Source organism: Polyodon spathula, chromosome 9 (genome assembly GCF_017654505.1).
Source record: "Polyodon spathula isolate WHYD16114869_AA chromosome 9, ASM1765450v1, whole genome shotgun sequence".
NCBI classification, from domain to species: Eukaryota; Metazoa; Chordata; class Actinopteri; order Acipenseriformes; family Polyodontidae; genus Polyodon; species Polyodon spathula.
In genome coordinates, this window is record NC_054542.1 from 2,675,400 (window position 1) to 2,745,949 (window position 70,550).

General features: G+C 38.7%; 7 protein-coding genes across 7 annotated transcripts; all 7 read left to right on the forward strand.

Annotated features, from left to right (window-relative positions):
• Positions 1-3,183: 3,183 nt before the first annotated feature.
• LOC121321165 (olfactory receptor 52K1-like) lies at positions 3,184-4,173 on the forward strand. The gene has a single exon (XM_041260063.1). It carries the CDS (start codon positions 3,184-3,186, stop codon positions 4,171-4,173), a length of 990 nt encoding a protein of 329 aa, XP_041115997.1.
• Positions 4,174-9,470: 5,297 nt separating this feature from the next.
• On the forward strand, positions 9,471-10,448 carry LOC121321167 (olfactory receptor 51F2-like). The gene has a single exon (XM_041260064.1). It carries the CDS (start codon positions 9,471-9,473, stop codon positions 10,446-10,448), a length of 978 nt encoding a protein of 325 aa, XP_041115998.1.
• A 9,919-nt stretch (positions 10,449-20,367) lies between these two features.
• LOC121321168 (olfactory receptor 4D1-like) lies at positions 20,368-21,060 on the forward strand. Its single transcript, XM_041260065.1, has one exon. It carries the CDS (start codon positions 20,368-20,370, stop codon positions 21,058-21,060), a length of 693 nt encoding a protein of 230 aa, XP_041115999.1.
• Positions 21,061-21,912: 852 nt separating this feature from the next.
• Positions 21,913-22,887, forward strand: LOC121321169 (olfactory receptor 1509-like). The gene has a single exon (XM_041260066.1). It carries the CDS (start codon positions 21,913-21,915, stop codon positions 22,885-22,887), a length of 975 nt encoding a protein of 324 aa, XP_041116000.1.
• A 20,322-nt stretch (positions 22,888-43,209) lies between these two features.
• LOC121321170 (olfactory receptor 52K1-like) lies at positions 43,210-44,199 on the forward strand. Its single transcript, XM_041260068.1, has one exon. It carries the CDS (start codon positions 43,210-43,212, stop codon positions 44,197-44,199), a length of 990 nt encoding a protein of 329 aa, XP_041116002.1.
• Positions 44,200-47,185: 2,986 nt separating this feature from the next.
• On the forward strand, positions 47,186-48,163 carry LOC121321171 (olfactory receptor 51F2-like). Its single transcript, XM_041260069.1, has one exon. The coding sequence runs from the start codon at positions 47,186-47,188 to the stop codon at positions 48,161-48,163; it is 978 nt and encodes a 325-aa protein (XP_041116003.1).
• Positions 48,164-58,676: 10,513 nt separating this feature from the next.
• LOC121321172 (olfactory receptor 10G4-like) lies at positions 58,677-59,645 on the forward strand. Its single transcript, XM_041260070.1, has one exon. The coding sequence runs from the start codon at positions 58,677-58,679 to the stop codon at positions 59,643-59,645; it is 969 nt and encodes a 322-aa protein (XP_041116004.1).
• The last annotated feature ends 10,905 nt before the right edge of the window (positions 59,646-70,550 follow it).

A 70,550-nucleotide genomic window follows, 5' to 3' on the forward strand; every position in this document is an offset into this window, starting at 1 on the left:
CATCAAGGTATTGAGCCATTCAGAAACATTGATGACTTGCATGTTTGCTGTTCATAAGCCTGTATTATTGTATCCCAGATTTTTAGAATGGTTGAGAAAGTGTTCGTGGGAATGCTGAAATCTGTAGCAACATCTTTCTTTTTCTTGTAAGCAAGGATGGTGCACGTTTCTGAGCGAGCATTACGGCAACTCAAAATGCATCATAGGATCTGTAGTCCTCAAACAGCATTCAAATACAGTTAGAGGCGCCAATATGGCTGCAAGTCAATACTGTAAGGGCTCATGCAGACAAAGTGCTGTGGCTGTGCTGTTGTTATGGATCAGGCTTTCTAGCAACAACACCAGCCCTGCAGGACACTGAGCTCCAACGTGCACAGTGAAGAAAAGGGGGGCTCGGCTGTGTGCACAGTGCAAAGAAGAGACTGCTAAATTTAGAAGGAAATGTGTCTAATCACGGTTCGTTTTAATGGTAATTGACTATATATATATATATATATATATATATATATATATATATATATATAGAGATAGAGAGAGAGAGAGAGAGAGAGAGAGAGAGAGAGAGAGAGAGAGAGAGAGAGAGAGAGAGAGAGAGAGAGAAGATTTTAAAAGTCTATTTCAATGAGTTCGGAGAAAGTATGTATTATATTAGTTTTAAAGCCATTAAAACAGATCCTCATGATCCCTATTTCCCTACTAGCATGTTAATTGAATCAAATCTGCCTTTAATATAATTGTCCTTATTCCTACAGTAAATCTATAAACCTATTTTAAGCCTATACGTTTATGACAATATTATGGCACTTATCCCCCTGTTAGGTATTTTACAGGAGTGCTATAGAGATATTTTTTAATTGATTTTGAATAATGTAAAAGAGCAATTATTATTTTTAATCTGCTTCAAACAGGTTGTATTATAAGGTTAATATGGAACAAATATAGCTTGTGAAATATAGTTTATAGAGTCCTGTAGTTAATAAACACAAACTTCTTCACTGGCTTACCCTCAGAACAGCCTTAGAAACAACAAATTATACCAAATAAAGTACATCCTAATGTTTTACTTCCTTCAAGTATTTTATTTGTTATAAAATGTAATATAATAAATTATAATTAAGGGATAAGGACATTGTTGTGGTGTGTTACAAAGCAATAATATATTTTCTGAGTCAATAAATCCTGAGCAGAGGCTTTATTGATTCTGTCAATATCACTAGTACATTACAACTTTGTAAAGTTTTATTAACCTTTGTTTGTCTGAAATAATCATTGCAGTTCACTGAAAGAGCTATCTTTCTGAGAGATGTGCTCGATCATCCATGAGAAGCATTTCATCAGTAAGCAGTGGATTCAGAACAGGCGTCATTAATTAGTATCATCTCTCAGCGTGTTTTCTGCTATTGAGTAATTAAAATATAATACCATTTATAGGCCATTTAATTTTCAGAATTCTTACAATTTCTAAGTATTTCAGTCACAAGCTTTCTATTAAAGAAGGCATTCAAATTCTGAGTTATTTTATAATTATACTGCATACTTTGATACAAGCATTCATGGGGCAGGTACAACGGCTGTGTGGAGGATGAACCTCTGCAATTGAAAAAGGAGAGTGCTTTGTGACTTAGAAAAGAGGGCAGGGTTCCCCTTGTCTCACGGAGGGCCGCCCTCACTTAGGTGATACAAACTGATTGGCCTCCAAGGCCGAGAGTTCGGATTCCGAAGAGAAAGAAAGGTACGGCAGGCAAGTAGTCATTTTATATCTAAATTGGGCACAGAGGAGATTGAGGCGACGGGTCCAGCAGGATCAAGGGTAGATTGGTCAGCGGAGCTTGTCAGTTGTGTAGCGACACACGAACATAATGATACGCAAATGAAAACACAAGACAGAGAATAAGCGAGTGACCTGGGATTTAAATAGGGAGGTTGACAGATATTTTGACAGGACAGAACGGGAGAGATGCTCTAGCTTCTGTCCACTGAACCATGCCCTAATGTTACAATTAATGTTGCTCAATGCTAAATTGTTTTAATTAACCTTATGTACTGTGAGCTGGTGTGAGGACAATTATTGAGATGGTTAGGGACATTTACAGATCAAAACAGATGCCAATATAGTCCCAAAGGTGAATAAGTGTTGAATAAGTAGCTGAAATACAGCCTTTGTTGTTTTCTAACTTCTTCTTTTACAAATATTAACATCCTTACTTTTCACAATCTTGGTGCACTTAAATCTAGAAAGCAAATGGGGATCCCCAACTGGCTCACCTGGTAGGTGCGTAGAGTGAGTCGTACAGCGCAGGTTCACGCCGGTGTTCGCTGGGGACTCCAAAGGGAGTGTGGCATAGGCTCTGGCCGCTCCCATAGTTTAGGAAAGCTACTGCAAAACCTGCTGGCCAGGCTCCCAGTGAGCTCAAAGGAAGACACCTGTAGGGCCTTTGTCCTCCAGAGGTCAGTAGCTCGCTGACATCTGCTCTCAAGTTCCTGGTTAAAAAAAAATCTGGGTTGGTCGTGGGATCTGAGGACACCCACTGAACCTTGTGAGAAAATAGGTCATAAATTGATAATTAGTCACACTAAATTAAAAATCGAGAAAGTAAAGTCACCTTAATGTGTGCTTTTTATTGCTAAAGGCTCTCAGTATTAATGTAATCTTTGGCATTTATGGTTTAAGTCTCTATACAGGATTTCAGACAGCAGGAGCAGAAGTCCATCCTGATGATTGAATAGATCTGTATTTTTTTTTTTTTTCACACTGTAGACATTTTCTTACCCCAGGAGATTAATTTACCTTTAATGAGCAATACATGGTATGCTTCTGCTAATTATGTAGTAGTCAGGTTATTCACACAACTTAATTAAACCCTATAGACCTTAAACAGGTTTTGCCATAACTGTAGTTCGTGTTGTAATAAATAGTCCAGCTACTTTGATGAACTTACCTTTAGATTCAGATACAACCAAGACTGTGTGTGGAAGTCATCTCTAATACTGGTAAGATTTACTTTGAGATAACAACTGTGTGTTCACTAGTTGCACTGGCCAAATACAAATTCATGATATGTAAGTATGTAAGTATGTATGAATATACTCTAGGTATGCACATGTATTTCTTTGGCTATATGTTCATTAAACTTTTTTTTTCCCCTTATTCATAGACCGAGGAACCCTCAGCAAAACCTGATAATGAATACAAACTTTACTCCAGCATTCTACAATGGCACTGGTTCTTTGACTACTGGATTTTATTTAATAGCTTTTGATACATTGGACAATAAGAACTACCTAATCTTGGTCTTATCTTTAATTTACATATGTACACTATTAGGTAACCTTACAGTGTTATTAGTTGTGTTCTTAAACCAAAGTCTACACAATCCAAAATATATCTCTGTTTGCAATTTAGCTGTGGTGGACATCATTATGAGCAGTGTTATAATTCCTCAAATGGTGCCGGTCTTTGTGTTTAACTGGAATTTGATTTCATTCCAGGCTTGTTTTACTCAGATGTTCTTTATGCATTATTTTGGTGACTTGGAATCCTTTTCACTTGCTGTTCTGGCGTACGACCGGCTCATTGCTATATATTTCCCGCTGCGCTACTCAACCATAAACACAAACATGAGGATTTTTGTAATCCTGACAGTAATATGGGCAGCTGTTTTCTGCCTGGAAATGTACTCTGTGGCATTAGCTGCCAGTCTGCCCTATTGTGCATCAAGAATTATTAGAAGCTGTTGCTGTGAACATGGGCCTGTATATATACTAGCTTGTGCAGATATTACTTTTAATAGAAAACTGGCCACTGCCAAAACATTAATTGTGTTGTTTGGTCCGCTGTCCTTCATCTTCATCACCTACATCATAATAGTAATTGCTGTGCAAAAGATAGCCTCAGCAAAGCAGAGGAAAAAAGCATTTAACACGTGTTTCACCCACATGCTTTTGGTGTTGACCTATTACCTTCCAGTAATACTTGCATACATACTGGGAAATCTGCGTTTGGTAAAGTCATCTGATCTCTTCACTGCTATTCTTACCGTGTCTGTGGCATTGCCCCCTATGTTAAACCCTGTTATCTACAGCCTAAAGACTGAAGAACTGAGTGAAAAAATTATGAAGCTTGCTGGAAGGCACAAAACTTCACCTGAATCACTGAAAAAAGTATCAAGCTAACTTTGTAGTATTTTAATTTGTTTTTCAATTCACATTTGGTTGTACGGTGTTTGCATATGTATTATTTATTATTATTATTATTATTATTATTATTATTATTATTATTATTATTATTATTATTATTATTATTATTAATCTTATTTAGATGTATCCGTTTTTCACAATTCAACAGAATGTTGTAATTGTAAACTTAATTTTAGAAGCATATCACAGACTATTTTTAGGAAGAAAAAAAAAAAACAAGTCCAGATATACTATACTGAATTATCAACAGAAGAACTTCAAAGAAGTATGTAAATGACAGTTTCCACCAGAAGTCTTTATAAAACCATTGCTTTAGGATGTTACCTTTTTTTTTTTTTTTTGTAATTGTAGATTATATTTTAAAAATGCAAAGGAAATTAAAGCACATATAGTTAAACCATAATCAAAGCTGCAATTAACCAATTAACTGACAATGGTGTTTGTACAGCATTATAAGCACTGTGTAATAAAGTGTCTGGATGTCAAAAACAAAGTAAAACTCTCTAATATTAAAATCATTTCACATCATTGTCTTCTGTGCTCATATTTTCCTGCAAAACAACATCAAACATGTTTTTTTTAAATAAATGTGGCCTTACAATTAATAGTTGTGAGTGTGTGTGTGTGTGTGTGTGTGTGTGTGTGTGTGTGTGTGTGTGTGTAAGCTTATGACATCCTGCAAGGGCACTCATTTCCATCAATGTTCTCACAGTGAAAAGTAATTATTGAAAATGTGATTTGTGATGACCTCAGCCATTTGAACTACTTTTTATAACCTTACATGGTTGTAGTTATTCAGGGATCAGAAACAGTAAATCTAGTTGTATTGAGAATCAATGACAAGGCCCTGACAAGCGCTGTGCTATAGAAATCTATATGGGTGTGTCTATGGATGTATGTAATTGAATGTAATACACAAACAAGCAATATAAGTAAGTAAAATGTAATATAAATAAATATTACATTTTAAATCTAGCCTGGATATTGCTTAAAGATAATTAACTGTTGGTTCAATTATGCTTATTGTACTATACACTGCATATAAAGCTTACTGTACAAAGAGCAAGATTTAAATTAATATAAATAAATAAAAACATGTAACAAAATGACAATGTCACCCAAACCCCAGGTATTAAAGCAAAGGGGTATTGTGCAGCTTCTCTAACACTACAGTAGTGTGTCATTTAACATGTGTAAAAACACATTCATTCAAGTTCTATATGACCCACATTAGGTAACACGGGCCCTTTTTTTCAGGACAGCTTAGAAGTTGCTCTTAAAAATCATGTTTAAAAAACAACAACACAACATATAAATTAAATATAAAAATGACATTATACCATAGCAAAACACAACTATAGACTATCCAAACTTTTTTTTTTTCATAACTTAACATACTATAGGAAAGAAACGTTCAAAATAAACAGTGTTTTTTATTTTTATAGTTGTCCCTGAATGCATTCACCAACCCAAACATATTAGACTATATAATAGAATGAATTCTGAAAACAACATTACATTACAACCTGCACTAGGCCTATAAAGTAATTACTTTGCAAATATATATATATATATATATATATATATATATATATATATATATATATATATATATATATATATATATATATATATATATATTATGAAGAATAAAAAAGTACCAGCCTGCCCCACACTCCCAACTAAAAAAAAAAGCAATCATACAAGATCTACCAGCGGCAGTTATTCATCTTATACAGTTTGTGAGAATACCTTGTCTGGTTCTACAACGTAAAAACAACAACAATAAAGTTTAAAACAGAATGAACAGTTATTATAACGCCCCCTCCCATTTAGAATGTCCAATTGCATTTCCTCACTGCAGCAATTCCTCACACAGCTCAGAAGAACTGAAGGTCAGTGGGTGTCTGGCTAGTAGGGACTGTTGTGGTGTGATGCGGAGAAACCGACTGCAGTTTTTGCCACCCTAACCCACAGGAGTGCAAGAACAATACAACGCTCCCTCTGGAATCCCCAGTGAGGACTGCCTACTACCTGCAAACATACTGTACAAAGCTGCCTAAAAATGTGAGGCATTAAACCACAAGCAAAGACTGTCAAATCCCCTGTGTCATGGTGCACTATGGGTTGATTAACAACAAGTTGACCTCGTACCTCTGCGAATGAACACGTCCTGAAACTGTGTCATCTTGGTTGCCATGTATTGCTTCATCAAGTGTCCCAAATAATAGATTCTCAGACCAGATTTCCTGACCTGGAGATTTGTCTCAATGCTCAGGGTCCCTGCAAAGGCTAATGACAGCAATTACGAAAGAAAAAATCACAATAATTATGACAGTTGGGACTGTTAAGGCAATTCTGTGTTTAAGACCAAGTTGTATTTTGACTCTTGATCAAAGATGTACAATATTGTATAGTCTGGGATCCAGGCACCCTGAATTGTGATGGGCCTTACCTGGGCTCCCAAACTCAGGACAGTTTTTTCTTGAAGTTTAGATCCTCCAGAATATGAATTAAGAGGCCTGCTCCACCATAAAAAAAAATAAAAATAATAATAATAATTAAAAAAAAGGTACCAGGTACCAGTTCTTGATTTCAACTTTGTTTAATATCACTGATATACTGGATTTTCAAAATAGGTGTCATAGAACTAAAATTACATCATAAAATTACATAGATTTAATTCTACTTTTTTTTTTTAACCTTTCTTCCCATTTTTCTTCAGAAATGCTGTTCCTGTTCCTATCATGTAATTTTTCATAAAAACTTGAAGATTAGCACTGGAAATGACATCGAGGTGCCACCAGCTGATGTCAACGACACAGAGTAAATGTTCAGAAACATGGTGAGCAAAACTTAATGTTGCAATTAAAAAGATTTCAAAACATGGTACTTTATTGTGTAAGTTACTATATTAAGTGGCTTTGGTCAAGTTCGATCGTGGGTGTCCTACGAGAAAATTAACAGATTGTTGGGGGTTTCTTTGTGCAAATCTGCCACCAACACATTGTCAAGGCCTCATATCTCAGAAACTATTTGATCCCTCTGAATCCCTGACTAGTATAGTTTAAGGCTCTGTCTACACTATAGAACTGTACTCAAAAACGTTTGAATTAATCTAGCTCAAAGCGTCTACACTAAAGTGCTGTTTCATGTTTAGTCGGGCTTAATGCATACAAACACTATTAAAATAGCTTAGTTACAGTTCCTAGCAGCGCAGTGGACTATGGGACTTAAAGTGACATTATCAAAAATATCAAAAATCATTTGGGGATATTGGAGAATACACAAATAAGGTAGTTTGGTATTACAGCATCCAGAATTCTGACAAACCACACTACCTTTGGTCTCAAGTCCAGTTCTCGAGTACTGTATTAAATGCTGCATAGTGTACGCTAACCGTATTTAGCACTTTTAAGCCAGTTTAAAGGCAACTAATACAGTTTAAAAGCATAGTGTGGACAGGGCCTAGTTCCATTACGACACTTCACCAGAGTAAATATTTGAGACTTCTATATTTCAGTGATGAGACACTGCATGTGATACAGACTCGTATTTTCTTAGTTAACCTCGATTGGGTATTGTCACAAAGTTGGCTGAGTGGTGACGTCAGACCCGGAACAATAACACACAGGACAGAGACACAGAGTTTTGGTGAAGCTGATCGCTTGCTTGCGCTCAGCATTTAATAAATGAACAAACAAAACAAAAAAATAAAGATGCTTAATGAAACAGAACACAGCACTTGAGCCAAAATAAATAGACAAACAAAACGAAAAGACATTAACAAACAAGTACCGTGCTGGTTCTCCAGCACGAGTAGCAATTGATTCCTTTTTTCTCTCCATCTCTCTCCCGTTCTTTAGCCCTGAACACACAACCCCGAGTGAGTGAAAACATGCTGCTTTTGTGCAGCTGTACTGAGACTCGATTGCGAATCAATTATTCAATTGGAGTCGCGGTACAACTGCACATGAATTAATAAAGTGCAGTTCCCCGTGCTCACATATTATTAGATTTTACCTGCACATGAAGTGCTGTGCAATCCTCGTGCCTAAATACAAACTACACTTTATAACACTCGTGCTCATAACCCAAATTTATATCCTGTGTATTTTATACATAAACACCAACATTAACACACTACATACAACATAAAACACTAATAAACATAAAGGGGCGGGACACTCCACCACATGTATGTATTTCCGATCTGATAAAACAAAATAGATCTATAGAACTAGCTTGTGAGGTTTGGCTGAAACAGCACTGAACCTTCAGAAAAAAAATAATAAACAATAAAGAATATAATATATTGCCGATTCTTACGTTTATTTTATATTATGTATTTTATGTAAAGAAAATCCATGAGCGAAAACCCATATTAAAGGATTCAAAATACTGTTGTTTATCAAAAAGCGAATTTATACAGGACCCCGTGTTTATATAATTGTTTTGTGCCATCATCGCAGTCAAAGTGATACCTGTTGTCTGTAAACTGTTCAACATTGGTCTCCTCTGGGAAAGCAAGGTAACTTTTTCTAGCAACTTGTGAAGCAACTAATGGACATTAGAGAAATGTGCCTGCAGGAAATGTCTTGGTATTTTATATGGATTTATTTACTTACTTTAACCTAATGCTGTTAAATTCAAACTTTCAGACACAAGTGGATCAGTTTAGTTACATTCAAAGTGCCATGTCAGTGCTGTACACTTATCGTTTTGGTTCTTCATAATCATACCTGCATGTACAGGATCCTATTAAGAATTAAATGATGCAATTAATCTAAAAGTTTACAAGCAATATAATGACCCAGTATGATTTGATCCCCAGTGAATCTTGAGACATGATTTGTTTAGAGGTTTCCTTATATATTAGCCAGCATTCCCTGCTTTTCTAGGACAGACACAGATTTCAGAGGTACGGTTCTGCCTTAACAATTTTGAGAGGTTGGTATACATTTTTCTTTTGCATGCTATTGTTTTATTATTTCAGTAATTGTGCCAGGTTATTGCACATACATGCTTGCCATGATTACAGAAGTTTTAAAGGAAAATGAGACATACATTACACTAATATTTCCTTTAAAATGAGTGTGCATGTATTGTAGTCAGTTAAGTTTAAATGTGTATAATATAGTTCATGTTTTTGTGTGTTTGTTTTACACAGACATAATCAGCAGGCTTAATGTATCAGAAATGTATTATTATTATTATTATTATTATTATTATTATTATTATTATTATTATTATTATTTAACAGGTGGAAAGACATGGACACGCAGGTTGGAACAACTGCATCGGTCCACAACACTACCTTTGTGCGACCAGTTGGGTTTTACATCAGAGGTTTTTATGCTTTGCAGCACACTGATTATTATTTTGTATTCCTGTCAATTGTTTACATTGCAACATTGTTAGCAAACTTTCTGATCATGTCAATAATTTGGTTTGCAGACAGCTTGCATACACCAAAGTACTTTGCAATTTTTAGCTTAGCCGTGGTGGATGTCAGTTATAGTACAGCACTTATTCCAAAATCGATCGATGCTTTTCTTTTCAATGCCAGATTTGTTTTTTATGATGCCTGTTTAACGCAGATGTTCTTTGTACATTATTTTTCTTCGATGGAATCATTTGCTCTCTCTGTTTTAGCTTATGACAGGTTAATAGCTATCTGCTTTCCCCTGAGAAGCAACACACTCAACTCAAACACAAAAATGGTTTTAGTTATAATTGTTTCCTGGGCAATTCCTTTCGTTGTGGTTATGATCGTGGTCGCTCTCATACCTCGATTGTCATTCTGTAAATCTACGATCATTAACAGCTACTTTTGTGATCACGGACCAGTATTTAAAAACACTTGCAGTGATTATTCTGCAAATTGGTTTATGGCTGCATTTTATATCGTTGTTTTATTTTTTCTCCCTTTGGCGTTCATTATGCTGTCCTATGTGTGCATTATAGTTGCCCTCTTGAAGATTGCATCGGCAGAAGAAAGACGTAAAGCATTTAAAACGTGCACAACTCATTTAACCCTAGTAGCAGTGTTTTATACACCGCTGTTAGTGACCTATATCATAGCGTGGGTAAACGTGACTATCGACACAGACACCAGAATTCTTAACACATCTCTGTCTGCGGCTATACCTCCTCTCCTTAATCCGATTATATACACTTTAAAGACTGAGGAAATTATGGAGCAAATAAAAAAATATTTCAGAAATCTAAAAATTAACGCTCTAAGTTGATCAAATGCATTTTTTTTTATCTTGTTAAATATAAATATTCAAAGTGTACGTTAGTTCAAACGTACACTTTGAAATCAAGATGGGAAATTAAACCACCACTTTGTGTATACTGCGGACTACAGTATACTGAGCACTACAGTAGTTTGGGGCGAATTCATATTGGTACTGACATTCATATTTTAATTTCTAAGGTTTGAATCTAAGATGAAATGTTTTTATGTTATTATTTTCCAGAAAGGTTTGTGTGTGTTTTGCTTTGACAATGTTTACTCATTTTTCTTGTATTTCTCTATTTTGTTTTGTAATGCTCACAAAAAAGTAAGACTAAATACTACTACTACAACTACTAAAAAAAAAAAAAACTACTATGAGGCTGTAACTAATAATAATAATAATAATAATAATAATAATAATAAATAATAATAATAATAATAATAATAAGCTTCTAATCTCTCATTAGAGAGTTTAGTAAAAAAAAGAACTAGCATAATATCTTATTTTTGTATGCTTATATATATATATATATATATATAGATATAGATATCTATATATATATATATATATAATCAAATTTTAACAAACACAAAACAGTACAAATGTGTGAATGAACATGAAAGAACATTATTATTATTATTATTATTATTATTATTATTATTATTATTATTATTATTATTATTATTATTATTACACACAGTACACTTTCCCTATAATCTGAATAATGTAACCTCATGGTTTAACACATCATCAGACCTGCAGTTCTGTGTATTCCCTACATCACCTGCACCTAAACTAAAGCCACATACTGTACAGTAGGCTTTTAAAACCTATTAAATACTTTACACTGAACTTTGAATTAGAATGGTTTTAGAATGGACAAAGTAATGTTAATTGTGTTGCCACAATTGTAATGGGAGAATATTCTCAAAAGATTTACAACACTCTTCAATAACATATATGCAAAAATCTTGAAATATATTACTTGTTTTACTGTGATGTATTTGCAGTACGGGGTTTAATAGCTAGTAACCATTATGTTACTGTTAAGACAAGTTGTACTGTAATTGTTTTCAGTCTGAGCATATTGTGAAAATAAAAAAAAAATGTGTGGACCATTTACAGTAGGTTTACACAATGTTTAATTAAAGGAAATCAGTGCACATATTAGAACATTTTAAAAATCATGTGTCCCTACATTCATTCTATAGTGTGCTTGTAATGTAACTTCCCAGAGTTGATTCCCAAAAAGTTTTTGATTCTGCTGCACTTCCAGTGTAATTTCTGGGTACCAAGTACAGTGTGTTGCATGGTAACAGCCAGTAGCCAGTGTACATTGCATACTAAGAACACCACACTAACAGAGTTCCACAATTCACATCAAGTAGGGCATTTGAAGTACTATCATATGAATGCATTGGGAAGTTTTTGTTTTTGAGTTGTAATAATAAATACAGCAGTTATTAGCCCACTCTGTTGTGCAGAGGCTTCAATCCAAATTTAAAATAAATACTACTACTAATAATAATAACAATAATAATGTAAGGCGCTGTCTATAACAACTTACCCAATAACAAAATACCATTTCATTTTATTAGGTACCATTCCCAAAGCAGGGTCATTTTTATTTTTTTTTAATCTAAACAGCAGTAAATTAAAATGAATAAACTGGAATTTTCTTAGTGCTCGTTTCACTATTTCATTGTACTGTATGTAGTAATTTAATAAGTGAATCAATAGATCACCCCTGGGGGGTGACTCAAGCTAGATCACACAGAGGTAAAAGCTGTTTAATTAAGTAGAATAGACCCCTGTCTGAAGATGAAGAATTCAATACAGCACAACACATGGAAGGAGTCCTTTGGCAGTGTATACAACGTGGACACCTTGGAATAAAGCCTTTGTCCACTGTGAAAGGTTACCATCTCTGGCAAGCCTGGCACACGTTTATTTACAGAAACAAAAATAAACACAGATACAAAAAAAACAGGTACAATCACCAAAATAAAAGGTTTAAACAAAACACACTAGGAACCCTTTAGGCTGGCAAAGACCTTCTGAAGGTTCTCTGCTTTTCCAAAATTCTCCTGTTCAGGCTGGGCATTAGTCTTCACTCAACTCTCCCTCCCTAACAATGGAATTAACCCCATCCCTGCCTAAATTAAATACAAAATAATTAATCTTTGTTTAAACACAATTTACATGAGCAGGGCTTGCGCCCTATCACATACCTTTCCTCTGTGAGTAGCACACATGGCACCCCCCCCCTTTAAACCCCAGCCATTTCCCCACCAGTCCCATCCTATTGTTTTTTCTTTTGGCTTCTTGTGGGTGGGTTGTAGGGCGGGTTGGTCTGGACTCCTCTGTCTCCCCTGGTTCTCCATCTTCTATCAGGGGTGTCTGTTTAACCCCTTTTAAGACCCCTGGGTTTCAATGAGACAGTTCCTGTTTTAGTCCCCATGATAGCCCCTGGGCTTCTGTGAGGAGCTGCCTGTTTAACTCCCTTGCTACTCCCTAAATCCAATTGTTTTTCCCCTATTGGGGCTCCTCTCTAGAGGGTGGCCCAAGTGTAGGTGTAAGCCCCTGGCTTGTTGGCGGTGGCACCACTGGTAGTGGCTCTGGGCGGTGGCACTCTGACAGGGTCAGCATTGGCAACTGGGACACTGGACCCTTCAGATGTGTAGCTGGCTTTTGGCATGCTCCCCATAGCAGCAGGTATAGAGGCTCCTGAAGTTGGCCCAGCGCTTGCCCTTCTGAGTCTGGAGCCAGTGGAAGCTCCTCCCCCTCTGTCACTGTAGACGGCACGGGCTCCTCACACTTTGGCACTGGGAAGAGCAGAGGCACCACCCCTTCTGACTCAGTAACAGTCAGGTGCTCCTCCCACTTTGGCCCTGGAGACAGCAGTGGCCGCTCGCTCTTTGGTACTTGGGGCTGCAGTGGCTCCTCTCTCTTTGATACTCGGGAAGGTAACTCCTCATTCTCTTGCACTCGGGGAGGAAGCCCCTCATTCTCTGGCACTTGGGCAGTCCTGCTATGACTGTCTCTCACATCCCTGTTATTCTGTCCTCTCACTACTGTCCTCTCTCCACCGCTGCTCCCCTAACACCTCTAACCTCATCCCTCTGCCTCTCCCCCACTCTCCCACTCTCTCCCTTCCTGCACTCTCTCTGGTGCCCTCTGGAACTGTCACCCTTCTGCTAACAAAGCTGATTTAATCTCTGCCTTTGCCTCCCACCTCTCTCTCAATTTCCTTGCTCTCACTGAATACTGGCTCTCTCCTGATAACACTAACTCTTGCTGCCCTGTCCTCTCTCCATGTCCTGTCTCATACGTCGCATATCACTGGATGGGGAGGTGGGACCGTTCTTCTCTCCCACCTTACTTTTTCTGTCCCCTCTGACCTCTCCTCACTCTCTGTTAACACCTTTGAATTTAATTCTGTCCAACTAACCTCTCCTTGGCAACTCCTGCTAATTGTACTGTACCGTCTCCATGGACCTCTCCCTCACTTCTTTGATGAACTTGATTGTCTCCTCTCCTCCCTCCCCTCTCTGTCTACCCGAACTGTCCTGTTAGGTGATTTCAATATTCATCTCTCCAACCTCACCAACACTACCAGATACCTTCCTCTCCTTGACTCATTCAACTTCTCTCTCCCTCCATCCTCTCCTACCCACAAAGCTAGCTGTTAACTGGACATCACTTTCTCCAGGACCTGCTGCCCATCCACCCTCTCTGTCACCCCTCTGGACCTCTCTGATCACTATTTCATCTCTTTTTCTCTGGCTCTCCCCTCTCTCCCTACTCCACCTACCCCCACTTTCACCTCCTGCTGTAACCTCCGCTCTCTCTCTACCTCTGTCCTTGCCTCCATCGCTCTTTCACCTCCCTCCTATCGACTCATTCTCCCAACTCTCTGTAGACTCTGCTACCTCCACCATCTTCTCCCCCTTTCTAGACTCCCTCTGTCCCCTCACCTACAAACCTGACCGTCCCTCCCCTCCCCAAACCTGGATCTCCTCTGTGGTCCTCTTAGCAAGACCCAAACTGTGCTCTGCTGAAAAGAAATGGAAGAGAACCAAACTCCCTGCTGCCCTAAACCTCTACCGCTCCCTCCTCTCCTCCTTCCTTCTTCTCTACTCTCTTCTCTGCTAAATGCTCCTATTTCCAATCACTTATCCAAACCTCCATTAACAACCTCCGGAAACTATTCTCTACTTTCACCTCCCTCCTCAACCCTCCCACTCCTCTTCCCTTCTCTATCTCCTCTGACCACTTTGCCTCTTTCTTCTCCTCTAAAATCTCTGATCTCCGCAAACTCTTTAACACCTCTCCCTCCCCACCATCCCCTCCTGCTCCAACCTCAACATCCTCTGTACTCACATTCCTTCTCCTCCTCCTCTCCCCTCTCAGCCTCTGACCTCTCCTCCTTCCTCCAGGGCCACAAACCCACCATGGGCACCCTGGACCCCCTCCCCACTCTGCTGCTCCTGCTCTACTCCCCTTCATCTCCTCCATTCTCAACACCTCTCTCCTCTCTGGCCTTGACCCCACTCCCTCCAGAACTACCGTCCTGTCTCCCTCTTACCCTTTTCTAAAACCCTTGAGCAGGAAGTACACCGCCAGTTCTCTTCTTTCCTGTCTAACCACTCTCTGCTCAACCATCTCCAATCTGGTTTCCGCTCTGCTCACTCCACTGAAACTGCTCTCCTGTCTGTCACTAATTCACTGAACTCTGCCCGTGCTGCCTCTCTCTCCTCTGTCCTAATTCTCCTCGATCTCTCTACTGCCTTTGACACTGTTGATCACTCTATTCTCCTATCCTCTCTCGCTGACTTGGGAATCTCTGGCGATGCTCTGGCCTGGTTCTCCTCCTACCTCTCCGACCGCACCTACCAGGTAACCTGGCACGGCTCAACCTCCACACCTCACCCTCTCTCAACAGAAGTCCCCCAAGGATCAGTCTTGGGTCCTCCCCCTTACTCTCTCTACACCTGCTCCCTGGGCCCCCTCATCGCATCCTATGGTTTCTCATACCATTTCTATGCTGATGATGCTCAGATCTTCCTCTCCTTCCCCCCCACCATCCCCTCCTATCTCTCCACCTGTCTGTTATCTGCTCCTGGATGCACTTGCATCACCTCAAACTCAACCTCTCTAAATCCGACCTCCTTTTCTTCCACTCCTCATCTTCCCCCTCTTCTGATATCTATCTCCATTCCTCTGGAATCCACCACTCTCTCTCCCTCCTCCTCAGCCAAGAATGTCGGAGTAACCCTGGACCCCTGCCTCTCCTACTCCCAGCATATCTCCACTCTAGCGTGCACCTTCTGTTTCTTCCTGAGCAACATACGAAGAATCCGACTCTTCCTCACCAACTACTCCATGCAATTCCTCGTCCAGGCCCTGGTACTCTCCCGCCTAGACTACTGCAACTCCCTCCTGGCCGGCCTCCATGCGTCCGCCACCCATCTACTCCAGCTCATCCAGAACGCCACTGCTCACCCAGTGTTCTCTCTGCCTCGCTTCTCCACTGCTCCGCACACTCCACTGGCTCCCGATCACCCCTTGCATCCAGTTCAAGACTCGCCTACCGATGCCTTGACCAGACTGCACCCAACTACTTCCAGACCCCCATCTCTCCCTACACCCCTACCCGACCTCTCTGCTCCGCCTGCACTAGAAGACTGTCTGTACCTCCTCTACGCTCTCCTTCCTCCAGAGCCAGCTCCTTCTCCACCCTCGCCCCACAGTGGTGGAATGACCTTCCTATGGATGTCAGGACTGCCCAGTCCCTGACCACCTTCCGGCACCTCCTCAAGACACACCTCTTCAGACAACACTTGTAAAACTCGACTCTTCCCTTCTGGTCTATACTGTGCCTTTAAAGCACTTTAACTTGCATTTATCTGCTCCCTATTTTACTGTATTTAATCATGCACTTAACCCAATCTGTAGTATTCACCTGCACTCATATCTAACCCTGATGTAACTACCAACACTGTTATCTGCTCGTGAACTGCCCAGATATCAAATTGTACTATGTTTTGTATTTGCTCTTATTAGGACTGAAGTCATTGTATTTTGTGTCTTGCTCTCAATTGTACGGTAATTCTTGATATGTATTTTTCATAAACAAATGTAAGTTGCCTTGTAAGGGTGTCTGCCAATAAATAATAATAATAATAATAATAATAATAATAATAATAAATATAATAATAATAATAATAATAATAATAATAATAATGAATCATCACCCTGGTGCACAAAAAAACAAGAACAAAGGACTAGCTTTTTCAGCTCCTTTTTAAAGGCATGTGGACAGGGTTAATTGATAATCAATTAGTCAAATAACACCTGACCACTTTCTACACATTAGGTTTCAATTAGGCAGGGAAGAAAGTCTAACCTCCCACCTCTGCCATATCCAGCACACACTTTAATTTACCCAAACTTTCAAATTATACAAATTAAACACATTTTATTTACAAACCCAACCAAAAATACAGTATTTACAGGGGCATTCACCTGTTCTTTTTGTGCCCTTTGTCAGGAAGACATGTCTTTAGTTTCTCCAGCAGTAGCTGTTGTCTGTCTTCTGGTGGCATGATGTTGCTAGATCCTCTGCCACCGTCTAAGTCATTTTTAACAAGGACGTCCCTTTTGGTATCAGTGGAGACAAAGAGTATGTAGCACACTCCATAATTTCTGGTTTCTCTTGTCCTCTTAAAAGTTGATTCAAGAAACACTTTTAAAATATGCCCCAATTTGCCTTCCTCCAACAACACAGTACATTCTTGAAATCATAACATTTTCTTTGAAGTAGGCACAGTAGCAGTTCTGCATTTGTGCAATAGTGAATCAATAGTAAGTCGCCATGATTGACCTACTGCACAGGTGCCGGTTTCACTGGGAAAGGCCACTAGTGTGGTCACTTTAAACAGCCACATCAAATTAAATACTTCTGAGTAGGAAAATAAATTCATTGTGAGTGTCATTTAGAAATAAAGTACTGTATTTATTAACTGCTTTTTTTATCTGATGCTTGCATATCCATAGAAAAGGACCCCAAAGCAGATTGTCATTCATTGACACTCATTGTATCATGTTGAAATCTGAATGGGGTATGTTACTACTGGTAATACTCTAGGATTGTGATCTCGTAAGATTTTCAAATCTTTATAGTAGTTTGTATCATGTGCTGTCAGACATGGTATTGGAGGCTCAGGGGTACATTTTCCAAGCCAGGTAACTAGCTAATAAGCCTGCTATTGGAATTTCTCCCGTACTGTAGTCTCCACATTATCTACTATAATGTTAATTGACTGATATACTGATCTAAACAGATTCTTATTACCAGAGCAGTTGTTTTAAAGAGACACACGCACTTCACAGTTTTTGTGTTTGCTTTAAGCATATTACTGTAATTACATCCCAAATGAGTGTAATTAGCTTGCACATTTAAAAACAGATTACTGACAAGTATTACTTCATCTCATTGGTTGGGGCTCTTTCCTATTCCCCAATGAATACTAGAGTTACAGTTTGTTTTCCACTATGTTCAGCAATAAATAAGAAGGGTTTCTCATACTCAACAGCAGAATTCAGAGCAAAACAGGACCGGAAAGCACTGCAAAAGGGTTTGGTATGTACAATAATGTTTTTTGTTGCATGTGTCTTTATTGTACCTTGCCTTTGTTGTAATAGCTTTTAAGTTTCAGAAAACTAAAATGTCTGTCTTACATATATACAGTAGAGAGTCAATTATCAGAACTAATTTGGGACAATACTAGTTTGTATAATTGATTTGTATTGATAATCAAACAGGTAATAACAATTACTGTACCTTTAATAATGTATAGAATAAAGTTAACATACACAAGTACTTAGTACACAAGTACCTACTGATGATATATAGCTCTTTCGAAACATTTGTACTTCGTATGTACCATTTCAAAGCTTTAGAAGTCATTAAATTAATGCAATTCAATAAAACTTTAACACCAAAAGTTAAGGTAACGGAACACTGTATAAACACACCCTATACCAAACTTTGAAAATCATCAGAGAACAATTCAGTACAACTTTGACAAATTATAGAACTTTAGGAATCATTACACTTCTAAAATTCAGTAAAACTTTTATATACAGTACTTTGATACTTGCTGTTAAGGCATTGTAATAACATGCAATTGAAATGAATACAATAAAAGTTCTTAGCTGCTCAATAACATAGACAGGATCTCCAGCCCTTACTGATGAAATAGAAGAAAAATCAAGTATGAGATTACTTTTTTAAATTTGCTTAACTGCAACAATTCAAAGCATACAATGCTCCATCTAAGGTTTTGGTGATCTGAATAATTCTATAACTTTCATTTGCCTCAGTCCACTGGTCCTTTTTTGGCAGCTAAATCTCGTAGCCGTTTTAGCAGCAGAAGCTGTGTGCGAGGAATAATGTTGACCTGACACAATGATGTGTTTTGTTCTCCAAAAGCATTCATTTGGTCTTTATTTTCTATTGAATTGTTTTTTGTTTTTTGTTTTTTGTTTTTTGTGTTTTTTTTCCCCATATTGAAGGCCGATAAGTGCACATTTATGTAGGAGGATACTTTGAGTCGATGCTTCCCTTAAAAATAAATAAATAAATACATATAAATAACGTTAAATACATGTTCACTTCATTTCTGAAACTATTATTATTATTATTATTATTATTATTATTATTGAGGGTTTCAGGATTCCGGATCAGACCACAAGCTTGATAAACTCTAATACGTTTTCTGAACTTTACCTGACACCTTATGTATTGGGGTCAATTTTAATTTCAGGAAGAAAGAGACGGGACTGCATTTCCGATAATTCATTTGGATCTCTGAGGAAGACATTGTGTACATTGTGTGTGCTTTGTTATTTTTGTATTTTAGTATTTCATTTGTATTTGTGTACTTACGTTTGAGGAGTTCGTTGAGGGAGAGGCTGCGTAATACAACAGGGTGCGCTCTCTGTCTCAGCACAGTGCTAGCCCAGCTTGAGTGCTGTTTTTGCTGTTTTGATGTATTTTTGTTTAACGCTTTTATTTGTGTTCCTGTATTGTTAAATAAAAGGGTTAAACAAAAACACAGCAAAAACAGCACTCAAGCTGGGCTAGCACGGTGCTGAGACAGAGAGCACACCCTGCTCTATTCAGCCTCTCCCTTGAATAACTTGCCCCAAACAAAGCAACCTTTATACAGCATGGGGCTGGGTTTAACTGATCCTCAATTAACCAGTTAAGCTCCAGTCATATTCTGCACAAGGATTCGGTAAAAATGGAATTAACCCCCTCCTTGCCAAACTTAAATACAAAAATGATAAAACACACTCAATTTCCACAGGCCTGCTGCAGACATATGATCATATTTGAAGTTTGGTGATGAATTAAAACCATCCCATCTAATGGAATGTGGACTATGTCTGCTAAAAACTGTCCTCTTATTTGAAAGAAAATATTGAGACACTCCAAATGAAAAACAAACAACACTGTGTTTACTGAATACATTATATTCGCCTGCAGTCATTTTCTTTTCCACAATTACTTATTTTTAAGTTACCTTAGGCAAGGTAATCCAAGATTAGTGCTAATTAGGGTCTGTGAAACCAGCCCTTAGAGTAGAAGCACGGCATGAACTCGTATACATTGTGATATCAAACAAAATACATTATATTCATGGACTGTAATATAACTCACACACAGTAAATTCATTATAATTCACTTTTTTAAAGCTTACTGTATGTGCAGAAATGCTTATTAAGTATTTGGTAACCTTCGGGTATTCAATTATTATTATTATTATTATTATTATTATTATTATTATTATTATATTATTATTATTATTATTATAAACACAGGCTGATCAAGACTTTTGGAAGAAAATAACTAGCAATGGCCACGCTGCAAGGATCGGAAGACCTCAGTAACTTTACCTACCCATTGGGGTTTTACATCAGAGGATTTTATGCCCTGCAGAATACTAATTATTATTTCATGTTCTTGGCTGTTGTTTATGTCGTAACACTGCTAGCAAATTTTTTAATAATGTCAGTCATTTGGTACGCAGAAAGTCTGCACACGTCAAAGTATTTAGCTATTTTTAGCTTAGCTGTAGTAGACGTCAGTTATAGCACTGCACTCATTCCAAAGGCAATACACACGTTCCTGTTCAACTCGAGATTTGTATATTTCAACGCTTGTTTAACCCAGATTTTCTTCGTACATTATTTTTGTTCAATGGAGTCGTTTGCTCTCTGTGTACTGGCGTATGACAGGTTAATTGCTATATACTTTCCACTGCGATGTAATACACTGAATTCGACCACAAGAATGATGCTAGTTATTCTAATTTCTTGGATTATCCCTTTAATTGTCGTTGTGATTATGGTTGCTTTAATTCCACGACTGCCATACTGCAAAACTACAATTGTAAACAGTTATTTTTGTGATCATGGACCAACTTCAGTATATGATACAATAAATCTTCCATTATATACCAACATTAATATGAAAGTGTTTTTCTGTCTCATGATGGCTACAGGATATCTCTTTGTAAACAAGATGCAGCCTCTAGCTGTCACTTAAATATAACTCCAAAGTGTACATTGCAGCAAGATATAGTTTCTTGGCTGATGTTGCTGTGTATTTGGATAGACCTAATGAAGGCTTACAGCTTACTTCATACTGTTAATGAAAACAAATAAACTAAATCCCTTGTTAAAACCAGCAAATGATGCAATTACTGTAACGAGCAGATTTGCTGATAATTATTACTTTAATCAACTGAGTATTGGAACCATAATTAATTCCCCAAGAGAACTAAATGAAAATAAATGAGAGTTCAATTGTCATGGACCAGCACTTCAGAACTGAATGTGAAACGTGTGGGTTTGCAGCATACCTGGTATGTTATGTATTTACTTCATTTGAGTTCTTTTTATTACATTGCTTGATAGGGAGAGATATTATTTTTTACAAGCATTGTGAATATATTTTACATACTTTACTTACATCAGTGCAAAACCAATTAATAATATTAGTAGTAGTAGTAATATTTAGTAAAACATTCTCGTCTGCTGCTTTGGATAACGGTGTCTGCATCTTACAGGGAAATAAAACATAGCAGCCTTAAATGTTATTCTTGGTTCATAACAAATCACTCTTTGGTCTTAACTTGTTGATATAATTTCAGAGTTGTACTTTTTGTAGGGAACCATTGGAAAGCATATTGGATATCATCTTAAGACGTACACCATGGCAATCTGATTTTACATAGCACAATATACCTGTAGTTTTAATGAGATTTACTTGAGGTATATTTGTTTATTTTAAATTTGTGGTTATTGTTCCTGTTATTGTGTTTAGATTTGCTGATTGTTTATTGGTCGTTTGAATTTGTTTTACAGGTTGAAAAAAGATTGCATCAGAAAAATCACAATGAATTCTCAGCTGTCAGCAACACCAACAGAACAGAATTCTACAATTGTCAAACCACTGGGGTTTTACATCAACGGTTTTCATTCACTGCAGAACACCCATTATTATTTTATATTCCTGTCTTTTGTTTATCTTGCAACCCTTTTAGCAAATTTCCTGCTAATGGCAATTATTTGGTTTGTGGAGAGCCTGCACACCCCAAAGTATCTCGCTATCTTTAGCTTATCAATGGTAGATGTAATTTACAGCACAGCAATCATTCCAAAAGCTATCGATGTTTTTCTTTTTAACTCAAGATTTGTTTTCTATGGCGTTTGTTTTACTCAACTGTTTTTTGTCCATTATTTTTGTGGAATGGAATCATTTACTCTTGCTGTATTAGCATATGACAGATTAGTTTCGATATGTTTCCCATTGAGAAGTAATACAATCAACACAAACACTAGAATGATTGTAATCATAGCAGTGACTTGGATAATCCCTTTTGTATTTATGGTTGTCACAATATTTTTATTAAAACGCTTGTCATTCTGTAAATCCACAGCCATTGAAAGCTATTTCTGTGACCATGGGCCAGTGTTTGTCTTGGCTTGCAATGATAATTCTCCAAATTGGACAAATGTATACTTTTATGTTGTAGGTATTATTTGTGTGCCATTGGCTTTCATTATAATATCATATATATCCATTATCATATCCCTTTTAAAAATAGCATCTGCAGAAGGAAGGCGGAAAGCATTTAAAACATGCTCTACCCATTTAACCTTAGTAGCAATATTTTACATACCTCTGTTAGTGACCTATATTATAGTATTGGTAAAGTTCCGTATAGACACAGATACCAGGATTCTTAACACTTCCTTGTCTGCTACTCTTCCACCGTTGCTAAATCCAATTATATACACCTTGAAAACTGAAGAAATTTTGGAGCAGATTAAAAACTTCAGGAAGAGAATGGTTAACCCCATGAGGTGAGCATTCGCAGAGCAAATCAGTTTGAATCAGTTTATTAATAAAACAGGAATACATTCATGTTAGAATGCTTGTAATGAAGGTATGGAATATTACAGGCTAAATAAATTTGAATTACATTTTAAGATTTGATTTACTGTCCCCTTAGAAAGGTGCTCTTTAAAATGGACAAATGGAGGCTGTAATTGTTGGAAGTTGCCTATTCTCTTGGCCGAGCCTCTGCGATATTTAATACCAGTATTTTCTTTAGCGTATCCAACAAGGTAATACATTTTAGAAGCACAAGTAAGTAATGTGCATTGTAACAAAGAACAATCGTATACCACTATATTGCTTTCTTTAAGCGGTTGAGGCATTGCATCTTGATATGATAAGTACCAGTATGTTTATAACGGGGCCTAGACTGGACAGGGTCTGATATGTTTAATGGTCGTGCAAAATTATCATCAAATGCAGCAAGTGTACACAGCATGCTCCTTTTCAAGTTAAAGTTAAAATAGACACTTTTGACTGGTTTACTGTATTTTCATTCCTATATTAATATGTTTCATTGGATTCCATCTACTGAGAGAGGCAGCTCAAGTCATTGTAAGGTAAATTATATGCTATTTTCATGAAAAAATCAAATATGCATATTAGTCAATTTGTGTTAAACGGGATTATACTCTTGTGGTCTAGTTAGTTCAAAAGGTTGTATTTTAGCAGCTACAAATAAATTCAAATCCTATTTTGCTATGAAACTGAGTTGTATTGTGTGACAGGGAGAGTTGTCCAGTATTTTTTATTTATCTATGTATTTATTTATTTATTAGTTTACAAACACTTTGTGGTGTACTGTGTGAGGTTCAATCGACTTTTTCAAGATGTCATGCTGTTAAATTTTGTACAGTAGCCTATATCAGACAGATTTTAGACACTGAATTATGCACATATTTTGCATACTGGCAGGACACAGTAACAAATGAAAGAGATTTTTTCTTCCCATGAACAATGAATTGCATTTTAATTTAATCCTAAGTGCTGCTGTCTGTCTTTCTGTACCATTTGCTATTCAAGTTACCGGCCACGATATACACTGTTATTCATAAACACATTTACCTAAAAATGAACCTAATGGGCTGAGGTTCAATATACACTGAGAAAAATAACTGGAGCTTGCTGCCACTCTGCTGTCTTCTATGCTCTCTTGAGCACTGGAAAGGAAATGTGTGCTTACATCACAGGATCGTTTTTGTTAATGAACGGTGACAAAATGACAATAGTACTTTTACAGGAAGGCATGTATTTCAAAGAACAAGTGGCATCATTTTTGGATCAGAAGCGTACATTAACACCCCCACCCCCACCACCCCATTTAGAGGCATGTTAGACCCACAGAGCACACCTACTATGTGCCTTCAGAATTGCCAGGAGCATCAGTACAATTATTAAGACCATCAGAACTGTTTTGTGATGTTCCAGGAAGTTACATTGGCCAGCTTCAAGGCATTTAGTAGGTGCCCCCAAAAAACAAACACAAATCAGTTTCCAGATATTTGACTTTACAAGTACAATGAGAACGGGATAGTAAATGTTAGATTATATAAAGGCACTGTTAAAATAACACTCATTAAAGTCAATGTATTACTCCAGGCTTTGTTTCAGGAGAACAAGTTTATACCTTTTTTTTTACCACAAACATGTGCAGTTAGGTGACGTTTTAATTTAATTAAGGTGAGGCGATTCTTAAATGGTGAAGTGTAATGAAAGGTAACATTTAAAATACATTTGAGAAATATTAAAGTCTTGGAAATCTATTGCTTTTAACAGGCAGCATTCTGCCCAATCTGTAATTGGTACTGTCACTACTTTGTAGCGTATACCTTGTTGTACATGGTTCAAATCTCTCTCTACCTTTCTTTATATATATATCTATATATATATATATTATATTATATATATATATATATATATATATATATATCATTTTAACACATGTATGCTTTTATGTATAGAGAAAAAATATCTTATAAGAAAACTGGCATCATACAGGTCTGCATGGAGAAATCCCTATTGAATGCCACAAACTGTTTTGAAAAATTGCTGCCTGTGCTTTTAACACAAGTAGAGGAATTGAGAATGAGATTTCCTTGAGTTATTGTCACAGTTACATGTATACTGTATTATATAAAATATTTAGCATTATTATTATTATCATTGGTAGTGGTAGTATTAATACATACATGATAATATTTCTGAACGACATTCTATAGAGCCTCTTTGGGCAATCTGGGGGGGGTAAGAATTTGTTTTCTTTTTTTTAACATTACAGGCACATTTTTTTTGTCTGAAAACTGTTTTTTCCTAAAGATTTATTCATAATGTGCAAGTTCTTGCGTAACAAAGATGACGGATGCACTGTGACATTATGTCTTTTCGCAGCAGCAACCACTGATTTCTATAGAATTTCTCCAGACGGAGGACCCAGTGGAGCGCACTGACATGACGCCGGGCGTCATGCGTTGGTGCCGAGTGATGTTAACTGCTGCTGATTAATCGGAGTTGGTGTCGGCGTCAAGGGTGCACCGAGCGATGATCGGTGCCGAGTCTATCGGTACCGAGCCTGTCGATGCCGAGGTCGGTGCTGAGCTGTAGTCGGTGCCAAAGATGTTCCCACCGGTGCAAAGTCAATTGGTGCCGAAGTTGGAGGGTCGCTGACGCTAAGTAAATGGGCATAGAGGACCGCGCCGCGAGCCCGCGGGGTCACCCTACAGCACCACAATAGCTAACACAATGGTAATTAACTATGCGAGGTAGTAAAAAAGAGACTAATGGCTGCTTGCCAATCTCAAAGAGGGGTTGAAACTAAAGCGAGACTAAAGCAAGAGCAAACTCAAAAACACTCCAAAGTGTGTCTTACCGTGTATTTTTTTTAATTTGTAGGTTCAAGAACCAACAAATCAGCCAAATTCGGAACAAAGAAAGCACAAGGCAATCTGTGACCTGTCTCAGTGAAGAGTGAGAGAGAAAATGGTGATATGCTATTGTGAGGACGACTCTCTTCAGCAGGAGGTGGGAGGGACTTCCTCCTCACAGCAGGTCCCTGATAGGGCAGCTTTTTTATATATATGCTCAGTGATTGACGTTCAGAGAGGACTCTTTCCCATTCGGTAGTGGTTGTCACTAAGGGAACGGCAGTGTGTGGAGCGAGAGAAAAGGGCAAGCGAGCCCAGCTGAAGAACCCAGACGCAATCATACCGTTTAAGTACCACGTACCCATACTGGGATGGTATTATAGTTTACAATACAGTATTTTCAAAACATTTCTGTTTTACATTTGTTTGAATGGATAAACTTACATATTAATGTTACAACACTTAAAATACCTTGATTATGTTGTATTACTTACAGTATTTGTTAGGTTTATCATCATCATCATCATATAATAAGCCCAGGGTGTTTTATACCTCCCCTTCTTCTACAGTTTGAATTCTTATGATGAATATAAATAGTTAAATACTCTAGGACCTGATCAGTGATGCAGTTGGTTTAATTTGAAGATTCATGACCAGGATTACGGACCCAGTCAAAATTATTGTGCCAACAAGTATATTCATTCCCTATAAAATGTGATTTAATTCATACGAAGGCTGGAACAATGAGCCTGAACCTGAGCCTGAATTAAATGATGGTGGAGCCTTATCATAAGAACTCTCCCAACCAGAACAATCAATCAGAAAATAAGTGAATAACACATCAAAACAACACAAATGAGGGGTTTTAAAACTCTGTAGGTGCATGTGGCAGGCTGACGAGTGGATAGAGGCCCAGAGACAGACTGTAGTTCAAAAAAATAACAATTTTATTATAAATAAACAAAAATAAAGTGCACAAGGGCAAAATAACAAATACTCAAACATAAATAAAGCAAAAACAAAACTCACAAAAATAAAGTTTCCAGGCTGGGCAATGCCTTCACTGGATTTAGAAACTTCAAAAACCACAAAACAAACACCAACCTGCTTCCTCAGCTCCCTCTCCCCAAATGAGAAGCAGAGGCCTCCTTTTATATCAGGTGGCTGGGCGCTGATTGATCGTTAATTAACCTAATCAACTAATCAACCCCAGCCACCTGAACATAATAAACCCAGGCAGGTAGGGGAAGTTAACCCCATCTCTGCCAATTTAAAGGGCAGAGCTTTGCTCTGCCACACACCTCCCCCCATGTACAACGTACACCGGCCGCAATCGGCCAACTCCCCCCTTCCCCCCACCCTCCCCACCCCCCTCCCCCCAAGAGTCCAATTATGTCCCTTGGGTGGGCTGTTATGGTGGGTGGTGGTGGGCGGGGTTGATGTCGGAGCCCCCAAGCCTTCTTTGGTTGAGGGGGCCCCGAATCTCCAAGGTAGCACGGCGACGGCGGCCCGGCTCCCTCTGGTGGCGGAGGCGGCGGCGGCGGCCCGGCTCCCTCTGGTGGCGGAGGCGGCGGCGGCGGCCCGGCTCCCTCTGGTGGCGGAGGCGGCGGCGGCGGCCCGGCTCCCTCTGGTGGCGGAGGCGGCGACGGCCGGCTCCCTCTGGTGGCGGAGGCGGCGGCCCGGCTCCCTCTGGTGGCGGAGGCGGCGGCCCGGCTCCCTCTGGTGGCGGAGGCGGCGGCCCGGCTCCCTCTGGTGGCGGAGGCGGAGGCGGCGGCCCGGCTCCCTCTGGTGGCGGAGGCGGAGGCGGCGGCCCGGCTCCCTCTGGTGGCTCCTCCCTCTCGGGTTCTGAGAGCGGCGGCGGCTCCTCCCTCTCGGGCTCTGAGAGCGGCGGCGGCTCCTCCCTCTCGGGCTCTGAGAGCGGCGGCGGCTCCTCCCTCTCGGGTTCTGAGAGCGGCGGTGGCTCCAAGCCGCCTTTGGTTGGGGGGGCCCCGAATCTCCAAGGTAGCACGGCGCCGGCGGCCCGGCTCCCTCTGGTGGCGGAGGCGGCGGCGGCGGCCCGGCTCCCTCTGGTGGCGGAGGCGGCGGCGGCGGCCCGGCTCCCTCTGGTGGCGGAGGCGGCGGCGGCGGCCCGGCTCCCTCTGGTGGCGGAGGCGGCGGCGGCGGCCCGGCTCCCTCTGGTGGCGGAGGCGGAGGCGGCGGCGGCTCCCTCTGGTGGCGGAGGCCGGCGGCCCGGAAAGCTGCTGGTGGCGGAGGCGGAGGCGGCCGAGGCCATCCTCCGGCTCGCCTCGGGTGGCGAGAGGCCCGGCTCCCTGGCCGAGGCGCAGGGACGGAGGCAGACGGCATAGGCCCGGCTCCCTCTGGTGGCGGAGGCGGCGGACACGGCGGCCCGGCTCCCTCTGGTGGCGGAGGCGGCGGCCCCCAGACTCCCTCTGGTGGCGGAGGCGGAGGACGGCGGCCCGGCTCCCTCTGGTGGCTCCTCCCTCTCGGGCTCTGAGGGGAGCGGCGGCTCCTCCCTCTCGGGCTCTGAGAGCGGCGGCGGCGGCTCCTCCCTCTCGGGCTCTGAGAGCGGCGGCGGCTCCTCCCTCTCGGGCTCTGAGAGCGACGGCGGCTGGCTCCTCCCCCTCTCTGGCTCTGAGAGCGACGGCGGCTCCTCCCTCTCTGGCTCTGGGAGCGACGGCGGCTCCTCACCCCTCTCTGGCTCTGGGAGCGACGGCAGCTCCTCCTCCCTCTCTGGCTCTGGGAGCGACGGCAGGCTCCTCCTCCCTCTCTGGCTCTGGGAGCGACAGCAGATCCTCCTCCCTCTCTGGCTCTGGGAGCAACAGCAGATCCTCCCTCCTCTCTGGCTCTGGGAGCGACGGCCGATCCTCCTCCCTCTCTGGCTCTGGGAGCGACGGCAGCTCCTCCTCCCTCTCTGGCTTTTTTCAAAAAAAAAAAAATACTGTTATGAGCCTCTAGGTGGCGCTATCCCACTTCTGACACCAAATGTGGCAGGCTGGCGAGTGGATAGAGGCCCAGAGACAGACTGTAGTTCAAAAAAATAACAATTTTATTATAAATAAACAAAAATAAAGTGCACAAGGGCAAAATAACAAATACTCAAACATAAATAAAGCAAAAACAAAACTCACAAAAATAAAGTTTCCAGGCTGGGCAATGTCTTCACTGGATTTAGAAACTTCAAAAACCACAAAACAAACACCAACCTGCTTCCTCAGCTCCCTCTCCCCAAATGAGAAGCAGAGGCCTCCTTTTATATCAGGTGGCTGGGCGCTGATTGATCGTTAATTAACCTAATCAACTAATCAACCCCAGCCACCTGAACATAATAAACCCAGGCAGGTAGGGGAAGTTAACCCCATCTCTGCCAATTTAAAGGGCAGAGCTTTGCTCTGCCACAGTGCATTTAACAGACTGTCTGCTCCATTTGAAATTGCAAATGCAGTTTCTGCTGCTCAGCATGTTAAAGGGTATACCCCATAAACAACAGCATGATACACAGTAACCCACGTCCACTGCACACCAGCTCATACCTGCAAATCTAAAGCTCCTGAGACTCTCTGTTCCCTTCGGAGAGAGAGAGAGAGAGAGAGAGAGAGAGAGAGAGAGAGAGACTTTTGACTTTTAAGATCCTTTATTTAAATATTCCAAATAAAATCCATTAAAATTCAAATAAAGGTAAAACACAACAAAAGTTAAGATTCCTACTGCCTGAACAAAATTTAAAAAATCCTAAAATACATCGTGTTCTCCTTAAAAACAGATTTTAAACAAAATAAAAGGATCATTAAAAAATCAATATTAAACAGTGTTTTTTTCTTTGTTGAAAACAGATAAAAGCCAAAATAAAACACTGTAAAACAAAAATTAAATAAAATTAGAACAAAAACTGGAGCTCCCCCTCCTCACTCACAGCACACAAGGTGTCTCCCACACACCACCTCTCCTGAAAGTCCTCCAGGTTACTGACCAGTTTAAAATACTCAAACTCTACTCTGATCTGGCTGACCACGAGCACCCTGAACTGAACCACTAAACTGGTCAGTCCAGAACCAGAGAGTTGATTTTTCCTTGTCTTTAAAATAGCCAATTTTGCCTGTCCAATTAAAAAATTAATAAGAACACACCTGTTTTTCATTTTAAAACTGTATAGAACCCCAAAAATAAAAAGCTCCTTACTAAAAACGACCCCTAAATTATTCAGGATTCCCTGCAGTAAATTAAAAAGTGGCCGCAGTCTCTCACACTCACTGTAGGCATGAAAGAGAGTTTCCTCTGCTGAGCAAAAAGCGCACTGCTCACTGATGCTGGGGTCCACTCTATGGAGAAACCTGCCTGTGGACACAATGCAGTGTAGAATCTTCCACTGCAGGTCCCCCACTCTCTTGGCGAGAGGCGGCTTGTACAGCACCCTCCACACCGGCCTGTGCCCCTCCTCTACAGCCAAGTAAGCTCGCCACTTAGAGTCTACCAGACCCCTTAGCCTACTATACTCTGTGGCTTTAACACACAATTTGTATATATGTTTTCCATTCATTGTGTGAAAGATAATTTCCTCCACATTCTGCAATTTAAGCAAAGTCCCTCCATTCTCTCCACCGCCCTCACCTTCCTCACCTACTGCTGGTGACACGATCATCCCTGGAAATAAGGAAAGCTGTCTCTGCTCTGTGCCTCTGGACAACTCCTCCCTCAGGACTGCCTTGAGCCGCGGGGAGAGGCAGCCCCTCAACTCACCCATCAGTCTTTCTGCAAGCCTCTCTGAGTGCCAGCCTAGCTGTGCAGTTAGCTGGGAGGCAGTTAGCCAGCAGGAGAGCTCAAGGTTTAACAGGTGGACCATCCTGGTTACACCTGCTTTTAAAAAACTGGCACAGAGCGTCATCGACTGGAGGAACTTAACTGGAAAGAGTGGATTAAAAAATAGGGGCTCCTCAAACAGGTCCTGCCCTGTCAAGGACTCCACATCCCTTTCCACCCTCACCAGCTGCCAGGCTTTTAAAATACTTTGATAAAAAGGAGGAAGTCCTGCTTTACTAAAACTGGTGTTCTCAATTAAAAACAGGTGTTTTCCTAACCCCAGCCCCCCAAATCTATTGAGAAGGAAACAGGCCAGCCTCTTCCAATGAGCCTCCTCCTCAGTGTACAGGAGTCTCTGAACCGCCTGCAGTCTGAAGGCTGCCACCCTGCTGGCAATGCTGACTAGCCCCTGCCCCCCCTCATCACTAGGGAGGTAGAGGACTGCCAGCCTCAAACTCTGTCTCCCGCTCCAAAAGAACTCCAGCAACACTCTCTGGATCTCCTTCACCAGGCCCTGGGGTGGGTCCAGGCATACCAGCTTGTGCCACAAGCTAGAGGCCACCAGATTATTAATAACAAGCACCCGACCCTTGAAGGACAGTTGAGCCAGCAGTCCCTTCCACCTCTGCAGCCGCCCCCTCACCCTGTCCAACAAACCCTCCCAGTTCTTTTTCATGTAGTTTTCTGTTCCGAGGTGCACCCCCAACACTTTAATACCTGTTCTGTTCCATTTCAGCCCCTCAGGCAGGAAAGGAGGGGTGCCCTCATCCCAGCTGCCTGACAGGAAGGTGTCACATTTTGCCCAGTTTACTCTGGCAGAAGATGCTCTCTGGAACACATTTAGAGTCTGCTGCAGCGCTTGGACATCTGCATCCCCCTTCACAATCACAGTCACATCGTCTGCGTAGGCAGACACCTTCACTGTGGCAGAGGAGGGTGTGGAGGGCGAGGAGGGCACTGTCCATCCAGCTAGCCTGACCCTCAGCAGGTGCAGCAGGGGCTCTATAACCAGTGAATACAGCATACCAGACAGGGCACAGCCCTGCCTTATACCCCTGCACACTGGGAAGGGCTGACTCAGACCATTGTTGATCTTTAAAATACTAAAAATGTTGGAATATAAAAGCCGAATATAAGCAATAAAACGAGGACCGAACCCGAAGGCTTCCAGTGTATGAAAGAGGTAGGTGTGGTCGACTCTGTCGAAAGCCTTCTCTTGATCCAGGGAGACCATTCCTACATTAAAATCACAAATATCACTTACAGTTAAAAAATCTCGAATAAATTCTTTAAATTCTGAATTTAAACTTTCCTCTAGGAGGAGGATTTTGGACTCCAGTTCTCTCACGGCTGTGTTCAGTGACCTGGTTGCATTTATAGTATATTGTTGACAAAAACATTTAATTTGTATTTTGCCAATGTCCCACCATTGTCTTAAATCTTTATATTGTGCTTTTTCTTTTTTCCAAATTATCCAAAAAAGTTTGAATTGTTGCTTAAATTTTACATCTTGTAATAATTTTACATTGAAATGCCAGTAAGATGCTCTGTGGGGTTCTGATTGAATTATTACTGTAATTAATAGACAGTGGTGGTCAGAGAGACTACTGGGGATGATTCTTGCTTTGATAAATTTATTTAAATCGTTTTTAGAAGTATAAAACCGGTCTAGTCTTGCTCTACATACACAGTCTGTGTGATACTGACACCAGGTGTATTGTCTTGAACTGGGGTGCAGGCATCTCCATATGTCAACCAGGTCACTGGACTGAGGGTGTGGTTCATCATTATTTCTATCAATATTAAAATTAACAGTACAATTAAAATCTCCTCCTAGTACCACCACATCATTATTATTAATATTAAAAAGAGCTTGCTTTAATTTCTTAAAAAATAAAATTCGTTCCCCCCCCCCCCCCCCCTCTATTGGGGGCATAAATATTAATGAAAACATACACTGTACTGCCCAGCCTAGCTCTTACTTTTAAAATCCTCCCTTTCTCGATTTCATCTATATCTAGTAAAACTGCCCCCAGGCTGGGTTTAAAAAGCACAGCTACTCCTGCACTAGTACTAGTGCTGTGACTCATCACGCACAGCCCCTTCCACTCCGCTCGCCATGCCTCCTCATTCTCCTGATCCGAGTGCGTTTCCTACAGAAACACCACCCCCGCCTGCTTCTGCTCTAAAAACTCGACTAGCTGCGCCCTCTTAAAAGACTGTCTGCAGCCGTTTAGATTAAAAGAAACAAAAACGCACCTTTCCATCATAGCTAAAAAAACTAACAGACTAAAACAAGTAATAAAAGAAGTTTCATAAAACACAGCCATTTTTAAACAAGAGATTTTGAACCACTTTTAAGATCCTTTTTAATTTTCTGAACAATTTTTTTTTAATCTATAACGTTTTGGCTGATCAAATTCTTCTATTGTGGCTTTCCTTGTTATAACATGAGCGGAGTGGAGAAATAACCTTAGATCAGGGAAAAAACTCTCTATTTCTACTCCCCTTTTCCCTTTTGTTTCAATCATAAAATCATTTACCTGCTCAAGCGTGTATAACTTTTTCTTACTGACGGGTTGGCTATCAGGGATGTCTGAGATAAGCGAGGAGTCAGAGAGCTCCCCCTCCATCTCATCCGCGCTGTCCTCTCGCTCGCCCCCGAGAATCCGCTCCTCCGCAGCTCCCTCCGACTCCTCGACACCGGCCTCTGCCTCTTGCACCGCGCCCGGCTCATCCTGTGCTGTGTTCTCTGACTCCGCGTTGGGAGGGACTGACGCCCCGCCTGGAGCCCGCAGTCTCCTTGTCTGCATGGGTTCGGAGTTCTGCACTGGCTGCACTCTGCCATCCGGCAGCTCTGCAGCCTTCTGTTGAAATCGTGTCTTTTTCGCTACTACCTTGAATGATTCTTCACCATTCTCAGTAGTAGCTGTATTATCCTCCAAACCCGTCAGTGACAGGCTGTGGCTGGGTCTCTTTGTGCGAGGCCGTGGTGTTGGTGGTTCTGCTCTGGTTTCCTTCTGGATCGCCCCCTCCTTGGTCAACACGGGCTCGCTCTGCGGCTCTAGCCTCCTTTCTCGGGCAGGCTTTCCTCTGGTGACCCTGTTCTCCACAGTAAAAACACCTCATCGTTTCGGAACTGACAAAAACTACACAATTCATCCCTTCCACGTTAAAATTCCAGGCAACATTAATGACTTGATTAGGATCATTTAATAAGACAAACGCCTGCCTTCTAAACGACATGACGTGCCTAACACTGTTATTTTTGCACCCCAGTGGGATTTCCTTAATCCGGGACACCAGTTTACCAAACCGAGCTAAATTTTTTTCTAATTGCTCATTTTTTAAAAACGGAGGCACATTAGAAATAATAACTTTCGTTACCGGGGTTATTAGAAGGGAAACCTGAACAAATTCACCTTTCACTGTAAATCCTTCCTCTACCAGCTTGTGTACCAGAGACACCTCCACTAAAAATATTACCAGCGCTTTATTCATTCTTGACGCCAACATACTATTCTCAAACCCCACCACCTCTCCTACTGCCAGCAGGCACTCCTCCACCGAAACCCCGGGGTCAGGCAGGCAACGGACCCCGTGTCTGCGGGTGAGAGCCCCCAGCCCTCCTGAACGAGACCCCATAACGGGATATCCAAGCACACACCACCACCCTACAAACAAACAAACAAACACACACACACACACACACCACTAACCTAGGAACAAACAAACACCCAAAAAGAACAACTAAGTAACTATCAAACTAAATAAATAAATAAATAAATACAGTTTTAAATTTCCCGGTCCTACCGCACCGGCGTTCCACCTCTCTGCAAGCCCTTCCCACAATCCTCCACCAGAGAGAGAGAGAGAGAGAGAGAGAGAGAGAGAGAGAGAGAGAGAGAGAGAGAGAGATAGAATGAATACAGAATAATCCTTTCTGGTATACAGTATTTTGTTTATACCACAAGTACATACTTGAAATAAATACCAATAAAATGTGTACATTTTTTACGTTAAATCAATTTATTCAGGGATTATTTTACCTGGCAGATCTTTACTTTCATTGTCAACAACTATGCTTCAATGCAGATTCATTTTGAACCCTGTTTATGGCCTCTTCACAACCGTCTTTAGATAGAACCTTGAGCTCAGTCTGTCAATTTCCAGCCTCTCTGTTGTTTCCCACCTTTACCGGTTTTAATGAAGAGGTTACAGGCTGCTCAGATGAGTCTGATAGTCAGATCGGTAACTGGCATTTCTTGGCAAAACTCTGTTGTTTCCTACCATTAACAGTGTAATGTTATAAAGTGGTACATTGTCACAGTGTGGTGCGCATACCAAAACTTGACCCATGTAATGTAAGAAAGTGGTACACTGTGAGATTTTGGTACAGGTGCAATAAATTGTGATGTGATGTGTTTTACCATTTATATACCATATATATAATATATATATTATATATATATATATATATATATATATTAGAATATCCATTAAACACTCGAAAGCTGGTACATGTGGTTTTGGGTGCGGAGTCACACTTGACACCAACTGTGAACACACACACACTACCGGCCAAAAGTTTTAGAACACCTCCATTTTTCCAGTTTTTATTGAAATTTGCACAGTTTAATATCTTCATGTTACTCTGAAATTAAAGCATGGAACAAATAAACAATTTGAGATAAAAAAAAGAAATCATGGAATCGTTTTGTTTAACAAAATTTAATCTAAATTTTTGACTCATCAAAGTAGCCACCTTTTGCAGTTAGAACAACCGAACACACTCGTGGCATTCTTTCTACAATGGAAATCAAATATTGTTCGGAAAGTTCTTCCCAGAACTGTTGCAGAAGTTCCCACAAATGTGTTGCACTTGTAGGTTGCTTTGCTTTCACCCTTCTGTCCAGTTCATCCCAAACCAGCTCGATGGGGTTTAAGTCTGAAGACTATGCTGGCCATTCCATGATTTGAAGCCTACCGTCTTGTTCTTTTCTTCTAAGGCAGTTCTGACATAGCCTGGAGGTATGTTTTGGGTCATTATCTTGCTGTAGGATGAACCCCTGACCAACTAGGCGTATACCAGAGGGTATTGCATGGCGCTGCAAAATGCTGTGGTAGCCATTTTGGTTCAGGGTGCCACTCACTCTGTGCAAGTCGCTGACTCTGGATCCAGCAAAAGAGCCCCAGACCATCACGCTTCCTCCTCCATGTTTGACAGTTGGTGTCACACACCGAGGAACCATCCTTTCGCCTACTCGACGGTGTACAAAAACCCTGCGTGATGAACCGAAGATTTCAAATTTTGATTCATCGGTCCATAAGACCTTCTTCCAGTATTCAGTAGTCCACTGGTGGTGCTTCATGGCCCAGGCAAGCCTCTTTTTCTTATTTTGCCATCTTAGCAATGGCTTTCTTACTGCCACTCGACCTGTCAAACCTGCAACTCGAAGTCTTCTCTTCATAGTTGAAACTGAGACTCGCTTACTTCAACCAGTGTTAAGCTGTGCTTGAAGCTGTTGTACTGTGAGCCGCCTATCACACAAGCTGTTGACTCTCAGAAACTTGTCTTCTGATTCTGTTGTGGCTTTGGGTCTGCCAGACCTCTTCCTGTCAAAGTTTCCTCTGGTTTCCAAGTGCCTTTTGATGGTGTAGGAAACTGTACTCACTGACACCTTGGCTTTCTTTACAATTTCTCTAAGGGAAAGACCTACACTTTTAAGGGTTATAATGGTCTGTCTGTCTTCCTTTGTTAATTGCCTTTTTCTCACCATTATGATAGCAATATACTACTTCCTGCAGTACAATACTGTCCAAATAATGCTTAAGAGGGTGTAGGAACACAATCTGTTCCAACACTGTTTTTATACAGACAGAGGGGTTGTAGGTAATCAACAAAAGTTGGGACACCTGTAGGAATTGTTAGCATCAACTTTCAAGGCTTAATTTACTTCCATTGCTACAGAACAGCTATAAGTTGTTAACCCATTACTTGTTCCCTGAAAAAGGCCATTTTGTATAACTCATATTTGTATAACTTTCAATTTTTGGTAACTTAAACTTTTTTTTTTAACCTCTGGCAGTTTACCGCTTACCTTTCTACCATTTCAGGTTATTCACTGGACTTGAACTGCTTAAATTTCAATAGAAACTGTAAAAATGGGGGTGTTCTAAAACTTTTGATCGGTAGTGTAAATATAGTGTATTTTTTTTTTTTTTTTTGCAAACTTAAACTGGAAACAGACCTTTTTATTTTGTAAATTCTAGTAGGATACTGTAAGTGAGATAAATGTCTGTCCATTCTACACGTCTTGTGTTGCTTAGTACTGTAGATTATTTTTGTGCTTGAACTGATGGACATATTTAGTTCATAGGGCCAAGTGGTACTGCAGTCAGTATCCAGGTAATACAATACAAGGTAATACAAGATCTCTCAACCACCATTGTGTCATTCTGCATTAATGACTGATACAAAGCCCATCCTCTCTATTTTTTAGTGCCCCTTTAGTTTGTGATTTTGCATTACACTTTCAAATCAATAATGAATCATTATAACATGTGAGAAAATTGTGAAATCTACAATTTCTCTAGTTCAGATCCACGTGGTACTTGCAGCAGCCTTCACTTAGCAGAGTGTATCATTAGCAGTTAGATGAGACACAGTGCTGCTCTTTGAAAGGCTGGTAGTCGGTTTTTTAGTAAATTGCCAGAACACTGTCCAATTGACCTTAATGAATTACCACAGCAGAAAACTTACATGATTAGATCTTTCAACTAACTTTGATAATGTTTTCTAATTTGTGTCTAATTAGAACTCCTTAGGATAACAAGAGTGTGTGTTTACTGTTTTCTTCTGTTGCTACTGGTAATCCCAAGTCGTGTGTGCAACTCTATCCATTCTGTTCTGCATGTTAATGAGTCCCAGTTTGATCAGGTAGAGAGAGGAGAGTGGAGGGTGTACTGTTAATGCTCTCTTTTTAACAGAGGAAGGGCTCCCTATCAAAAAAGATGTTTAGTTACTAGTAGGAAAAAAGAAAACTGTTCTGACCCAAGCAAAGGTCAAGTTGCCATTATACCTTTGGCTGTAACCAGATTAGACACGAGATGGGCAACTCCTGACCTTGTCTTTGTTAAACCATCTAGGCCCTAAATCAGTAAACCACAATACATCATTATACCTCTGAAGCCATAGATATACTTTATAATGGCTAAGGCAATGTTTTGAGATCAACCAGCTACTCACAAACAGACAGCATACACTCTAGATAAGCCAAATTGCATTCTCTAGTTCATAAAATGTTGCCATAAAATGGCAAATAATTGTTCTTAACAAAGACTGAAAAGCTCCCTCAACAGCCTTATATTCAAATCCAGTTCCACATTTTTCTCCTTTTAAATTAGTTCTTGTGGTAAACTTAGCATATATATATATATATATATATATGTATCTTTTTTTGGTAGTTAAACTGCAATTATGTATTAAAATAACAGCATATAAACCACAATCCATGCGTAATCCAGAGATTATTAAACATATGAGTTGCAAAAATCAAAAGAAAAGAAAAAATTGCTTGTATTGCTATCTGTGTATTAGTCCAGAAACAAATGCTCCGGGAACATCTGCTTCCAAGCTCCAAACCTATTCAGATGTGTATATTAAGAGCATAGATGAATAGACAATCACATATTTTGAGGTAAAACTATCTAATCTCAGTCAACTAACAAGTTTAACAAAAAAAAACAAAGATGTAATTTGAAAACAAACACATTATTTAGAGAGAAATAAAATCATTTTAATAATGTAAAACAAAGAAAACCAATAATGTAATAGCTCTTCACTGCAACTTAGTTCTTAGTTTTATAATTAATCAATTTCAATTTTTATATTTCTTATGGAAACTGTGTATTTACTTATGGTGCTTCAAAATAGACTTAGTGTTTTTCATCTTTCCTGTACCTGCACTAGTTTCTCAGAAAAGTTTAAAAGTGTTAAAATACTCTACTGTGGGTGGTAGGCGTTATGAGTAGTGAAGTGTTTTCTAATGAAGCTGTGAATTGTTACAGAACATTAAATAAACCCAGTGGAGATTCATTATGCTTAGCAGAAGAGAAGTGTTTAGTTTACAGAGGTCTCCTAAGGCATTCAGATTGAAGTAGCTGTTTAATTAAAGATCTCTGTATCTGTTTAATAATCTGTTTAAAAAAAAAACAACAACAGCACTGAAAGAAAATAAATAAATACAGTATTCTACAAAACATCGTAAAGTAGCTGATTCTGTTATTTAAACTCCCCCAAACAATGTTGCATAACTCCATTATTCTAACCACTTACTAAACCATTAAAGGGTTTATGAAAATACTCAAATAAAATGGATTTAATATTTATTCTTTAATAGGTATTAGTCAAGAGAAGAATAAAATGACAGCGACTCAACTATAGATAGCTCCACACCAGAACTTCTGCAGTGTTCATTAAAATATCGCTTTTGCAAAGATTACATAAAAGCATGTTGTCTAATTACATTTCAGATAGAGAGACACTTTACATCCTTACCAGAAATGAAGTATGGAAATGCCACAGAAAAGAAGTGCCAATGATTTTGAAAATTCATAGTTATGTTAAATACAACTGAATTATTTAAAACAAATGCATACAGATAAATAAATACTCCCATTATACACACACATATATAGATATATGTATGTCTTATCAGTAATTCATATTATAAGGAATCTAAAGGCAAGCACATGCTGTCATATATATATATATATATATATATATATATATATATATATATATATATATATATATATATATATATATAGAATTTAGAATTTTAAAGTACTGTGCATTTTATGAGAAATACGTCTGTAAGTGAATTTTGCAAATGAACTGCACTTGAGACCTGCCTGTCCCATTCTGATCACAGGCCCTTTTTAAAGCTCAAATGCAAGGCGTCCTCAACATCAAGGTATTGAGCCATTAAGACTTGCATGTCTGCTGTTCATAAGCCTGTATTATTGTATCCCAGCTTTTTAGAATGGTTGAGAAAGTGTTCATGGGAATGCTGAAATCTGTAGCAACAACTTTCTTTTTCTTGTAAGCAAGGATGGTGCACGTTTCTGAGTGAGCATTACGGCAACTCGAAATGCATAATAGGATCTGTAGTCCTCAAACAGCATTAAAATACAGTTACAGAGGCGCCAATATGGCTGCAAGTCAATACTGTAAGGGCTCGTGCAGACAAAGTGCTGTGGCTGTGCTGTTGTTATGGATCAGGCTTTCTAGCAACAACATCAGCCCTGCAGGGCACTGAGCTCCAACGTGCACAGTGAAGAAAAGGGGGGCTCGGCTGTGTGCACAGTGCAGAGAAGGGACTGCTAAATTTAGAAGGAAATGTGTCTAATCACGGTTTGTTTTAATGGTAATTGACTATATATATATATATATATATATATATAGAGAGAGAGAGAGAGAGAGAGAGAGAGAGAGAGAGAGAGAGAGAGAGAGAGAGAGAGAGAGAGAGAGAGAGAGAACAAAAGATTTTAAAAGTCTATTTCAATGAGTTCGGAGAAAGTATGTATTATATTAGTTTTAAAGCCAGATCCTCATGATCCCTATTTCCCTATTAGCATGTTAATTGAATCAAATCTGCCTTTAATATAATTGTCCTTATTCCCACAGTAAATCTATAAACCTAATGTAAGCCTATATGTTTATGACAACATTATGACACTTATCCCCCTGTTAGGTATTTTACAGGAGTGCTATAGAGATATTTTTTAATTGATTTTGAATAATATAAAAGAACAATTCTTATTTTTAATCCGCTTCAAACAGGTTGTATTATAAGGTTAATATGGAACAAATATAGCTTGCGAAATATAGTTTAGTTATCACTGGCTTACCCTCAGAACAGACTTAGAAACAACAAATTATACCAAATAAAGTACATCCTAATGTTTTACTTCCTTCAAGTATTTTATTTGTTATAAAATGTAATATAATAAGTTTTAAGTTTTATTAACCTTTGTTTGTCTGAAATAATCATTGCAGTTCACTGAAAGAGCTATCTTTCTGAGAGATGTGCTCGATCATCCATGAGAAGCATTTATTTCATCAGTAAGCAGTGGATTCAGAACAGGCGTCATTAATTAGTATCATCTCTCAGCGTGTTTTCTGCTATTGAGTAATTAAAATATAATACCATTTATAGGCCATTTAATTTTCAGAATTCTTACAATTTCTAAGTATTTCAGTCACAAGCTTTCTATTAAAGAAGGCATTCAAATTCTGAGTTATTTTATAATTATACTGCATGCTTTGATACAAGCATTCACGGGGCAGGAGCAATGGCTGTGTGGAGGATGAACCTCTGCAATTGAAAAAGGAGAGTGCTTTGTGACTTAGAAAAGAGGGCAGGGTTCCCCTTGTCTCACGGAGGGCCGCCCTCACTTAGGTGATACAAACTGATTGGCCTCCAAGGCCGAGAGTTCGGATTCCGAAGAGAAAGAAAGGTACGGCAGGCAAGTAGTCATTTTATATCTAAATTGGGCACAGAGGAGATTGAGGCGACGGGTCCAGCAGGATCAAGGGTAGATTGGTCAGCGGAGCTTGTCAGTTGTGTAGCGACACACGAACATAATGATACGCAAATGAAAACGCAAGACAGAGAATAAGCGAGTGACCTGGGATTTAAATAGGGAGGTTGACAGATATTTTGACAGGACAGAACGGGAGAGATGCTCTAGCTTCTGTCCACTGAACCATGCCCTAATGTTACAATTAATGTTGCTCAATGCTAAATTGTTGTAATTAACCTTATGTACTGTGAACTGGTGTGAGGACAATTATTGAGATGGTTAGGGACATTTACAGATCAAAACAGATGCCAACATAGTCCCAAAGGTGAATAAGTGTTGAATAAGTAGCTGAAATACAGCCTTTGTTGTTTTCTAACTTCTTCTTTTACAAATATTAACATCCTTACTTTTCACAATCTTGGTGCACTTAAATCTAGAAAGCAAATGGGGATCCCCAACTGGCTCACCTGGTAGGTGCGTAGAGTGAGTCGTACAGCGCAGGTTCACGCCGGTGTTCGCTGGGGACTCCAAAGGGAGTGTGGCATAGGCTCTGGCCGCTCCCGTAGTTTATGAAAGCTACTGCAAAACCTGCTGGCCAGGCTCCCAGTGAGCTCAAAGGAAGACACCTGTAGGGCCTTTGTCCTCCAGAGGTCAGTAGCTCGCTGACATCTGCTCTCAAGTTCCTGGTTAAAAAAAAAATCTGGGTAAGGTCGTGGGATCTGAGGACACCCACTGAACCTTGTGAGAAAATAGGTCATAAATTGATAATTAGTCACACTAAATTAAAAATCAAGAAAGTAAAGTCACCTTAATGTGTGCTTTTTATTGCTAAAGGCTCTCAGTATTAATGTAATCTTTGGCATTTATGGTTTAAGTCTCTATACAGGATTTCAGACAGCAGGAGCAGAAGTCCATCCTGATGATTGAATAGATCTGTATTTTTTTTTTTTTTTCACACTGTAGACATTTTCTTACCCCAGGAGATTAATTTACCTTTAATGAGCAATACATGGTATGCTTCTGCTAATTATGTAGTAGTCAGGTTATTCACACAACTTAATTAAACCCTATAGACCTGTAACAAAGTGCCCGCCCCTGTGTATTATCTGTTATGTGTTGCGTGTGGTGTGTTTAAATGTTGGTGTATAGACATTGGTACACGGGATATAAACGGGTCTGTGTAACACGAGTGTTTAAAAATGTATATGTGTATTTAGGCACGAGGATTGCACAGCACTTCACGTGCAAGTAAAATGTAGTAATATGTGAGCACGGGGAATTGCACTTTATTAATTCACGTGCTGGGATTCAAGTGAATAATTAATTGGTAATTGAATCCCAGCACAATAGTATATATAGATGCACGTTGTCACATACTGGCGGTTGGGTGTTCGGTGAGCGGAGAACGGGATTGGAGACGGAGGAAAGAAGAAGAAGAAGAAGAAGAAGAAGAAGAAGAAGAAGAAGAAGAAGAAGAAGAAGAAGAAGAATCCGCTCACCGTGTTTGTCAGTGTCTGTGCGTGCACCGTTTTGTTAAGTTTAGTCTGTTTTTGTTTGTCTATTTATTTTGGCATAGAGTGCCGTGTCCTGTGTTTTTCGTGTTTGTGTAAACCTTTTATTTTGTATTAAACCGGCGCCAACAGGCGTCTTCATCACTTCATTTCATCCGTCCTGTGTTTTGTGTATTGCCTTACCTTTCCTGGTTCTGACGCCGCCCACTTCGGCCGTCTCTGTGACAAGACCTTAAACAGGTTTTGCCATAACTGTAGTTCGTGTTGTAATAAATAGTCCAGCTACTTTGATGAACTTACCTTTAGATTCAGATACAACCAAGACTGTGTGTGGAAGTCATCTCTAATACTGGTAAGATTTACTTTGAGATAACAACTGTGTGTTCACTAGTTGCACTGGCCAAATACAAATTCATGATATGTAAGTATGTATGAATGTACTCTAGGTATGCACATGTATTTCTTTGGCTATATGTTCATTAAACTTTTTTTTTCCCCTTATTCATAGACCGAGGAACCCTCAGCAAAACCTGATAATGAATACAAACTTTACTCCAGCATTCTACAATGGCACTGGTTCTTTGACTACTGGATTTTATTTAATAGCTTTTGATACATTGGACAATAAGAACTACCTAATCTTGGTCTTATCTTTAATTTACATATGTACACTATTAGGTAACCTTACAGTGTTATTAGTTGTGTTCTTAAACCAAAGTCTACACAATCCAAAATATATCTCTGTTTGCAATTTAGCTGTGGTGGACATCATTATGAGCAGTGTTATAATTCCTCAAATGGTGCCGGTCTTTGTGTTTAACTGGAATTTGATTTCATTCCAGGCTTGTTTTACTCAGATGTTCTTTATGCATTATTTTGGTGACTTGGAATCCTTTTCACTTGCTGTTCTGGCGTACGACCGGCTCATTGCTATATATTTCCCGCTGCGCTACTCAACCATAAACACAAACATGAGGATTTTTGTAATCCTGACAGTAATATGGGCAGCTGTTTTCTGCCTGGAAATGTACTCTGTGGCATTAGCTGCCAGTCTGCCCTATTGTGCATCAAGAATTATTAGAAGCTGTTGCTGTGAACACGGGCCTGTATATATACTAGCTTGTGCAGATATTACTTTTAATAGAAAACTGGCCACTGCCAAAACATTAATTGTGTTGTTTGGTCCGCTGTCCTTCATCTTCATCGCCTACATCATAATAGTAATTGCTGTGCAAAAGATAGCCTCAGCAAAGCAGAGGAAAAAAGCATTTAACACGTGTTTCACCCACATGCTTTTGGTGTTGACCTATTACCTTCCAGTAATACTTGCATACATACTGGGAAATCTGCGTTTGGTAAAGTCATCTGATCTCTTCACTGCTATTCTTACCGTGTCTGTGGCATTGCCCCCTATGTTAAACCCTGTTATCTACAGCCTAAAGACTGAAGAACTGAGTGAAAAAATTATGAAGCTTGCTGGAAGGCACAAAACTTCACCTGAATCATTGAAAAAAGTATCAAGCTAACTTTGTAGTATTTTAATTTGTTTTTCAATTCACATTTGGTTGTACGGTGTTTGCATATGTATTATTATTATTATTATTATTATTATTAATCTTATTTAGATGTATCAGTTTTTCACAATTCAACAGAATGTTGTAATTGTAAACTTAATTTTAGAAGCATATCACGACTATTTTTAGGAAGAAAAAAAAAAAAGTCCAGATATACTATACTGAATTATCAACAGAAGAACTTCAAAGAAGTATGTAAATGACAGTTTCCACCAGAAGACTTTATAAAACCATTGCTTTAGGATGTTACCGTTTTTTTTTTTTTTTTGTAATTGTAGATTATATTTTAAAAATGCAAAGGAAATTAAAGCACATATAGTTAAACAATAATCAAAGCTGCAATTAACCAATTAACTGACAATGGTGTTTGTACAGCATTATAAGCACTGTGTAATAGTGTCTGGATGTCAAAAACAAAGTAAAACTCTCTAATATTCAAATCATTTCACATCATTGTCTTCTGTGCTCATATTTTCCTGCAACACAACATCAAACATGTTTTTTTTAAATAAATGTGGCCTTACAATTAATAGTTGTGAGTGTGTGTGTGTGTGTGTGTGTGTAAGCTTAAGACATCCTGCAAGGGCACTCATTTCCATCAATGTCCTCACAGTGAAAAGTAATTATTGAAAATGTGATTTGTGATGACCTCAGCCATTTGAACTACTTTTTATAACCTTACATGGTTGTAGTTATTCAGGGATCAGAAACAGTAAATCTAGTTGTATTGAGAATCAATGACAAGGCCCTGACAAGCGCTGTGCTATAGAAATCTATATGGGTGTGTCTATGGATGTATGTAATTGAATGTAATACACAAACAAGCAATATAAGTAAGTAAAATGTAATATAAATAAATATTACATTTTAAATCTAGCCTGGATATTGCTTAAAGATAATTAACTGTTGGTTCAATTATGCTTATTGTACTATACACTGCATATAAAGCTTATTGTACAAAGAGCAAGATTTAAATTAATATAAATAAATAAAAACATGTAACAAAATGACAATGCCACCCAAACCCCAGGTATTAAAGCAAAGGGGTATTGTGCAGCTTCTCTAACACTACAGTAGTGTATCATTTAACATGTGTAAAAACACATTCATTCAAGTTCTATATGACCCACATTAGGTAACACGGGTCCTTTTTTTCAGGACAGCTTAGAAGTTGCTCTTAAAAATCATGTTTAAAAAACAACAACACAACATATAAATTAAATATAAAAATGACATTATACCATAGCAAAACACAACTATAGACCAGCCAAACTTTTTTTTTTTCATAACTTAACATACTATAGGAAAGAAACGTTCAAAATAAACAGTGTTTTTTATTTTTATAGTTGTCCCTGAATGCATTCACCAACCCAAACATATTAGACTATATAATAGAATGAATTCTGAAAACAACATTACATTACAACCTGCACTAGGCCTATAAAGTAATTACTTTGCAAACATATATATATATATATATATATATATATATATATATATATATATATATATATATATATATATATATATATATATATATATATGTGTGTGTGTGTGTATATACCTCTGCGAATGAACACGTCCTGAAACTGTGTCATCTTGGTTGCCATGTATTGCTTCATCAAGTGTCCCAAATAATAGATTCTCAGACCAGATTTCCTGACCTGGAGATTTGTCTCAATGCTCAGGGTCCCTGCAAAGGCTAATGACAGCAATTACGAAAGAAAAAATCACAATAATTATGACAGTTGGGACTGTTAAGGCAATTCTGTGTTTAAGATGTATGCAAATACATACAAAACATGTATGTATTTCCGATCTGATAAAACAAAATAGATCTATAGAACTAGCTTGTGAGGTTTGGCTGAAACAGCACTGAACCTTCAGAAAAAAAATAATAAACAATAAAGAATATAATATATTGCCGATTCTTACGTTTATTTTATATTATGTATTTTATGTAAAGAAAATCCATGAGCGAAAACCCATATTAAAGGATTCAAAATACTGTTGTTTATCAAAAAGCGAATTTATACAGGACCCCGTGTTTATATAATTGTTTTGTGCCATCATCGCAGTCAAAGTGATACCTGTTGTCTGTAAACTGTTCAACATTGGTCTCCTCTGGGAAAGCAAGGTAACTTTTTCTAGCAACTTGTGAAGCAACTAATGGACATTAGAGAAATGTGCCTGCAGGAAATGTCTTGGTATTTTATATGGATTTATTTACTTACTTTAACCTAATGCTGTTAAATTCAAACTTTCAGACACAAGTGGATCAGTTTAGTCACATTCAAAGTGCCATGTCAGTGCTGTACACTTATCGTTTTGGTTCTTCTTAACACATAAGAAGAGTGTATAGATGCAGGCTTGAAAACATGTCATAGTTATACCTGCATGTACAGGATCCTATTAAGAATTAAATGATGCAATTAATCTACAAGTTTACAAGCAATATAATGACCCAGTATGATTTGATCCCCAGTGAATCTTGAGACATGATTTGTTTAGAGGTTTCCTTATATATTAGCCAGCATTCCCTGCTTTTCTAGGACAGACACAGATTTCAGAGGTACGGTTCTGCCTTGACAATTTTGAGAGGTTGGTATACATTTTTCTTTTGCATGCTATTGTTTTATTATTTCAGTAATTGTGCCAGTTTATTGCACATACATGCTAGCCATGATTACAGAAGTTTTAAAGGAAAATGAGACATTACACTAATATTTCCTTTAAAATGAGTGTGCATGTATTGTAGTCAGTTAAGTTTAAATGTGTATAATATAGTTCATGTTTTTGTGTGTTTGTTTTACACAGACATAATCAGTAGGCTTAATGTATCAGAAATGTATTATTATTATTATTATTATTATTATTATTATTATTATTATTATTATTATTATTATTATTATTATTATTATTTAACAGGTGGAAAGACATGGACACGCAGGTTGGAACAACTGCATCGGTCCACAACACTACCTTTGTGCGACCAGTTGGGTTTTACATCAGAGGTTTTTATGCTTTGCAGCACACTGATTATTATTTTGTATTCCTGTCAATTGTTTACATTGCAACATTGTTAGCAAACTTTCTGATCATGTCAATAATTTGGTTTGCAGACAGCTTGCATACACCAAAGTACTTTGCAATTTTTAGCTTAGCCGTGGTGGATGTCAGTTATAGTACAGCACTTATTCCAAAATCGATCGATGCTTTTCTTTTCAATGCCAGATTTGTTTTTTATGATGCCTGTTTAACGCAGATGTTCTTTGTACATTATTTTTCTTCGATGGAATCATTTGCTCTCTCTGTTTTAGCTTATGACAGGTTAATAGCTATCTGCTTTCCCCTGAGAAGCAACACACTCAACTCAAACACAAAAATGGTTTTAGTTATAATTGTTTCCTGGGTAATTCCTTTCGTTGTGGTTATGGTCATGGTCGCTCTCATTCCTCGATTGTCATTCTGTAAATCTACGATCATTAACAGCTACTTTTGTGATCACGGACCAGTATTTAAAAACACTTGCAGTGATTATTCTGCAAATTGGTTTATGGCTGCATTTTATATCGTTGTTTTATTTTTTCTCCCTTTGGCGTTCATTATGCTGTCCTATGTGTGCATTATAGTTGCCCTCTTGAAGATTGCATCGGCAGAAGAAAGACGTAAAGCATTTAAAACGTGCACAACTCATTTAACCCTAGTAGCAGTGTTTTATACACCGCTGTTAGTGACCTATATCATAGCGTGGGTAAACGTGACTATCGACACAGACACCAGAATTCTTAACACATCTCTGTCTGCGGCTATACCTCCTCTCCTTAATCCGATTATATACACTTTAAAGACTGAGGAAATTATGGAGCAAATAAAAAAATATTTCAGAAATCTAAAAATTAATGCTCTAAGTTGATCAAATGCATTTTTTTATCTTGTTAAATATAAATATTCAAAGTGTACGTTAGTTCAAACGTACACTTTGAAATCAAGATGGGAAATTAAACCACCACTTTGTGTATACTGCGGACTACAGTATACTGAGCACTACAGTAGTTTGGGGCGAATTCATATTGGTACTGACATTCATATTTTAATTTCTAAGGTTTGAATCTAAGATGAAATGTTTTTATGTTATTATTTTCCAGAAAGGTTTGTGTGCGTTTTGCTTTGACAATGTTTACTCATTTTTCTTGTATTTCTCTATTTTGTTTTGTAATGCTCACAAAAAAGTAAGACTAAATACTACTACTACAACTACTAAAAAAAAAAAAAAAAAAAAACTAAAAATACTAATAATAATAATAATAATAATAATAATAATAATAATAATAATAATAATAATAATAATAGAACTAGTTTTCTTATCGTATTATTAGAATAAAAACATATCTCATCATTTTTTTGTATGCTTTATATATATAGATATATAATTATTATATATATATATATATATATATATATATATATATATATATATATATTATAATAATATGTTTTAACACAAAACAGTACAAATGTACACACTTACTTGAAAGAACTTTCTTAATATTAATAATAAATAGTATTATTTTAGAATATGATTATTATTATTATTATTATTATTATTATTATTATTATTACACACAGTACACTTTCCCTATAATCTGAATAATGTAACCTCATGGTTTAACACATCATCAGACCTGCAGTTCTGTGTATTCCCTACATCACCTGCACCTAAACTAAAGCCACATACTGTACAGTAGGCTTTTAAAACCTATTAAATACTTTACACTGAACTTTGAATTAGAATGGTTTTAGAATGGACAAAGTAATGTTAATTGTATTGCCACAATTGTAATGGGAGAATATTCTCAAAAGATTTACAACACTCTTCAATAACATATATGCAAAAATCTTGAAATATATTACTTGTTTTACTGTGATGTATTTGCAGTACGGGGTTTAATAGCTAGTAACCATTATGTTACTGTTAAGACAAGTTGTACTGTAATTGTTTTCAGTCTGAGCATATTGTGAAAAAAATTAAAAAATGTGTGGACCATTTACAGTAGGTTTACACAATGTTTAATTAAAGGAAATCAGTGCACATATTAGAACATTTTAAAAATCATGTGTCCCTACATTCATTCTATAGTGTGCTTGTAATGTAACTTTCCAGAGTTGATTCCCAAAAAGTTTTTGATTCTGCTGCACTTCCAGTGTAATTTCTGGGTACCAAGTACAGTGTGTTGCATGGTAACAGCCAGTAGCCAGTGTACATTGCATACTAAGAACACCACACTAACAGAGTTCCACAATTCACATCAAGTAGGGCATTTGAAGTACTATCATATGAATGCATTGGGAAGACCTGAGCCTGATAACAGGCATCATTTGTTTTTGAGTTGTAATAATAAATACAGCAGTTATTAGCTCACTCTGTTGTGCAGAGGCTTCAATCCAAATTTAAAATAAATACTACTAATAATAATAACAATAATAATGTAAGGAGCTGTCTATAACAACTTACCCAATAACAAAATACCATTTCATTTTATTAGGTACCATTCCCAAAGCAGGGTCATTTTTATTTTTTTTTAATCTAAACAGCAGTAAATTAAAATGAATAAACTAGAATTTTCTTAGTGCTCGTTTCACTATTTCATTGTACTGTATGTAGTAATTTAATAAGTGAATCAATAGATCACCCCTGGGGGGTGACTCAAGCTAGATCACACAGAGGTAAAAGCTGTTTAATTAAGTAGAATAGACCCCTGTCTGAAGATGAAGAATTCAATACAGCACAACACATGGAAGGAGTCCTTTGGCAGTGTATACAACGTGGACACCTTGGAATAAAGCCTTTGTCCACTGTGAAAGGTTAGCATCTCTGGCAAGCCTGGCACACGTTTATTTACAGAAACAAAAATAAACACAGATACAAAAAAAAAACAGGTACAATCACCAAAATAAAAGGTTTAAACAAAACACACTAGGAACCCTTTAGGCTGGCAAAGACCTTCTGAAGGTTCTCTGCTTTTCCAAAATTCTCCTGTTCAGGCTGGGCATTAGTCTTCACTCAACTCTCCCTCCCTAACAATGGAATTAACCCCATCCCTGCCTAAATTAAATACAAAATAATTAATCTTTGTTTAAACACAATTTACATGAGCAGGGCTTGCGCCCTATCACATACCTTTCCTCTGTGAGTAGCACACATGCCCCCCCCCCCCTTTAAACCCCAGCCATTTCCCCACCAGTCCCATCCTATTGTTTTTTCTTTTGGCTTCTTGTGGGTGGGTTGTAGGGCGGGTTGGTCTGGACTCCTCTGTCTCCCCTGGTTCTCCATCTTCTATCAGGAGTGTCTGTTTAACCCCTTTTAAGACCCCTGGGTTTCAATGAGACAGTTCTTGTTTTAGTCCCCATGATAGCCCCTGGGCTTCTGTGAGGAGCTGCCTGTTTAACTCCCTTGCTACTCCCTAAATCCGATGGGTTGTTTTTCCCCTGTTGGGGCTCCTCTCTAGAGGGTGGCCCAAGTGTAGGTGTAAGCCCCTGGCTTGTTGACGGTGGCACCACTGGTAGTGGCTCTGGGCGGTGGCACTCTGACAGGGGCAGCATTGGCAACTGGGACACTGGACCCTTCAGATGTGTAGCTGGCTTTTGGCATGCTCCCCATAGCAGCAGGTATAGAGGCTCCTGAAGTTGGCCCAGCGCTTGCCCTTCTGAGTCTGGAGCCAGTGGAAGCTCCTCCCCCTCTGTCACTGTAGACAGCACGGGCTCCTCACACTTTGGCACTGGGAAGAGCAGAGGCACCACCCCTTCTGACTCAGTAACAGTCAGGTGCTCCTCCCACTTTGGCCCTGGAGACAGCAGTGGCCGCTCGCTCTTTGGTACTTGGGGCTGCAGTGGCTCCTCTCTCTTTGATACTCTGGAAGGTAACTCCTCATTCTCTTGCACTCGGGGAGGAAGCCCCTCATTCTCTGGCACTTGGGCAGTCCTGCTATGACTGTCTCTCACATCCCTGTTATTCTGTCCTCTCACTCCAGTCCTCTCTCCACCGCTGCTTCCCTAACCCCTCTAACCTCATCCCTCTGCCTCTCCCCCACTCCCACTCTCTCCCTTCCTGCACTCTCTCTGGTGCCCTCTGGAACTGTCACCCTTCTGCTAACAAAGCTGATTTCATCTCTGCCTTTGCCTCCCACCTCTCTCTCGATTTCCTTGCTCTCACTGAATACTGGCTCTCTCCTGATAACACTAACTCTTGCTGCCCTGTCCTCTCTCCATGTCCTGTCTCATACGCCGCATATCACTGGATGGGGAGGTGGGACTGGTCTTCTCTCTCCCCCTTACTCTTTTCTGTCCCCTCTGACCTCTCCTCACTCTCTGTTAACACCTTTGAATTTCATGCTGTCCAACTAACCTCTCCCTGTCAACTCCTGCTAATTGTACTGTACCGTCCTCTCCCTCCTCTCCCTCACTTCTTTGATGAACTTGATTGTCTCCTCTCCTCCCTCCCCTCTCTGTCTACCCGAACTGTCCTGTTAGGTGATTTCAATATTCATCTCTCCAACCTCACCAACACTACCAGATACCTTCCTCTCCTTGACTCATTCAACTTCTCTCTCCCTCCATCCTCTCCTACCCACAAAGCTAGCTGTTAACTGGACATCACTTTCTCCAGGACCTGCTGCCCATCCACCCTCTCTGTCACCCCTCTGGACCTCTCTGATCACTATTTCATCTCTTTTTCTCTGGCTCTCCCCTCTCTCCCTACTCCACCTACCCCCACTTTCACCTCCTGCTGTAACCTCCGCTCTCCCTCTACCTCTGTCCTTGCCTCCATCGCTCTTTCACCTCCCTCCTGTCGACTCATTCTCCCAACTCTCTGTAGACTCTGCTACCTCCACCATCTTCTCCCCCTTTCTCGACTCCCTCTGTCCCTTCACCTACAAACCTGACCGTCCCTCCCCTCCCCAAACCTGGCTCTCCTCTGTGGTCCTCTTAGCAAGACCCAAACTGTGCTCTGCTGAAAAGAAATGGAAGAGAACCAAACTCCCTGCTGCCCTAAACCTCTACCGCTCCCTCCTCTCCTCCTTCCTTCTTCTCTACTCTCTTCTCTGCTAAATGCTCCTATTTCCAATCACTTATCCAAACCTCCATTAACAACCTCCGGAAACTATTCTCTACTTTCACCTCCCTCCTCAACCCTCCCACTCCTCTTCCCTTCTCTATCTCCTCTGACCACTTTGCCTCTTTCTTCTCCTCTAAAATCTCTGATCTCCGCAAACTCTTTAATACCTCTCCATCCCCACCATCCACTCCTGCTCCAACCTCAACATCCTGTACTCACATTCCTTCTCCTCCTCCTCTCCCCTCTCAGCCTCTGACCTCTCCTCCTTCCTCCAGGGCCACAAACCCACCATGGGCACCCTGGACCCCCTCCCCACTCTGCTGCTCCTGCTCTACTCCCCTTCATCTCCTCCATTCTCAACACCTCTCTCCTCTCTGGCCTTGACCCCACTCCCTCCAGAACTACCGTCCTGTCTCCCTCTTACCCTTTTCTAAAACCCTTGAGCAGGAAGTACACCGCCAGTTCTCTTCTTTCCTGTCTAACCACTCTCTGCTCAACCATCTCCAATCTGGTTTCCGCTCTGCTCACTCCACTGACACTGCTCTCCTGTCTGTCACTAATTCACTGAACTCTGCCCGTGCTGCCTCTCTCTCCTGTGTTCTAATTCTCCTCAATCTCTCTGCTGACTTTGACACTGTCAATAACTCTATTCTCCTATCCTCTCTCGCTGACCTGGGAATCTCTGGCGATGCTCTGGCCTGGTTCTCCTCCTACCTCTCCGACCGCACCTACCAGGTAACCTGGCACGGCTCAACCTCCACACCTCACCCTCTCTCAACAGAAGTCCCCCAAGGATCAGTCTTGGGTCCTCCCCCTTACTCTCTCTACACCTGCTCCCTGGGCCCCCTCATCGCATCCTATGGTTTCTCATATCATTTCTATTTGATGATGCTCAGATCTTCCTCTCCTTCCCCCCCACCATCCCCTCCTATCTCTCCACCTGTCTGTTATCTGCTCCTGGATGCACTTGCATCACCTCAAACTCAACCTCTCTAAATCCGACCTCCTTTTCTTCCCCTCCTCATCTTCCCCCTCTTCTGATATCTATCTCCATTCCTCTGGAATCCACCACTCTCTCTCCCTCCTCCTCAGCCAAGAATGTCGGAGTAACCCTGGACCCCTGCCTCTCCTACTCCCAGCATATCTCCACTCTAGCGTGCACCTTCTGTTTCTTCCTGAGCAACATACGAAGAATCCGACTCTTCCTCACCAACTACTCCATGCAATTCCTCGTCCAGGCCCTGGTACTCTCCCGCCTTGACTGCTGCAACTCCCTCCTGGCCGGACTCCATGCGTCCGCCACCCATCTACTCCAGCTCATCCAGAACTCCACTGCTCACCCAGTGTTCTCTCTGCCTCGCTTCTCCACTGCTCCGCACACTCCACTGGCTCCCGATCACCCCTTGCATCCAGTTCAAGACTCGCCTACCGATGCCTTGACCAGACTGCACCCAACTACTTCCAGACCCCCATCTCTCCCTACACCCCTACCCGACCTCTCTGCTCCGCCTGCACTAGAAGACTGTCTGTACCTCCTCTACGCTCTCCTTCCTCCAGAGCCAGCTCCTTCTCCACCCTCGCCCCACAGTGGTGGAATGACCTTCCTATGGATGTCAGGACTGCCCAGTCCCTGACCACCTTCCGGCACCTCCTCAAGACACACCTTCTCAGACAACACTTGTAAAACTCGACTCTTCCCTTCTGGTCTATACTGTGCCTTTAAAGCACTTTAACTTGCATTTATCTGCTCCCTATTTTACTGTATTTAATCCTGCACTTAACCCAATCTGTAGTATTCACCTGCACTCATATCTAACCCTGATGTAACTACCAACTATCAACACTCTGCTCGTGAACTGCCCAGATATCAAATTGTACTATGTTTTGTAATTTCTCTTATGAGGACTGAAGTCATTGTATTTTGTGTCTTGCTCTCAATTGTACGGTAATTCTTGATATGTATTTTTCATAAACAAATGTAAGTTGCCTTGTAAGGGTGTCTGCCAATAAATAATAATAATAATAATAATAATAATAATAATAATAATAATAATAATAATAATAATAATAATAATAATAATAATGAATCATCACGCTGGTGCACAAAAAAACAAGAACAAAGGACTAGCTTTTTCAGCTCCTTTTTAAAGGCATGTGGACAGGGTTAATTGATAATCAATTAGTCAAATAACACCTGACCACTTTCTACACATTAGGTTTCAATTAGGCAGGGAAGAAAGTCTAACCTCCCACCTCTGCCATATCCAGCACACACTTTAATTTACCCAAACTTTCAAATTATACAAATTAAACACATTTTATTTACAAACCCAACCAAAAATACAGTATTTACAGGGGCATTCACCTGTTCTTTTTATGCCCTTTGTCAGGAAGACATGTCTTTAGTTCCTCCAGCAGTAGCTGTTGTCTGTCTTCTGGTGGCATGATGTTGCTAGATCCTCTTCCACCGTCTAAGTCATTTTTAACAAGGACGTCCCTTTTGGTATCAGTGGAGACAAAGAGTATGTAGCACACTCCATAATTTTTGGTTTCTCTTGTCCTCTTAAAAGTTGATTCAAGAAACACTTTTAAAATATGCCCCAATTTGCCTTCCTCCAACAACACAGTACATTCTTGAAATCATAACATTTTCTTTGAAGTAGGCACAGTAGCAGTTCTGCATTTGTGCAATAGTGAATCAATAGTAAGGCGCCATGATTGACCTACTGCACAGGTGCCGGTTTCACTGGGAAAGGCCACTAGTGTGGTCGCTTTAAACAGCCACATCAAATTAAATACTTCTGAGTAGGAAAATAAATTCATTGTGAGTGTCATTTAGAAATAAAGTACTGTATTTATTAACTGCTTTTTTTATCTGATGCTTGCATATCCATAGAAAAGGACCCCAAAGCAGATTGTCATTCATTGACACTCATTGTATCATGTTGAAATCTGAATGGGGTATGTCACTACTGGTAATACTCTAGGATTGTGATCTCGTAAGATTTTCAAATCTTTATAGTAGTTTGTATCATGTGCTGTCAGACATGGTATTGGAGGCTCAGGGGTACATTTTCCAAGCCAGGTAACTAGCTAATAAGCCTGCTATTGGAATTTCTCCAGTACTGTAGTCTCCACATTATCTACTATAATGTTAATTGACTGATATACTGATCTAAACAGATTCTTATTACCAGAGCAGTTGTTTTAAAGAGACACACGCACTTCACAGTTTTTGTGTTTGCTTTAAGCATATTACTGTAATTACATCCCAAATGAATGTAATTAGCTTGCACATTTAAAAACAGATTACTGACAAGTATTACTTCATCTCATTGGTTGGGGCTCTTTCCTATTCCCCAGTGAATACTAGAGTTACAGTTTGTTTTCCACTATGTTCAGCAATAAATAAGAAGGGTTTCTCATACTCAACAGCAGAATTCAGAGCAAAACAGGACCGGAAAGCACTGCAAAAGGGTTTGGTATGTACAATAATGTTTTTTGTTGCATGTGTCTTTATTGTACCTTGCCTTTGTTGTAATAGCTTTTAAGTTTCAGAAAACTAAAATGTCTGTCTTACATATATACAGTAGAGAGTCAATTATCAGAACTAATTTGGGACAATACTAGTTTGTATAATTGATTTGTATTGATAATCAAACAGGTAATAACAATTACTGTACCTTTAATAATGGATAGAATAAAGTTAACATGCACATGTACAGTACATAATACACAAGTACCTACTGATGATATATAGCTTGAAAACATTAAGCATACACAATTACAAAGCTTTACAAATCACTAAATTAATGCAATTCAATAAAACTTTAACACCAAAAGTTAAGGTAACGGAACACTGTATAAACACACCCTATACCAAACTTTGAAAATCATCAGAGAACAATTCAGTACAACTTTGACAAATTATAGAACTTTAGGAATCATTACACTTCTAAAATTCAGTAAAACTTTTATATACAGTACTTTGATACTTGCTGTTAAGGCATTGTAATAACTTGCAATTGAAATGAATACAATAAAAGTTCTTAGCTGCTCAATAACATAGACAGGATCTTCAGCCCTTGATGAAATTGAAGAAAAATCAAGTATGAGATTACTTTTTTAAATTTGCTTAACTGCAACAATTCAAAGCATACAATGCTCCATCTAAGGTTTTGGTGATCTGAATAATTCTATAACTTTCATTTGCCTCAGTCCACTGGTCCTTTTTTGGCAGCTAAATCTCGTAGCCGTTTTAGCAGCAGAAGCTGTGTGCGTAATACACCACACATAATTCATCCCGTGATTACGGGTGCTTTCGGTTGATTAGACAGAGAGGCTGATCAAAGATCAGATAATTGACTCTCTACTGTATATATAAATATTTGTATTGATGTGGTATACTACATCAGGTCAGCAGTTACACAAGAAATATTGCAATTATTATTATAATAAAGTTGGCTGATGACTGATACATTTTCACTCTGTGTAATCCCCATTAGCTGGAAATACGTTTAAAATTGTGAATGTTATATATTGTTATAAAATGGTGTGTCAGTATTATATATATATATATATATATATATATATATAGAGATAAAGAGAGATAGAGAGATAGAGAGAGAGAGAGAGAGAGAGAGAGAGAGAGAGAGAGAGAGAGAGAGAGAGAGAGAGACACAGACACACACACACACACACACACACACACACACACACTCAAAGTTTTGCATTGGCATTGCCAATAACGTGGACGGCAATTTCTTAAAGAAACTTTTTGAACAACTTCAACTGCATTAAAAAAAAAAAAAAAAAAAAAAAAAAATCTTCAGTAGTTTGTCAAGGGCAAGGAATAATGTTGACCTGACACAATGATGTGTTTTGTTCTCCAAAAGCATTCATTTGGTCTTTATTTTCTATTGTTTGTTTTTTTTTTTGTTTTTTTTTTTTTTGTTTTTTTGTTTTTTTTCCCCATATTGAAGGCCGATAAGTGCACATTTATGTAGGAGGATACTTTGAGTCGATGCTTCCCTTAAAAATAAATAAATACATACATAAATAACGTTAAATACATGTTCACTTCATTTCTGAAACTATTATTATTATTATTATTATATATTATTATTATTATTATTATTATTATTGAGGGTTTCAGGATTCCGGATCAGACCACAAGCTTGATAAACTCTAATACGTTTTCTGAACTTTACCTGACACCTTATGTATTGGGGTCAATTTTAATTTCAGGAAGAAAGAGACAGGACTGCATTTCCGATAATTCATTTGGATCTCTGAGGAGGACATTGTGTACATTGTGTGTGCTTTGTTATTTTTGTATTTTAGTATTTCATTTGTATTTGTGTACTTACGTTTGGGGAGTTCGTTGAGGGAGAGGCTGCGTAGTACAACAGGGTGCGCTCTCTGTCTCAGCACAGTGCTAGCCCAGCTTGAGTGCTGTTTTTGCTGTTTTGATGTATTTTTGTTTAACGCTTTTATTTGTGTTCCTGTATTGTTAAATAAAAGGGTTAAACAAAAACACAGCAAAACAAAACAGCAAAAACAGCACTCAAGCTGGGCTAGCACGGTGCTGAGACAGAGAGCACACCCTGCTCTATTCAGCCTCTCCCTTGAATAACTTGCCCCAAACAAAGCAACCTTTATACAGCATGGGGCTGGGTTTAACTGATCCTCAATTAACCAGTTAAGCTCCAGTCATATTCTGCACAAGGATTCGGTAAAATGGAATTAACCCCCTCCTTGCCAAACTTAAATACAAAAATGATAAAACACACTCAATTTCCACAGGCCTGCTGCAGACATATGATCATATTTGAAGTTTGGTGATGAATTAAAACCATCCCATCTAATGGAATGTGGACTATGTCTGCTAAAAACTGTCGTCTTATCTGAAAGAAAATATTGAGACACTCGAAATGAAAAACAAACAACACTGTGTTTACTGAATACATTATATTCGCCTGCAGTCATTTTCTTTTCCACAATTACTTATGTTTAAAATACCTTAGGCAAGGTAATCCAAGATTTGTGCTAATTGGGGTCTGTGAAACCAGCCCTTAGAGTAGAAGCACGGCATGAACTCGTATACATTGTGATATCAAACAAAATACATTATATTCATGGACTGTAATATAACTCACACACAGTAAATTCATTATAATTCACTTTTTTAAAGCTTACTGTATGTGCAGAAATGCTTATTAAGTATTTGGTAACCTTCGGGTATTCAATTATTATTATTATTATTACTATTATTCACAGGCTGATCAAGACTTTTGGAAGAAAACAACTAGCAATGGCCACGCTGCAAGGATCGGAAGACCTCAGTAACTTTACCTACCCATTGGGGTTTTACATCAGAGGATTTTATGCCCTGCAGAATACTAATTATTATTTCATGTTCTTGGCTGTTGTTTATGTCGTAACACTGCTAGCAAATTTTTTAATAATGTCAGTCATTTGGTACGCAGAAAGTCTGCACACGTCAAAGTATTTAGCTATTTTTAGCTTAGCTGTAGTAGACGTCAGTTATAGCACTGCACTCATTCCAAAGGCAATACACACGTTCCTGTTCAACTCGAGATTTGTATATTTCAACGCTTGTTTAACCCAGATTTTCTTCGTACATTATTTTTGTTCAATGGAGTCGTTTGCTCTCTGTGTACTGGCGTATGACAGGTTAATTGCTATATACTTTCCACTGCGATGTAATACACTGAATTCGACCACAAGAATGATGCTAGTTATTCTAATTTCTTGGATTATCCCTTTAATTGTCGTTGTGATTATGGTTGCTTTAATTCCACGACTGCCATACTGCAAAACTACAATTGTAAACAGTTATTTTTGTGATCATGGACCAGTGTTTAAAATAGCTTGCGGGGACTATTCTCCAAATTGGTTTATGGCTTGCTTTTATACTGTTGGGTTATTTTTTGCTCCATTCGCTTTTATTGTGTTGACATATGTTTTCATCGTAAGGGCACTTTTAAAGATAGCATCCGCTGAAGGTAGGTGGAAAGCATTTAAAACGTGCAGTACACATTTAACCTTAGTAGCTATATTTTTCATACCAATTTTAGTGACCTATGTCGTAGCGTGGGTAAATGTGAATATCGACACAGACACCAGAATTATTAATACATCCTTATCTGCTACCATTCCCCCTCTGCTAAATCCAATCATATACACATTAAAAACGGAAGAAATTATGGAGCAAATAAAAAAGTTGATCAAAAACAGAAAAATCAGCGCCTTAAATTGACAATCTTCAGACTGCGTGAGCAGCTTTTAATATCTCTGTGTGTGTGTGTGTGTGTGTGTGTGTGTGTGTGTGTGTGTTTATTTAATTTAAATTAAAAATAGTAGCTTATTGGGATATGGTTAATATCTTTGCATTGGGCCCTGTCTAGAACCCTCAAAAATGATATTGAAATGGAAAGAAATATACTTCGTTTTTGTGTTCAGTTCAGTTTACTTGGATATTATATTTTTTCATACACTTATTCACCCAGATTATTTATGTATGCAGAATAATGTGAAAATGGCAGCAAAATATTAAACCATGTATAAAGGTTTTGAAAAGCCTTTTTTTTTTTTTAACTGGGTGTGGTAAACAGCTGCTGTTTAGATCAATTGCATACTTTAGTTTATTAATTCATTAAATGAAAAGCAGTGTTAGGAGGCATGCTATCTGAGAGAAAGAGAAAGATCTTAAAGACTCTAGGAAGTCTAATACATGACTAGACAGACACATTGGTCCCTACTCACTTTAACTTTAAGGACTGTTTTTAAAGCTCATTTTTTCATTAATCAGCTTGAAGTTTATTATTATTATTATTATTATTATTATTATTATTATTATTATTATTATTATTATTATTATTATTATTATACACATTAAACTTTCACTAGGCTGTATGAATCTGGACTGAGTGAAGAGAAAAGCCATTTTGAGTGAACCACATCTCAAAAAAATAGAATTGCTTGATTGGCGAGTTGTCCACTCTAGTCACCAAACCTTAACTGTATTGAGTGACTCCAATTCTCTTAAAGATAAAATTAACAGGAAGCATCATTCTTATTTAAAAGACAAAAATGGACAAATGAATTTGCATCATTCCAAAGCACTATTTTAGGAGAATATAACAACTATTCAATTTAAATACAACAATATTCTGGCTGTCATGTTGCACAAGTTTACTTTATAAAACATTTTGCAGAATAAATTAATACATATTTGCAAGAAAACACTTTGCTGAATAAATGCATACATGCGTAATTAATAAATGAATAATGAATCCCCAGAGTTCCCCAGTGGTTCACTTGGTAAAAGCACAGCCAGTCATCGTATTGAGTGAGCTCAGTAAGCATGCTTTGAATTGTACTCACACCAAGAGGGAACCTACAGGAAGCTTTCCATTGGCCTTGGTAACATCTGGGGCTCACATCTGGCAAATGAAAGGAGCCCATTGGCTTGAAAACTGATTTAAAAAATATATAAAGAAACAAACAAATAAAAAACTAAGAAAGTCAAATAGTATGATAGAGTATATGTGGAAGAATAAAATCATCATGTAACTTGAACTGAAAAAAGAAAACAATTACAAACGACAGACCATTTTAACTTCAGGTTCATGGTTGAATACTTTTCTGAGTCACTATATGACATCTATAAATAAATTGTTCTGTGTCTATTTGTTTGATTAAAAATATTGTTTGGTTAAAATAATGTTCTCTTGAATAAATAGGTGTTTGTGGGTTATCAACAGTTCACCATACTGAACCAAATTACAATAGTTTGTTAGAGTCTTTATCCCCATCATTATTTTCCTTATTATTTGTACTACAGTAATACAGTTTGTAAAAGTAACTGATATTTAGTTATTCATCCCTGTGGTTTATATCTTTTTTGCATAATAGCAGTGTACTTCATTCAAATAAAATAAATAAAAAACAATTAAATAAATAACAAATACATTAATGAATAAATTACGTTTTTGAAGCTGTGGTATTATTATTATTATTATTATTATTTATTATTATTATTTATTATTATTATTATTACAGTTGTTGTTGATAACACACCCTCCTACATGAATATTGTTTTGTTAAAATGATGACAGACCTACAGTATGTGTTAAAAGTCAACAGTTTGGGCAAAATTCTCATAAGGTAATTATGCTAAAAGTAGTTGTAATATTTCAAATTGGTTAATTTACCCCAGATTTAGTATTCTCATTGGGTTGTTATAACTGTGGGGTAAAAACATTCTTTATTTATCAGTAACAAGATGTTGGTATTTTACCTAACAAGTGGACCAAATGCTTCTTATTAAGTGCTTATTAGCACAATTATCCATTCTCAGAAATCTGATGTGATCTTTTAAATAACGACTGCCTGCATATATGTATCTCGTATGCCCCAGGGTTCAAATATTTGTCAGATATACTTACATATACCAACTAATTCGGCTAGAAAGGCTTATATTTTTTTACTTTTTTGTGATTGACTTTTGATGCAGTTGTTTTCTCCGGGTATTTGATAAACAATTCCCTTCAGCCAAGAAGAAAAAAGAAAACAGGGCTTTTATGATGTGCCGTTTTTTGGATGATGATAATAATAATATTAATATATATTCTATCAGTAATATATATATATATATATATATATATATATATATATATATATATATATATATATATATATATATATATATTTTAATGCGAGGGATCCAGTAATTGTATGAATTAAATAAGCGATTAAAACCAAGATTAGCTGAGATTAAAGTTTGTAATCTCGAGACAGCCCTAGTTCTGTTATTAGGCACACTGGGCCTGCATTCATCCTAGCCCATGAAAGGACACTCACAGAACTGTTCACGTGAATTGCACCCTCTGGTCTGTGACTGTTCACGTGAACAGAGGGGAAAGAACTGTATGGGTGGGGTGGAGGGGACTTTGGTTGACTGAGGGCCAATAACAACGTATCTGTTCATGTTTTTTGTAGATTATTTAAGGGAGCCTGTGTATTTGTTCGTAGTGGGTGATTTGGAGTGCTAGAGAACTGTGTCACCTGTTTGTCTGCTGTCCTGCCAATAAAAAGAAATGCTGCTTTGACTGCATACCTGCCTCATGCTTCCTTTGTTGCAATAAAAAAGTTAATTTATTTCATTTTTACAACATTTTTGATTGTTAAAAAAAAATAAAAATTAAGCCTCAATCAAACATTAATTCATTTTTTTGGAAAGAAACTAAAAGACTTGAAGGTCCCTATTTAGCAAATATGTGCGCAACCACTATTACTGGGGCAAAAATTACAGTGTTAGCGAACCGCTGTGATAGCGCACGAAAAAGTCATTTATCAGTCGGGTCTCATGCATGGGCTAACACACATCAAATAACAAATCATGCGCCCAGCCAATCAAAGTACAGTGGAGGGAGTAAGGTTACAGTAGGGTTGCCACCTGTTTGGGTTTGACCCGGGCAGTCCAGGAATTGCATCTGTGTACGGATGGCAGCAATTAACAAACTTGGACGCCCTAATGTCTGGTTTTAATTGAAACGCATACGAAACACCAGCCTTCCTTTAATATTTTCTTTGACATACCGTATAACGGGACATTTTGGAGTGGAATTTATTTTGGCTTTATTGGTGGTTTGGATTGAATAACCAATATTACTTCCACCAATCAGAGTGTGGCATACTGTGTGATCCCACCCTCTTACAGACTGGTGGTATGCAGCACAGGTTAAAGAAGCTTGTGCTGGACAAGTGAAAGTATGTGTCTGATGTCAAAGTGAATATGAGAATGGCAATGAGTGATGAAGCCGATTTGATTAAAAATTAAGTTCTGACATTTATAATGTGTGCATTTTGTTTGCCCTGGTGACTCTTCATTAGTGTGTGCTATTTACAAAACCAAAACCATTCTTAAAACAGTGTTGTCACTGTCCCTGTGGAACTGAGTGCCAGGAACTGATTTACCACTCAAATGCGCTTTGACAACCTTAGTCCATTTGTACCACTCTTCCATCTGCAGCAACCGATGTAGAGGGGCAGCTATGGTGGTGAATAGGGCGACAAAGTGTGGTAGTAAGAGGCAGTAGTAAGGCTGCCGGGCTGGCAATCGGTAGCCCAGGTCAGGGTTACCGTGGGATGGAGAAGGCTGGTGGTGGAGCTCGCTGGACTGCGTCGTCACCCGGTGGGGTTGGCTGGTCCCCCCAGTTTGTCCAACGCAGAAGCCGGGTCCTTCTGTATGCAGCTGTGGGTAGCACCAGTGTTACACCAGACCTGGTATCCACCAGCGGGTGCAGCGGACCCCTACAATGCGGACAGTGATGTATCAGAAGTCCCCCACCACCGACTATAGCTGGGCTTGGCAGACCGATGCAAGAGATGGGCGAGATTTCAGCTGTGCTTTTGGCCCCTTCCTGGCTGGACGTGGTGGCTGGATGTGGCGTGCTGACGTGCTGTAAGCTGCATCTGGGGGAGCTCAGCCCCATTCCCCCGGCAGGCTGGCCGCAGTTCCAGGAGACCGGGCAACAACCTCCGGGAGCCAGGGCAGTGTAGGTGCGATGCTGTCAGCTTTACCCTCCCAAAACTGTGCTTGGCGCACTGCGCCCAAACACTGTCCCTCTTGGCTGCCATCTCCAGTGCCTGCAGTGTTCTCGGGTGGGCAAGGTGGACATGAGTGGGCAGCGTCTCAGCTCTCAGGGCCTCCAGGAATTGGTGCTTGCGAGCTACTCCTGGAACCCCAGCGGCATATGGGCTAGCCCAGATAATAATCACACTCAGTAGATACCAACATGTAAGCATTAGCAATTCAAAATTAGTGTTGCACTTCAAATAACTTGTGCCTCTCTTTATTTTAACTTATTTATATAAATGCACATTTATCAGATAAGCAAAAATCAATACAGCAAAATCAATCAATGTTTTTGTTTCGTTTAACCCACATTTCATTTGTACACAACATTCACAATGTATCTGCAAACTGAAATCTGTACTTCTTACGGGTACAAAACAGACACTGTACTGTATGTCAGGTAAACACAATCACCACTCTTTATTGATGTTTCAAAAAATCTGCAACTTTATTGACTCACAACAATAACAGCACGTATAAACTCTAAGCTGTAGGAATGCATCTCTGCCAGTAGACGGCAGTACTAACACAAATGAACTCTTAACAAATTAATGACCTTTGCCTCAGTGTTAGTGCCTTGCCCTGGGACCAAAACATATATCTTCAATATATGATGCAATAAATCTTCCCTTGTAGTACATGGTTCAAATCTCTTTCTACCTTTCTTTGTAGTATATATTTTTATGAATATCATTTTAACACATGTATGCTTTTGAATCACATATTTCTACTGTAGGCTACAGTCACATTTACTTACATACAGAAATGTATGTAAAGATTTATAATTGTCTATCAGTCATTCATACGTCAAATTAGAGTTAATTATAATTTTGGATAATTATAAGATTTAAACTTGCATTGCATGCATATTAATGATATAAATTTTAATTCACAGGTTTATAAATTCATTATTTTAGCACTATACCAAACGTGGTATCTTATAAGAAACACAATTATAAAAGCTGACATCATACAGGCCTGCTTTGGATAGAGATTTTCTCATTATTTGGCTCTGCAAGAGCATTTAAAAATAAATAAATAAATAAATAAATTTTGCATGTGCCTTTAACACTAGCAGGTTGCTTGGGAATTTGATGTCCTTGTGTTATTGTCACAGTTACATGCATACTGTATGATATAAAAGGCTTACCATTATTATTATTATTATTATTATTATTATTATTATTATTATTATTATTATTATTATTATTATTATTATTATTATTATTAATGACTGAAGTTTGAATGACTATAGAGCTGCTTAGGGCAATCTGGGGATCAGAAATGGGCAGAGTGTTTTTTTTTATTTTTTTTTTTAAAGTAACATATTTTATGTTAGAGGATTTTCTTCAGGGTTTCTTTCCCCAAAGATTTATTCATAATGTCCTCGCGTTACAAAGATGAAGGCTGCGCTGTGAAATTATGCCTGTTGGCAGCAGCGATCGCTGATTTCTATAGAATTTTTCCAGACTATATTAACTTTCACTGCCACATTATAAGATCACTTCATTCAGGCAATTCAGCATATATGGGATCAGGTGATGCTGTGTGTACTACCCTGGCTTCGAACCCTCCTGTCTGGATGGTTGACAGCTGCTGAGGAAGCATTCAGCACCCCGCTTGGGCAAATACAGGTAGTGGGCACTTGAAAGGAAGGTGACGGATACTGATGAAACGGACTGAAGTGCAGCATTAGTTTGTTCCCAAAATTGCTACTGCCTGCTGCATCCTGCACAAACTCTTGTCAACAACAAAATGAGGTGTTCTGGAATCAGTGGCTGCCTGTGAGACAGGTGGGCAAGGTTACCTCAGTGGCCAGTTTCAATTGGACAGCAGCGATCTGAGGAGGCTCATGCTGTCACAGATTCTCTCCTTAAGTTGTGTTGGATTTCCTGTTGTGTTAAATATTTGCATTTGCAATTTTATTTGGTCAGTTCTGAGAGGGCATCAAGAACTTGTTGGTCTATATGTTGTTGCGCTGTTTTGGGTGATCGAGCTGGCACATGACATCCAGTTCACCAACTATGTTTATTAACGTGGAGGGCAGACACACATTTTCTTTGGACATAGCTGTTATCAAAAAAGGAACGGGAATTAATTCAGTTAGACATTTAAGCAGCTCACTTTTGAATATAAGAACTCTCCCAACCAGAACAATAAAAAAATAAGGGAATAACACATCACAACAACACAAATGAGGGGTTTTAAAACTCTGTAGGTGCATTTAACAGACTGTCTGCTCCATTTGAAATTGCAAATGCAGTTTCTGCTGCTCAGCATGTTAAAGGGTATACCCCATAAACAACAGCATGATACACAGTAACCCACGCCCACTGCACACCAGCTCATACCTGCAAATCTAAAGCTCCTGAGACTCTCTGTTCCCATCTGAGAGAGAGAGAGAGAGAGAGAGAGAGAGAGAGAGAGAGAGAGAGAGAGAGAGAGAGAGAGAGAGAGATCTTGTTATTTTGTAAATTAAATTTTGTAAATGTCTGTTCATTCTACATGGCTCATGTTTGTTACAACTGTACATGATCTTGTGCCTGGACTAATGTGGGTTCATTAAACAAATACAGTTTACAGGGTCATATTTTCACAGTGCTGCTGCAGTCATTATCCAGGTAATACAATACAAGGTAATACAAGATCTCTCAACCACCATTGTGTCATTCTGCATTAATGATCGATACAAAGCCCATCCTCTCTATTTTTTAGTGCCCCTTTAGTTTGTGATTTTGCATTACACTTTCAAATCAATAATGAATCATTATAACATGTGAGAAAATTGTCAAATCAACAATTTCTCTATTTCAGAACCACGTGGTACTTGCAGCAGCCTTCACTTAGCAGAGTGTATCATTAGCAGTTAGATGAGACACAGTGCTGCTCTTTGAAAGGCTGGTAGTCGTTTTTTTAGTAAATTGCCAGAACACTGTCCAATTGACCTCGATCTTAATGTATTACCACAACAGAAAAGTGACAGAAGATCTTTCAACTCTTTTTTCTTCTGTAACAGTTGTTTATGATAAATTTAATGCTATTTTCTAATTTGTGTCCAATTACAACTCATTAACCCAACAAGAGAGTGTTTGTTTAAAGTTTTCTTTTCTTTCCAGTTGCTCGATGTAGGAACAAAAGAAAACTGTTGTGACCAAGGCAAAGGCCAAGCTGCCATTATATCTGAAACCAGATACAGGCAACCCCTGACCGGCACCCAGTTATACTAGTACTTGCATCAGCTTGTCCTTGCACTGAACAGCTCCATACCTTGCCATATTCTACTACTGCTCTTAATTGGAACTACTTCCTGTATCTTGTATTTGACTTTACCCTGACAGGTGTCTGTACTCACATTTTTTGTAATTGCTCTTATTTGAAATCATTCTCACCCATTCATCGATAATACTACTAGACTTTACTCCTATAAGCAGATAGTTAGTCCAACCCGCTCTTACATATAATTATTACTTTATTCTCTTTGTTTTCATCTTATTTGATTTTAATCTTTTGCTACCGATTTTCTTGTACTTTATTCTTATCTGTAACGTGATATTCTGAAATGTGATATTTTATAACAATTGTAAATCTCCCTGGATAAGGGTGACTGCTAATAAATAAATAAATAAAGAAGAAGAAGAAGAAGAAGAAGAAGAAGAAGAAGAAGAAGAAGAAGAAGAAGAAGAAGAAGAATCGAAGCCCTAAATTAGTTAACTACAGTACATCATTCTACTTGTGCAACAGTAGTGACTCCTAACTAAGTGGGGAGACTAAACAACAGAACCTGCTTGTTATATATATATATATATATATATATATATATATATATATATATATATATATATATATATATATATATATATATATATATAAAAAAGTCCTTTGAAACATGTAACATTTTGTTGTGTATAATACAATATTATTACATGACGTTTTTTTCAAAAAAAGCAATGCACACACACACACACACACACACACACACACATATATATATATATATATATATATATATATATATATATATATATATATATATATATATATATATAATCAAATGCATTGCTTTTTTTGCAGTACTTTTTATTACACACAGCAAAATGTTGCATGTTTCAAAGGACACTTTTTAATTTCATAAGAAATGTAATACAGTAATATAGCATATGCAGCACATCAGGCACGCAGCTGAATACATGCAAATTCAGTTAAGCTCTTTTTTTTTCTTTTAATTTAGTTCTCGTAGTAAACTATTCAGCAAAATGAATTTGCACTTTCCACAATGTCTCAGAATTTCTATTTGTTTATGTGCAGGGTATTAACAAGTGTGAATCATTAAAAAACATTGCTACTACTTCGCTGGGTTCTTTGAACTAATGGGCTCTGATATGTGATCTTTTTTCTTTCTTTCTGGTTGTTAAACTGCAAGTACATATTAAACTAACAACATATAAACCACAATCCATGTGTAATCCAGAGATTATTAAATTCTAGGAGTTGCAAAAATCAAAAGAACAAAAAAAAACTGCTTGTATCGATTACAATTTTAGCTCCAAACCTTCAACTTAATAACCTTAAAGTCACTATCATATTGCAAATGTGCTATTCAGTTCTCCAGCAATATGATAAAACAAGTATTCTCTATAAAATACATGGAAATGAAATGTGTATGTTCAGAGCATAGACGAATAGACAAACACATATTCTGAGATAAAACTATGAAGCTCAGTCAACTGACAAGTGGTTTAACAAAATAAATGATGTAATTAATGTGAAAACAAAGGGCCTTATTTAAGATGCATTTTTTAGACAGCAATACAAAAACAATGTAAAGCTAACAAAAAAAGTACTCTAAAAAATATTGAAATAATTTAACAGCTCTTCACAGCAACTTAGTTCTTAGTTTTGTAGTTAATTTCAATTTTTAATTACATGGAAAATTTCCATTACCTACGTTGCTTCAAAATAGTTAAAAATAAATAAATAAATAAAAAGATTCCGCTTCCCTGTACCTGCACTAGTTTATCAGAAAAGCATAAAGTGTTAAAATACTTTACTGTGGGTGGTAGGCCTTATGAGTAGTGAAGTGTTTTCTAATGAAGCTGTGAATTGTTACAGAACATTAAATAAACCCAGTGGAGATTCATTAGGCTGCTGCTTAGCAGAAGAGAAGTGTTTAGTTTACAGAGGTCTCCTAAGGCATTCATTAGTCAGCATCCACATCAGATTGCAGTAGCTGTTTAATTAATTAATTCATTGATTAATTGAATAATAATAATAATAATAATAATAATAATAATAATAATAATAATAATAATAATATGTTTCTGATGTATTAAGCCTACTCATTATGTCTGTATAAAACAAACACACAAAACATGAACTATATTATACACATTTAAACTTAGCTGACTACAATACATGCACACTCATTTTAGGAAATATTAGTGTAACGTATGTCTCATTTTCCTCTAAAAGTTATGTAGTCATGGCAAGCATGCACGTGCAATAACCTGGCACAATTACTGAAGTAATAAAACAATAGCATGCAAAAGAAAAATGTAGATCAACCTCTCAAAATTGTTAAGGCAGAACCGTAAAATAGTAATTATAATAATAATAATATGAGCTTGGGGGTGAGCCAAGCTGGATTCACAGAGATAATGACTGTTTAGTTAAGCAGAGTACACCCCTATCTGTCTGATGCTGAAGAATAGGTTTCTGCTTTACGGCATGCTATTCTTAAAAAAGTAAATCCAATTTATATAGATGTGGGCTCTTGTGACAAGACATGGAAGGAACCATTTGACAGTATATACAATATGGCCACCTTGGAATGAAGCCTTTGTCCACTGTCAACGGATAGCATCGCTGGCAAGGCTGGTTACCTGCACAACGGAGATACAGAAACAGAGAGCTGCAGTTAAAGCACACAGGCGTATGTTTATTTCCAGAAACAAAAATATACACAGGTAAAATGACCAAAATAAAAGGTTCACACTAAACACACCAGGTACCCTTTATGCTGGGCGTTTGACTTCACGGACTCTCCCTCTTCAACAAAGGTTCTTGCTCCCTTTATATACCATGTGGCTAGGACTTGATTGATGGTCAATTATTCAATCAAGACCCAGTCACATTCCCCATGTCTATTTAACAGAGACGCAATTAACCCCATCCCTGCCAAACTTAATACCAAAGTAGTTAATTTTTGTTTAAACCCAATTTACATGTGCAGGACTTCTGCCCTGTCACGTAGCTCCCCCTTGTACGTAGCACACGTCTGGCACCGGCCACCTCCTTCGAGTAATACCCCCATTTACACCCCAGCCATTTCCCCACAATTCCCATCCTATCCATTTTTCTTCTTTTTATTGTCTTGTGGGTCGTTGTAGGGCTGGTTGATGCCAAGGACCAGCAAGAGAGGTTGTAGGCCCCACCTGATGCAGTCAGGGCGGCGGGAGAGCAGGCTGCCAATCTACATGGTGTTGCCCCAGGCAGAGCTGCGAACTCCAGTGACCATGCAGCAAC

What these genes read in the sequence shown, in the direction of transcription:
- LOC121321170 (XM_041260068.1), top strand. Translation starts at nt 43,210, where the DNA reads ATGAATACAAACTTTACTCCAGCATTCTACAATGGCACTGGTTCTTTG.
- LOC121321171 (XM_041260069.1), top strand. Translation starts at nt 47,186, where the DNA reads ATGGACACGCAGGTTGGAACAACTGCATCGGTCCACAACACTACCTTT.
- LOC121321172 (XM_041260070.1), top strand. Translation starts at nt 58,677, where the DNA reads ATGGCCACGCTGCAAGGATCGGAAGACCTCAGTAACTTTACCTACCCA.
- LOC121321168 (XM_041260065.1), top strand. Translation starts at nt 20,368, where the DNA reads ATGGCCACGCTGCAAGGATCGGAAGACCTCAGTAACTTTACCTACCCA.
- LOC121321167 (XM_041260064.1), top strand. Translation starts at nt 9,471, where the DNA reads ATGGACACGCAGGTTGGAACAACTGCATCGGTCCACAACACTACCTTT.
- LOC121321165 (XM_041260063.1), top strand. Translation starts at nt 3,184, where the DNA reads ATGAATACAAACTTTACTCCAGCATTCTACAATGGCACTGGTTCTTTG.
- LOC121321169 (XM_041260066.1), top strand. Translation starts at nt 21,913, where the DNA reads ATGAATTCTCAGCTGTCAGCAACACCAACAGAACAGAATTCTACAATT.